Source organism: Mauremys reevesii, linkage group 26 (genome assembly GCF_016161935.1).
Source record: "Mauremys reevesii isolate NIE-2019 linkage group 26, ASM1616193v1, whole genome shotgun sequence".
Taxonomy (NCBI): Eukaryota; Metazoa; Chordata; order Testudines; family Geoemydidae; genus Mauremys; species Mauremys reevesii.
Genome location: NC_052648.1, coordinates 14,256,510 through 14,327,620, shown reverse-complemented (window position 1 = coordinate 14,327,620; position 71,111 = coordinate 14,256,510). Strand labels below are relative to the sequence as shown.

At 48.4% G+C, this 71,111-nt stretch overlaps 1 protein-coding gene and 1 long non-coding RNA gene across 3 annotated transcripts; both read right to left on the bottom strand.

Moving 5' to 3' along the window:
- Positions 1–23,409: 23,409 nt before the first annotated feature.
- On the bottom strand, positions 23,410–26,963 carry LOC120391519. 2 transcript variants are annotated; one of them, XR_005591365.1, is made up of 3 exons: positions 26,729–26,963; positions 26,296–26,487; positions 23,410–23,552 (listed from the first exon to the last, which is right to left on the bottom strand). It is a non-coding gene; the product is annotated as an uncharacterized LOC120391519 (long non-coding RNA). The 2 variants fall into 2 exon arrangements; XR_005591364.1 differs by lacking the exon at positions 23,410–23,552 and having other exon boundaries at positions 26,217–26,487.
- Positions 26,964–35,511: 8,548 nt separating this feature from the next.
- On the bottom strand, positions 35,512–70,753 carry LOC120391956 (maestro heat-like repeat-containing protein family member 2B). Its single transcript, XM_039516222.1, has 22 exons — positions 70,641–70,753; positions 64,827–64,949; positions 63,804–63,966; positions 61,871–61,969; positions 60,481–60,632; positions 59,805–59,948; positions 56,218–56,287; positions 55,992–56,105; positions 55,196–55,267; positions 54,811–54,932; positions 51,190–51,426; positions 46,312–46,352; positions 45,850–45,991; positions 44,171–44,221; positions 41,561–41,668; positions 39,427–39,579; positions 38,583–38,609; positions 38,150–38,272; positions 37,657–37,736; positions 37,077–37,212; positions 36,840–36,908; positions 35,512–35,835 (listed from the first exon to the last, which is right to left on the bottom strand). The coding sequence occupies exons 14-22, from the start codon at positions 44,180–44,182 to the stop codon at positions 35,512–35,514; spliced, it is 1,032 nt and encodes a 343-aa protein (XP_039372156.1). The 5' UTR covers positions 44,183–44,221; positions 45,850–45,991; positions 46,312–46,352; positions 51,190–51,426; positions 54,811–54,932; positions 55,196–55,267; positions 55,992–56,105; positions 56,218–56,287; positions 59,805–59,948; positions 60,481–60,632; positions 61,871–61,969; positions 63,804–63,966; positions 64,827–64,949; positions 70,641–70,753.
- Between the last annotated feature and the right edge of the window lie 358 nt (positions 70,754–71,111).

Below are 71,111 nucleotides of genomic sequence, written 5' to 3'. Positions count from 1 at the left end.
GGACCCTGTTTACTATGCGTATGTAAAGTGAGATAAGCACTTAGGAGAGATTCCATTTAACAACCTTTGCCTAGGCTGGGCTGTCTGGTTTTGAACATGTGCTAATAACATCATACAGGGGGATTTCGTAACTTTACATACAATGCTGCTACACACATTTCACCCTGATATTATTTCAAATGACACCTCAGAAGGCTTATTCTGCACAATGTACAGTGTGTGACTACAGGGGGCTTTGCGTCACAGCACTCCCCTCCTTTGGAAAACCGTCGAGAGCCACGGCTGGAAAGCACTAGTGGAGAGCTGAGGATTGTTCCCACAATAGAAATAACAAATACATAAATGTGCCTGCTCTTTGGGAGCAAAGACAGAGAATGAATCAGAGACTGATGGATGCCACCATGAGAATTGGCAGCACTGTCTGTAGGGCTCCTCCCTCTAGCACCTGAACCCTTCACACACCTCCCAGCACCCCTGTGCCTTAGAAAAGTGTTACTGCCCCACTGCAAAGATAAGGAAACCACAGACTAAGTGTCTTAGCTGAGGTCAAAGTGGAAGTGATTGACAAGCAGGGAACAGACCTAGATCTCCTGGTCCTATAGGCCCAAGACTGTCCTCCTGTCGCATGTGTAAGCAGAGTCAGGATGAGCTCTACCCTGACATCTGGTGGTGAATTATGGTGAGTGTGGAAAAGAATTTCAGAGGCTGATCGTGTTTGCATAGGCACACCCACCCCGCCTAGCATAGCCCACGGCAGCCTAAAATGGTCACTTTGACAGCTGTGGGCTCCCCAATTTCTCTGTTATTGGGGCAGGAAGAATAAAGTGTTGTCACCCTGATTATGTAAATGAGGAACTATGAAACTGTTTTATGACAGAGAATCTCACCATCAACTAAGTAGCACTCGCTAGACAAGGGACATGGGTTCCAAAACTTAGTGAATTGAGAGATGCTGGGGATAGAGATCTGTACTTGGTGGTATGTGCTAGAAGCACCAGTTCTTTCTCTCTCTCCCCCCTTCTTCCTTTCTCTTCTCCCCCCTGCCATTGTTGAATATCAGAGTTGATTTTTGATTACCTTAAGAGTCTAGTTACAGGTTACTGAGCTGAGCTCACTTTGGGCTAATGGTGCACTAACACTGGGATTCCCCTACTATGAGCTGAGAGCACTGAGTGCTGTGCTAACTAGTGGGGGAGCCTGAAGCTATATTGTGGGGCAGAGCAGTTTGTGGGATGGCTGGGTTGGCCCATGGAGCAAGTGGTGCTGAGCAGTTTGCGGGGACGGCTGGAGTGGATCACAGGATGGCTGGTGGAGCAGAGCAGCGAGTGGAGTGGAGCTGAGCAGCTTGTGGGGACAGCTGGAGCAGAGTAGAGTGGCTGGTAGAGTGGAGCAGTTTGTGGTGAAGGCGGAAGCAGAATCCCACAGAGAGGCAGGGCAGTCGGCCCCAGACCATGTAAGGTGCCCCTTTCTACCCAGGCTGGGCGAGGAGGGGAACCCTGCAGAGAGACTCTTGAACTCTGGGGCTGCACTGACCTGGGACAGAGACTTTTGGGTTGCGGGACTTTTGGGACTGTGGGTGATCTTTGGGTTGCTGGACTCTAGGGACATTTGGGGTATTGGACTTTGGAGTCTTGGGGTGATTTTGGGGTTGCTGGATTCAAGATCCCAGGGAAAAGGACACAGCCTCATTTCCTGGGGTGGGTCTTTGCTCATGGTTTGGTCTATGAACTCTAGTTGAGGTGTTTTCCCAATTTAATGCTTGTTGTTTATCTCATGTTATTAAACATTTTCTGCTACACCGAGACCCTGTGCTTGCGAGAGGGGAAGTATTGCCTCTTCGAGGAGCCCAGGGGTGTGTGTAAGATTTTCCCAGGTCACTGGGTGGGGGCTCGAGCTGGTTTTGCATTACGTTGTAGGGGAGGGACCCCTATGTATTGAACCCGGCCCTTTCTGCTATCAATTCAGCCTGGCAGAAGGGTTGCACATGCAATGGAAAGTGTTGTCACAGCTTTTTATAAGAATATCTCCCCGCTAGGAGGGCTGTCTGACGAGTCAAGGCCCCTGTTTGTTTTGTGATGAGCCCTCCCCAGCAGGCTCCTGTTGCACTGGTTCAAAGTGATGAGAAAAAACGCCCCACGATTCTCTCTCTCTAAATAAAAGAATAAAAAGCTGCACAAGCTGCAAAACCCCACCCTGCAGAGCTGCTCTGTCAAGGACAGTTGTCTTAGAAACACACACAAGCCCATGTCTAGTTTTAACCCTCTTTGTTGCTTGTGTGTGGAGGGAAGTGTGCTACGCTAGATAGCGAAGGGCTGGGTTTGGAAGAGGAATCTTTGCAAAGGACTGAACTGATGAGAGAAAAGGTTGCAGCTGGTGGGGCCCACCCATCAGAGCCAGCCAGGGAGTGTATGGGTGGCATTGTGTGTTGTGATTTGCCACAGCCAGGGGAAGCAGATACAAGACAAGGGAATTCGGCCCCTTTCAGAAACGATTACAAGAAGTGTCAGTTTCTCCTTGGTTTGATTTTCTCTGCACACAAACCTGGATCCCAATACGTGATTCTGAGAGACGACAGCCAGGAGGTTTCATAAGGAGAAGCTGGTGAGTGCAGCACGAGGGAGGGGAGCAAAGCAATGAAAATGACAGATGAGTAGGGAAAACAACTAGTGTCACTTGGTTCCCCATCCCTACGCCAGGGCAAGGAACAGGCTAACTGGCTCTGATGAGAACCGGATCCAAACCCTGTTTCCATCCCCAACCTAGGCTCCAAAGAGGTTTGCATCACATCTTCACTCTAGGTATTTTTCTCTGCCCTTGTGGACTGCAGAAGCCCTGACATCCCAGCTCTCCTGGCACAGCAATCCCAATAAAACCAGCATCATTTGCTCTTCTAAGGACAGGGGGAAACTGTGCTTTCTCAGTGCCCGAGGGACACTGCTGAGGGCCATGCTGAAGACGTGCCTTTGCCCTCTGGGCTCTCTCGTAATGGGGTCCTGTCACCCCTCCTGTTAAATGTGTATGGAGGCCACAGGGACTTGGTGAGAGGTTCTGGACTGTGGTGCCATGGGTGCTGCAGGCAATGGCTGTGATAGACCTGCCAAAAGCAACACTCGGTGCAGCCAGCTCTACCCACCCTGGGCACTCACAGCACAGGGTCACCTGGAAAGTGTTCGAGGCTCACGCGCCACCACAGCTCACAAAGCTCCAGCCAGAGACAGTCCCATGATATAGGGAGATGTTTCCTTGGTCACCCGTGTAACGTTCTAGCTCCAGCAGCAGGGCTGGTGAGCGGCACTAGTTTCTTTCCTGGGGGAGCAGAACATGAGCGCTCACGTGCCTGCAATCCTGTCTGGAACATCAGCACCAGAGTCAGTGCTGTAGAAATGCAAACTGGGTAGATTTCTTGACGGCATATCTATGAATTTCATACTAAATGAATGACTGTCTCTGGCACTAAGGGGGAGGGATAGCTGCTGATTCCAGAATCAAACTTTCTATGCAGCACACCAACGGAGGCCCCAGCACAGCAAAACCCTTAGGTACTGTGACAAAGTTCCTCCTCTACCTTGGTGGGTCCTGCGCTTATTGGCAGATTTGCTCACCTCAGCGATCTTCCCCACAGTCTGGGTCAACTCCTCCTGTGTCGGATCAGGAGTTGGGAGGTTTGGAGGGAACCCGGGCCCACCCTCTACTCCGGGTTCCAGCCCAGGGCCCTGTGGATTGCAGCTGTCTATAGTGCCTCCTGGAACAGCTGCATGACGGCTACAACTCCCTGGGCTACTTCCCCATGGCCTCCTCCAAACATCTTCTTTATCCTCACCACGGGACCTTCCTCCTGGTGTCTGATAACGCTTGTACTCCTTAGTCCTCCAGCAGCACAGCCTCTCACTCTCAGCTCCTGGTGCCTCTTGCTCCCAGCTCCTCACACGCACTTCTCTCCTCTGGCTCTCCCCTCCCCCTGCCTGACTGACTGGAGTGAGCTACTTTTTAAACCCAGGTGCCCTGATTAGCCTGCCTTGATTGGCTGCAGGGGTTCTAATCAGCCTGTCTGCCTTAATTGGTTCTAGCAGGTTCCTGATTACTCTAGTGCAGCCCCTGCTCTGGTCACTCAGGGAACAGAAAACTACTCATCCAGTGACCAGTAGATTTGCCCTCTACCAGACTCCTGTACCCCACTGGTTTGGTCTGTCACATATCCCTCCCCCCTGCTGAACACCAAGGGGTTGGGCAGCTTGGGATGCCAGACAGTGCACACGTGACAAGCCATCGGCATTGCTGTGACGACTCCCTGCTCTGTGTTGCACACGGAACTGGAAAGGTTGGAGGGATAAGAACCATCTGGTCACCCTTGTGTTCTTCTCCTTGTTCCATTGCATCCATTGAAGGGGGGCATGGTCGGTCACAAGGACAAATCTGCACCCGAGCAAGTAGTGGCGCAATGCTTCCATGGCCCATTTTACGGCAAGGCACTCTCTCTCCACCACTGCATATTTTTGTTCCCTCGGAAGGAGTTTCCTACTGAGGTAGAGTTCCTCCTCCCCAACCATCTGTGATAGAATGGCCCCCAACCCTACTTCCGATGCATCTGTCTGCCGGATAAATTCCTTGGTGAAATCAGGGGCTATCAGTACGGGGTTATTGCAGAGGGCAGTCCGTAGGTCTGTGAATGCTTCCTCTGCTGCGTCAGACCATCTTACCAGATCAGGTCCACGGGCTTTCACTAGGTCTGTCAGGGGGCTTGCCCTTGTCAGTAATACCCCACTACACCTAGGAATGCCCGGACTTGTTTCTTGCGACGTGGTCGGGGCCAATTTTGGATGGCCTCCAACTTGTTCACTTGGGGTTTTACCAGACCTTTACCCACAATGTAGCCAAGTTATTTGGCCTCCGTAAACCCTACAGTGCACTTGGCAGGGTTTGCTGTAAGGCCAGCTCGCCTGAAGGTATCAAGGACTGCCTCCACCTTCTCTAGGTGAGTTTCCCAGTCTGGGGTATGAATGACCACATCGTCCAAGTAGGCAGCAGCATAACTGGTATGCGGGCATAATATCTTGTCCATGAGGTGCTGGAAAGTACCTGGGGCCCCATGTAGTCCAAAAGGGAGGGCAGTATATTGAAAAAGACCCTCTGGTGTAGAGAACGCAGTCTTTTCCTTTGCGTCTTCCACAAGGGGAATCTGCCAGTACCCCTTTGTCAAGTCTAGGGTAGTCAAATATCGGGCATTACCCAGACGGTCCACTAGCTCATCTATGCGAGGTATGGGGTACGCGTCGAACTGGGATACTTCGTTTAGTCGCCGGAAGTCGTTGCAAAACCTTGTGGTGCCATCAGGTTTGGGCATCAGCACGATTGGGCTGGACCACTGACTGTGGGATTCTTCAATGATCCCCAATTCCAGCATTTTTTTTACTTCTGCTTTTATTTCCTCCCTTTTGGCCGCTGGCACCCGATAGGGCCTCATTGTTATTCTGGCCCCAGGGTTCGTGACGATGTGGTGATATGTCTCGGTTGTTCGACTCGGTTTTGTGGAGAACACATCTTGGTTCCGGAAGATCATCTCAGACACCTCATTCTTCTGGTCTGGTGTTAAATCGGGAGACACTCCCACCTGTTTGGAAGGCTTGTTTTCCTGGGTTAGGTCTTTTTGGACAGTTATGCACACCTCTTGTGCATGCCAGGGTTTCAGAAGGTTGATGTGATAAATCTGTTCTTGTTTTTGGCGTCCTGGCTGCCACACCTTGTAGGTTACTTCCCCCACGGGTTCAACCACCTCATAGGGCCCCTGCCATTGGGCCAGAAGCTTGCTTTCTGCCGTGGGTACCAACACCATCACCCGATCCCCTGGTTGGAACTGTCGGACTTTTGCCTGGCGATTGTAATGGGTTCTCTGGGCCTCGTGTTCCTTTTCCAAATGTTCCCGTACAATAGGGGTGACCCGGGCTATCTGGTCTCGCATCTGTATTACATGTTCTATTATATTTCTCCCATAATTGGGTTCCTCTTCCCAGATCTCTTTGGCGATGTCTAGTATGCCACGGGGGTGACGCCCAGATAATAACTCGAAGGGGGAAAACCCAGTTGAGGCCTGAGGTGCTTCCCGGATAGCGAACATAAGGTAGGGTAGTAGGGTGTCCCAATCCTTCCCATCCCGACTTACCACCTTCCATATCATAGCCTTGAGGGTTCAGTTAAACCTTTCTACCAACCCATCAGTCTGCGGATGGTAGACTGAAGTTCTCAGGGTCTGTATATGGAGCAGCGTACAGAGGTCCTTCATTAGTTTTGACATAAATGGGGTTCCTTGGTCTGTTAATATCTCCTTTGGTAGCCCCACTCGGGCAAAGATCCCCACCAGCTCTTTGGCTATCGTTTTAGAGGCCGTGTTCTGCAGGGGGACGGCTTCTGGGTAGCGAGTAGCATAGTCCAAATCAACAAGTATATATTGGTGGCCCCGAGCCGTCTTCTCTAGGGGTCCCACTAGGTCCATGGCTATTCGCTCAAAGGGGACCTCTATGATGGGAAGGGGTACTAAAGGTGCCCTCAGGTGGGGACGGGGACTGTGCAGCTGACACTCCGGGCAGGACGCACAGTACCTCCACACTTCTTCATGTACTCTGGGCCAGAAGAACCGTCGTAGGACTTGTGCCAGGATCTTCTCTACCCCCAAATGCCCCCCAAAAAGATGACTATGAGCAAGACTTAATACAGCGTTCTGATGTTTTTGAGTTACTAGGATCTGCTGTACCTTCTGCCCCGTACTGGTGCAACCCGGTTAAGAGATTCTTCTTCATTATGAAGTAGGGTCCTCGTCCCTGGGTTTTCCCTTCCACGGGGACCCCATCTATTTCAGTCACCTCCTTCCTAATGTTGTCGTACCTTGGGTCTTCAGCCTGGTCCCATCCAAAATTTTTTCTCCCGGGGCTAATCTGCCCAAGATCTAGGGGCCCAGTCTCTGTTACCTCTACTGGTTCAGAAGTGTTAGGGTGGGGGTCAGACTCGCTTCTCCCTCCTGGGTGGCCTCCTTTTCAGCTGCTCGGGTCCACCTACCTATGAGAGCGACCCTCTGGCTTTGAGTCAGTATTCGGGTTCCCAAGGCTTTAGCTGCCCTCCTTTCCCTTTTCGACTTTCTACCCTGTCTGGGAATGGAAAATAAATCTGGGGATATTTCAGAGAAGACTGGGGGTTGACAGTCTACTGTGGAGGCCTCACTAACTTCAGGGTTCCTCTTTTCCTCCAATCCTCCTACTGGGAGTAAGTCTCCAAACCCTGGGAAGTCCCTCCCTATGAGCACAGGGTATGGGAGTTTAGGGACTACACCTGCTGCTACCTCAGTAGTGTTCCCCTGAATCTCGATTTTTACTGGGATGGTGGGGTAATAACCAACTGTCCCATGGATGCATGTTATCCCCGTACGCTTAGCCCACAGCAGCTGACTACACTTCATGAGCTTCCCCGAGACAAGTGTGATAGCACTCCCCGAATCAACCAGTGCCGTGGTCTCTAACCCATTTAGCTTTACTGGTCTGTGGATTAGGAAGCATGGGTCTGCTCAGTTCCCCAGGTTACACTGCATCGGCTCCTCAGCATTGGGACACTGTGCAGCTATATGTCCCCACTCCCCGCAGGCATAACATCTGTATGGGGCCCTAGGCATTCCCCGGTCTCTTGGTTTGGGCAATCTAACATCACAATCCTCTTCTCCCTCAGTGCTCCGACTCTTTGTGACTTCTGGTGGGCCTTCAGCCCCTCTCTTTTTCCACCTGGGCCCTCCTGGTGGCCAAGTCACCCAAGCTGTAGGGCTTGGTGCTGCTAGTTTAAGCTGGGGTGTCTCTTCCTTAACTGGTCGGGTCAGCTCCCTCGCTGTCCTTTGCCTCTCTACCAGTGCGACAACCTCATCATAGGTGGAGGGTTCGTTCTGGTTTACCCAGGCACGAAGGTCTGGCGGTAGCCTCCTCATGTATCGGTCGATGACCAGAACCCTCTAGAATCTCTTCCGGACTGTGGGATTCCGTTCGCAACCATTTGCGTGCGAGATGGATGAGGTCAGACAATTGGGACCGTGGGGTTTTGTTTTCCTGGTTCTTCCACTCGTGATACCACTGGGCCCGCACTGCGGTCATTACCCCAGATCTGGCCAGGATCTCTGCTTTCAGCTGGGGATAGTCTGCTGCAGCCTGATTCAGCTCAGTCTGCAGGATCTACAAGCTCCAGGCTGGCTAGCTAACGACACCAGAGATTCCCCAGCTCACTGCTCTGGATTCAGTTCAGTTCCATAAGCCAAATAGCCATAAAGCATTGAGGTGGGTAAGTGCACATCCCACTGCAGACCCTTGAAAGAAGGAAATGCCCTGCTCTGGGACACTTATTTACTTTCTCCACACCAGTCATGATATTTTAGACCTCTATCATATCCCCTCCTTAGTCGTCTCTTCTATAAACTGAAAATTCCCAGTCTTATTAATCTCTCTTCATACAGAAGCTGTTCCATGACCCCAATCATTTTTGTTCCCCTTTTCTGAACCTTTTCCAATTCCAATATATCTTTTTTGAGATGCGGGCAACCAGAACTGCACACAGTATTCAAGATGTGGGTGTACTATGGATTTACAGAGAGGCAAGATGATATTTTCAATCTTATTATCTATCCCTGTCCTAATGTTTCCCAACATTCTGTTCACTTTTTTTGACTGCTGCTGCCCATTGAGTGGATGATTTCAGAGAACTCTCCACAATGACTCCAAGATCTCTTTCTTGAGTGGTAACAGCTAATTTAGACCCCATCATTTTACATGTATAGTTGAGATTATGTTTTCCAATGTGCATTACTTTGTATTTATCAACTTTGAATTTCATCTGCCATTTTGTTGCCCATTCACCCAGTTTTGTGAGATCCTTTCATAGGTCTTCACAGTCTGCCTGGGACTTAACTATCTTGAGTAGTTTTGTATCTTCTGCAAATTTTGCCACCTCACTGTTTACCCCTTTTTCCAGATAATTTATGAATATGTTGAACAGGACTGGGCCCAGTACAGACCCCTGGGGGACACCACTTTTTAATCTCTCTCCATTCTGAAAACTGACCATTTATTCCGACCCTTTGTTTCCTATCTTTTAACCAGTTGCTGATCCATGAGAGAACCTTCCCTCTTATCCCATGACTGCTTACTCCACTTAAGAACCTTTAATGAGGGACCTTGTCAAGGGCTTTCTGAAAATCTAAATACACTATATCCATGGGATCCTCCTTGGCCACATATTTGTTGATCCTCTCAAAGAATTCTAGTAGATTGGTGAGGCATGCTTTCCCTTTACAGAAACCATGTTGACTCTTCGCCAACAAATTATGTTCATCTATGTGTCTGACAATTTTATTCTTTGCTATAGTTTCAGCCAGTTTGCCTGGTAGTGAAGTCAGGCTTACCAGCCTGTAATTGCTGGGATCACCTCTGGAGCCCTTTTTAAAAATTGGTGTCACATTAGTTATCCTCCAGTCATTGGTACAGAAGCTGATTTAAATGATAGGTTACAAACCACAGTTGGAAGTTCTGCAATATCACATTTAATTCCTTCAGAACTCTTGGGTGATACCATACCAGGCCATCCTTACTTCTGCGCTGCTGCTGGTGGTGGCTCTGCCTTCAAAGCTGGGCTCCTGACCAGGAGTTGCCACTCTCCAGCTGCCCAGCTCTGAAGGCAGCGCCACCGCCAGCAGCAGCGCAGAAGTAAGGGCAGCAGTACCATGACCCCCCCTTAGAATAACCTTGCGCTGCCCCTCCCACACACACACACATACTCCTTTTTGTGTCAGGACCCCTACACTTACAACACTGTGAAATCTCATATTTAAATAGCTGACATCATGAAAATTATTATTTTTAAAAATCTATGACTGTAAAATTGACAACAATGGATCGTGAATTTGGTAGGACCCTACCAATGACACTTCAGTGTGGGACAGTTCCTCAGATATGTTACGTAAAAAGAATGGCTCAAGTTTGGGAATTTCCCTCACATCCTCCACTGTGAAGACCAATGCAAAGAATTCATTTAGTTTCTCTGCAATGGCCTTATTGTCCTTGAGTGCTCCTTTAGCATCTCGATCGTCCAGTGGCCCCACTGGTTGTTTAGCAGCTTCCTGCTTCTGATGTACTTAAAAAAATGTTTGCTATTACTTTTTGAGTCTTTGGCTAGCTGTTCTTCAAATTCCTTTTTCTCCTTCCTAAGGAAACCTGGTGCAGACAGCACAATCATCTCCTGTACAGGATCACAGAGCTTCCTGGTTCAGAGCTCCTGCTTCCCCCACAAACACACACCGCTCAGCAGGGGTAGACTGGTTCCCGGGGTTGCTGAAGTGCTGCTGTGGCCTGGAGTTATATTGCCAGAAGAAAACTCACAGCACCTGGGTTTTGTTTCTCAAAAGGGCTGTGTTCTTCATAACTCTGAATGATTCCATTGCTGTATATAGTGTTGTAAATACACACAGCAAATTCCCTGCTGCCAATTGCTTACAATGTGTCTATAATCACGGTGTCTGGCTCTAGCTCTCTGTGCTGGGCTCCTGACAAGGAAATGAGCAGCTCAGCTAATTGGAGCTCAGTTAACTCCAGCTCCCAGTCAGGGGAGAACATCCCACCAGGACAGCAGCTCTTGCTGAGTGGGGAAAGAGACATTGGACTCTTCAAATCAGCCCTATGCTCCACCCCACCCCCAGCACAGGTTTCTTTGTGTGCACACACTGCACTCATATCCAAATTCTGCCTTAGGGGGGAGGTACAGGCTACATCTTCCTAGGCTGCCTAACTAATTCAGGACTTTACCCATGCAGTGTTTGGGATAGGGCCCAGCAGTGTGATGGACAAGGCCTGCTTCTCCAATGTCCGTCATGGGTGAGATTTCCATGAGAGCTCTACTCCCCTTCAGGCACCAGAAGCAGAGCCCCGACTTCTAGCTGGGCTCAGTGTGGTGGGGGTAACGCTGTCCTGAAATCTGGCCCCGACACTTGGAGCTGAGCACTAGAAAAATCAGGCCCTGAAACTTTTCTGAGAAACAATGTAAAACATAAATGTTTGGGGCCCCATCCTGCGAAGCGCTGACGTTGCCTGGAGCTGAGACACTTAGGCCTGGACGCACAAAAAGAGCTGGGTGTTTTGATGCTGAGCGTCACAGCTCCTAACTTTTAGACACCTTGAAAATCCCAGAAACAACGCCGCTATCCACAGAGCCATGCTAGATGCCCCAGCTCCCTGTACAAAGAATGGGGAGAGAGAGAGACAAGAACCAGCATGCTAGATGGGAAGCCACCTATGCTAGCCAATGGGGGATGCCAACCAGAGGGGTGTGTGCTAAGCCCCTCTCCCAGAAATAGGCACCTAAGTCCCAGCTGCAGGGAGGAGCCAAGCTATGCTTCCAGTCCACAGCCAGGATCCCTCTTCGGAGGCAGGCACCTCTGTCATTTGTGGAAGGAAGAGGGTGACCTCCCTCAGAACCATTAGCCCGGTGGTTTGGGTACTCAGCTGGGACATGGGCGATACCCCAGCTGAAGTCCCCCTGCCTGAGATGGAGCAGGGATTTGAGCAGGGATCTACCACCCCTCAGCTGCATGCTCCAACCATGGGGCTATGGGATATTCTGATGTGGGGCTCCCTCTTTCTCCTGTTGAAACTGTTCCATTGTGGATGAAGAATCAGAACCATTAGCATTTATCTTGGAGAATTCCTGGAGGACAGCTGAGGTTCCAGAGGGCTGGAGAAGGACAAACATAGTGTGGGGTTTTAAATAGGGTAACAAAGAGGATCCCAGGGGATTATAGGCCAGTCAGTCTAACTTCGATCCCTGGAAAATCACTGGAACAAATGATTAAACAATCAATTAGTAGCACCTAGAGGCTAATAGGGTTATAAGGAATAGCCAACATGGTTTGTCAAGAGCAAATCGTGCTGAACCAACCGAACTTCCTTCTTTGACAGGGTTACAGGCCTAGTGGAGCAGGGAAGATGTAGATGTTATACATCTTGATTTTAGTAACAGTCTCCCATGTATTCTCATAAGCAAACAAGGGGAATGTGGTCTAGACAAAATTACTGTAAGGTGGGCACACAATTGGTTTAAGACAGTACTCAAAGAGTTTTTATCAATGGCTCACTGTCAAACTGGGCAGGTGTATCTAGTGGGGTCCCACAGCTTGGTCTGGTACTAGTCAATATTTTCATTAATGACGTGGATAATGGAGTGGAGAATACGCTTATAAAATGTGCAGATGACACCAAAATGGGAGGGGTTGTAAGTACTTTGGAGGACAGAATTAGAATTCAGAACAACCTGGACAAATTGGAAAGTTGGTCTGAAATCAACAAGATTAAATTTAATAAAGACAAGTGCAAAGTACTTCACTTAGGAAGGAAAAATCACATGCACCCACTACAAACTGGGGGATGACTGGCTAGGCGGTCGGACTGCTGAAAAGGACCTGGGGGCTACAGTGGATCACAAATTGAATATGTGTTAGCAGTGTGATGCAGTTGCAAAAAAACCTAATATCAGTCTGGGTTGTATTAACAGGTATGTAAGACACAGGAGGTAATTGTCCCACTCTGCTGGACACTGGTGAGGCTTCAACGGGAGTCCTGCGTCTAGTCCTGGAAACCACACTTCGGGAAAGACAGGAGAGAGCAACAAAAAGGATTAAAGGTTTTAAAAACTGACCTAGGAGGAAAGGCTAATACACTGGGCATGTTTAGACCTGAGAAAAGACCTGATCACAGTCTTCAAATACATTAAGGGCTGCTACAGAGAGGGAGGTGCTCAAGTGCTCTCCATGTCCTCTGAAGGTAGGACAAGAAGTAAGGGGCTTCAACGGCAGCCAGGGAGATTTAGGTTAGATATTAGGAAAAAAATATATAAAAACCCCTTTCAGTTCTCAGGGGAGTTAAGCTCTGGAACAGGCGTCCAAGGAAAGTTGTGGAATCCGCATCATTACAGGGTTTTAGGAACAGGTAGGACAGGGATGGGTTGTTTGCTTGGTCCTGTCTCAGCACAGGGGCTGGACCAGAGGATCTCTCAAGTCCCTTCCAGCCCTGCATTTCTGTGATTCTCTAATTAACGAGCTAGTGGAACAAGGGGACGGGATCCTGGGTGAGAGCTTAACCACCAGGCTACAGACTCGTTCTCATGCTTGGGCTCACTCAGGGCCCATAGGGTGGGGACATAGGCCGAGGGCTGCTCTCGGCCCACTCCAGCTTGACCGGGGCAGGGCCTCGGTCAGAAGGGAGGGTGGGGGGCCCTGGCCTGGACCCCTCACTTTTGGGCAGGCTCTGCACCACCATCCAATGAAATGACTTTTGGCAAGTTTTTCCAATCCATTGTGGGGTAGCAGTGAGTCATGCAGGCCTGACTGGGAGCCAGGGGTTAAGTTCCCATCATGCAATTTTCTCCATCCCATAATGCTATCTATATCCCATAATTGTTGTGCCTTTTATTTAAAATCCCATAAACTTGGGCAGCACCTTTCGTTCTGCCATTTTCGAGAGAAGCAGGGAGCCCTCAGAGCTCTGCACTATTGTCATAAGCGGTGCTAAATCAGGATGCAATCCTCCTGCATTTACAGAACCACAGGAAGAACCACAACACTGAGGGACATGACAATTTCTTGGAAGGCAGTTGGTGGAGGGACATAGAGAAAAACAATTCAAGGTTGCTGGTGGTGCTCCCAGAGCAGCTGCAGATGGTGGAGTGTCCCTTCTGAGCCTGAGACACAAGCTGCAGGTTTGGGATGAGTAGCAGTGGCGGCAGAGCTCAGATCTGAGTGCTGAGCCTGTCCCATGGGGTGAGCGCACTCTGGAAGCCTGCAACGCTGGATTGCTACCTGTCAGCGGGAAATCGGTTTGGAGTTGGAAAATCCGCAGTGGGGGCTGTTTTCATGTGAGTATGTAGGGCCATTAATCATCTCCTGCTAGTCAGGACAGTGACTCTCGGCCATGTGCAGGACATAGGGGATGGATTTGCAGCAATGGGGCTCCTGAATTGTGGTGCAGTGATGATGGCATGCAGGCACCAGCCCACCTTGCCACAGAGTACATCACAGAAAGAGCTACTTTTCTGTGCGTGTGCATGTGTTGGTGGATCACTAGGTGCCCAAGACCAGCAGTACCACCTGACAGCGATACTCCAGACTGTAGCACCTGACGGTGAGTGGCTTACAGAGCATTCATGCAATTTCACTGGGTGTGAGTCTCTACATGCCAATGGCTGAGTGGTCACAGCACCCAGATGGGTTTGCTGCTTCTCACTGGCATAGCTTTGTGAGAGGCAGCCCAAACTGGAGAGTAAAGGGGATACAGTGGTCCCAGGTTGTACCCCAGGGATCCCATCTAAGGCAGAAAACATTCCTACCCATTTCAGTCCATTCTGGCTACACACACAGCAGCCGTACAGCAACCATCTTACAGGGCAGTGTATGGGAAGCTGTGGTTGTTCTCACTGTCCCCCAAGGCGGAGGGGCAGGGTAGGGATGTGACCCACGATATCATGTGGAATGTGGTGGGGGGGGAAGGTGTAGGGAGCTGCTCCTGTGGAGTTCTCCAATGACTTCAAAGGGTGGCGAGTCCATCATTGTTGGACCTGTAGGTCAACAAGCATCTGCAGCGTTTGGGTTTGCTGCCTGAGAAGCCCCACAATGGCCTGGTGCATCTCTCTCTCCTTTTCCTTCTGGGACTCCTGGGCCTTTCTCCTGTTCCCTCTTTCCTTCTCCAGGGCCCTTTGTTTGTGGTCCAATGCAGCACTGGCTGCAGGATCGCACTGAACATGTTCTCCCTAGTCTGCTTCTGTCTCCTCCTCCTCAGGGTCAGGCGTTCCATAGAGGTGGAGGGGGCCCCCTTCAAGGCCTAACGGCAGCAGTTGCTGATAAAAACAGACATTTCTCATTGGATTTACAGTCACAACGGAAAGGGAAAGTTACGTTTCAAAATGTTCTTCCCTTAGTCCCTTAAAGACTGTTAAGAAGACAAGAGAGGCCACTTGTCCACACCTCAACCAGACAGTCCTCTTTGGGGTGGGTAGGGTTAGGGGGTTAGGGTTAGGGTGGGCATTCCGGGAACAGGTGCGTGGCTGCCCTGAAGAAGACATGCTTATTGACACTGCAGCCTCAAAGCGGCTCTGCACAGCACTGCTCTCCACCCCCAGCCATGGTGCGTACGGGAGGTGGAGTGAGGGAATTTTTGGTTTCATTTAAGAACTAAGTTTCAGCTCCTTTTTCCATGGGTCGGGCAGGGCACTGGTTTCAACAGGCAGGGGTGATATTAGCTGATATCGCACTCCTGGGGGTTACAAAGACAGAGCAAGCACAGCAGCTGCTGCCATCCCAGAGTTGCCTGGGTCCATATACTGCCTGCCTGTTTAGCGCAATGGTGCTAGAATAGCCACCTTTCCAAATGCCAACACGGGACACAGGCATGGCCTCCATGGCCCCACCCCCTGCTCCTCCTCTTTCCCTGAGGCCCTGTCCCCTGGACAGGTTGGAAGCCGGAGATGGGCAGTGGTAAGAGCATGGGACCCTCCACCTGTCCTGCCCAAGAGCAGCCCATGTCCCCACCCCCCAGGGCAGGTGGAGGGTCCAGGACTCCAGGGCTCCCCACAGCAGCCCAGACTCCCTGGCTCCAGCTTCTGACGTGGCCTGGGGTGGGGCCTCAGGGGAAGAGGAGGAGCAGAGGACAGGGCTCATCTCAGCCCCCCCGGAACAGGCTGGCGCCACCACCCCTGAGCCTCAGGCAGGCATGGAGCAGTGCTGCTGGGAATCCAGGACAAACGCTGTCCTGGAGTCATTCAGCCCAGGACCGGGACTTGAAATGTACATTTCGGGACTGTCCTGCCCAATTAGGGACGGGCGGTCACCCTAAATGGTGCATGCCAAACTCGCTGCAGCGTGGCATGGGAAAGTGAGCTACCACAGAGGAAGAAATAATGCTGCCCTTCCTAGAAACCTTCGGGAGGGGGTTGCAAAGTGTTTCCATTAAAGTTTTCTCAAGATCTCTCAGGAGGATACAAGGGACATCCCTGTGCACATAAACCACCTGCTTTGCATGGACCCCTCCACCTAACCCAACAGGGGATTGAAAAGCAGATGCCAACTCTGCCTCTGGTGCTTGTACCGCTACCTCTTCTCGTATGAGTAAAACAATGAAAAGTCGATACCTGTGTTCTGTTAACTGGGGGATGGGCCAGGCACCACTGTAACATCTAAACACTCAGCAAAAATGCATCCCCTGCCTCGGCTCGTCCGTGCTCGGCTGGCAGGATAGGCCAGTCTCTGGCAGAGTCTCAAACAGGCCCAGGCTCCTGGCCTTGCTGGCTCCCCCGCCTTCCTCCTCCTCGCTGTTCATGGCAAGGGTCTCAGTCTCAGGTGCCTGTAGAGAGCTCAGTGTGAAAGTGGCAGGTTTGCAGCTCAGCGCCAGACCAGCTGTTGGCCTCCTTTGCTTGCAGTCGGCAGGGCTGTGCCAACAACAAATGCTCCTAGATCTCCACTGTGTTTTCTGCCCTCAGCACCTCAGCTTTACCCCGCTTAGCTCACGGCACTGCCAGGTGCAGACACCCGCAGAGTTACCGCTTAGACACCGCCTTCCTCCTACAGTAACCAAGCCAGCTAGCAGAGGGGGCGCATGTACTAAGCAGGGACTGACCTTGGGCGGATGAATCAGCAGGTATATTCCTCTCCCCTCTGTGTCTTTGCAGCTCTGTGTCCCGTCCCTGCAAAGCCTTTCAGCAGGAACAAGTATGCTAGGATTGTCCATTGTGGCAAGTTCACGGTCACTGCCCTTCCCCCCAGCAGGCTTTGCCTTCCTGGCAGTGCTGCCATAACTCGCCCTGTCCCCGGGAGTGCTGACCACTGTAACGTGGTGCCCACCTAGCACCCAGCGCCTGTCTGGTGCCACAGGTGGGCTGGCTTCCTGGGCTGTTCAAGGTGCTCAGCCTGGCACCTGCCCACATCAAACAATCCTGGCAGAATCCCAGGCTGCTCGTCACAGCAGCTCCCCAGGCAGGCCCAACCCCCAGAGAACAGAGCTGTCACAATAAAGGTGCAAGAGTTTGATTGCAGGAAACCTGGCAAACCCCGCTCACAGGATCCTAGAAGTTGGAGGTGGGGAAATCTCCTTCCTCCATCCTCTACTCAGCCAGGCGATTCTCAAGGGCTTTGACAACTCACCTGCGATTAACTCCTGCAGCAGAGGTTCCCCTGCTGCCCCAGGGAGACTGCGCTGGAAATGAACATGCCCAGAGCAAAGTCTGATTCCAGCACCAGGAGACTGCAGCAATAGCTGCTGTCAAAGCAGTGAGTCGTCGTTACCATGGCAGCAGAGAGGCTTACTGACCCGCCCTCAGGGCCGATGTCCCCTGGGTACCAGATGCCCCAGTAAGCCGGGCTAGCACTTCTGCACAGCCTGACGCAGCACCTGTGGTGACTGGCAAGCATTGGCTCTGTGGCCGGCTCCAAGAAGCAGCTGCTGAACTCAAGAGGTGGGGGCCCATCCATTTCCCTTGGGGTCGCTAATGAAGTTGGCAGTGGCAGCCCTGGTTCTGGGGCATTGTTAGTGATGCCCCTTTTGCACCCGCCTGCTCCCTTCAGTGGGGTTTACAGTGACAGCGCTGCCCACAGCAGCTGCATTCCCCACAGCCCCGCTGGGCAGCACCGCCCAGAGGCACTCTGCTGCTGCAGGCCATGGGGCAGCCATTTCCCACTGCACGCGGCCCTGGCTGGGAGGGAGCACTGTGCAGCTGCACGCCCCTTTTGCAGTGCTGGCCACTTCTCTGCAGCAACAGGATCCGGTTCCCCATGGTGACACGAGAAATTCCAGCCTCCCCAGGAACGTCAGCCCTGCTTGTGGGAAAACCCCCTCTATTGGCTGCTGCTCCACTGCCCCGCCTCCTGGGAAAGAGCAGCCAATCAGAGCTGTTACCCAAGACAGGCAGCGCAATGGTCTCCTTGCCACGGGCACCCGCGAGGGGCACAGCGTGGGCTCCTGTCACAAAGTGGCGGCAGGACATGCTCAAAGGGCCTGCCTCAGAGATGGCTTCTTTGTCGCAAAAAATGCCAAGCAGAGAGTGAGAGAGACAGTATGTGTGGGGGGGAGAGGAGGGTGTGTGGGGAGGGTGCCCATGCCTGTGAGAGACACTGATGTAGTTTCCCTTGTGGCCACCACCCTCTGAACACCCCAGGAAGCAGCTGAACTAACCACGTATCCAGCAACAATTTTGCCTGCTCCGCCAGTCCACCGAGTGCACGGACAGTCACCTGCTCCTGGCTGGGGCTCTGCATTGTGCTCTTTTCGGTTGGCCCTTGGGGAACGAGCTGAGCACCCACACACACAGACACTCTGGCTATTGGTGGGGATCCCCAGGCCAGCCCAGCAGCTGGTGTGCAGACTGTGTGGAGTGTGTGTGCGCCTACACAAGCCGGTGTCTGGGGGGGGGGCTGGTTTCAACAGAGGGGAAGGATCTCGGTGTCTGGTAGTTAAGAACTCAGAGTAGACGGATCTGGGGAGACTCAGGACTGGACGGGTTGTTGGGGCCACCCTGCCAGGAGTAAGTAGGCTGGTGAAAGCCAGGGTGAGATTTTGTGCTTGTGGGCTGGTTACAGGTGTCAGGGCTTTGAGCCACAGCAGCCAGCATTAAGGCAGGGCAGGCAGTGTCAAAACCCCCCGTCCTGGTCAGGCGACCCCAGGGCTGGCCCACAACATTTTGGCACCTGAGGCGAGGAGCTCAAATGACGCCCCCATACTTCCTCGCTTGGGCCAAAACTTTGAAAGGTCTCAATTCTGCCTTCTTCCTGTTCTACTTCTCTCATGGTGCTGCTCTGCTACCTACCCCAATAAAGGAGAACTAACAACTCTGTTGTTTAACCACGGTGGCTTTTTTTTGCTTTTCTTACTATGTTTTTTAAATTGGGGTAGACATTTAAGTTAAGTCTCTATGATGGTGTCTTTAAAAAGTTTCCACGCAGCTTGCAGGGATTTTACTTTAGTTACTTTTAATTTCTGTTTCACTAACCTCCTCATTTTTGTGTAGTTCCCTTCTGAAATTAAATGCTACAGTGTTGGGCCGCTGTGGAATTTTCCCGCCAAAGGGATGTTAAATTTAATTATATTATGGTCACTATTACCAAGAGGTCCAGCTATATTCACCTCTTGGACCTGATCCTGTGCTCCACTTAGGACTAAATCAAGAATTGCCTCTCCTCTTGTGGCTTCCAGGACTAGCTGCTCCAAGAAGCAGCCATTTAAAGTGTCAAGAAACTTTATCTCAGCATCCCTTCCTGAGGTGATATGTACCCAGTCAATATGGGGATAGTTGAAATCCCCCATTATTATTATTTAGTTTTTTTGTTAATAACCTCTCTAATCTCCCTGAGCATTTAAGAGTCTCTAACACCATCCTGGTCAGGTGATCTGTAATATAGCCCTACTGCTATATTCTTAATTTTCAAGCATGGAACTACTATCCACAGAGATTCTATAGTACAATTTTGTTCATTTAAGATTTTTACTTCATTTGATTCTACTCTTTCTTTCACGTATAGTGTCATTTCCCCATCAGCATGACCTGTTCTGTCCTTCCGATATATTTCGTACCCTGGTATTACTGTGTCCCATTGATTATCCTCATTCCACCAGGTTTCTGTGATGCCTATTGTTAGGGGGCTTATTCCTTCACCCTCCTACTTCCCTGGTCCTTCTCGCATGAAGAGAGAGCAACAATACCCAAAGTCCAAAGGCGCAAACAATTCAATGTTTATTGGGGTGAACTTCCAGCAAGCATGATTCCAGTTTCCTTCCTTAGTGTCCCCCTTCCCAGCTCTGACACCACAGAACCTTGCCTGTGTCCCTGTTTCTGTTCCCATCCCCTGTTCCCATTTCCTCCTTTAGCAAAACATGATCCCAATTCCCCCATCCCCAGTCCCGGTTCCCATCCTCCCCCACCCTCCCCTTACTTCCTGATTGACTGCAGACTATATAACAAAACCTGAGTTTTGCTTAGCTATTCCTTAACCAATCATTTTACTGAAATTTAACTAACCAATCCTAACATATTGTAACACAGTTATTTAACCAATTATATTCCACCATCTTCATTGGTTTACACCCAACAAAATTAATTATACAGCAGACAGAAACAATCACAGAACCAGACAGATACCATGCAAATAAACATACAAAACAATACAGAAGTGAGGATTTCACAACTACATCTATACAGACATAAGGGTTTTCCAGCTGTGTCTATTGATAAGTGAGTTCTTGCCAGACAGGATGCTATCAAACTAAGTTTCCTTTTACATCTTCTCGGCTCTTCTCTTTCTCTGGAGGTGACAGGACTATCAGGACAGGATTATATTCCTAATAGCCCAATAGCATCTTATTTCAATGAGACTAGTTTGGAAAGTGAGGATGTGACCGCACACTTCCCAGCTTATGGCTGCCTTTGCTGCTTATTAGGCCTCAGACTGTCACAGTAAGAGAAGGCCATTACACAGACAGTGATCTTTGATTCTTTCTTTTATACCTCTATAACTAGCTAAGTGATAAGAATACACCTACATTCTTAAAGTAAAGGCCTTTGCAGACAGGCCTGAATATCTATATCCGAACACCTATTATATCAATAGCCTCATTTAATACTAGGCACTCTAGTTCACCCATCTTATTATTTAGACTTCTAGCCAGGGCCAGTTCTAGGCACCAGCAAAACAAGCAGGTGCTTGGGGCAGCACATTTGCAGGGGATGGCTTTTGGGCCATCCTTTTTTTTTTTTTTTTTTTTTTAAACTCACTTCCTCCCCTCTCACAACCCTGCAGAAGCGGCGCCACGGAGCAGCTGGGCATCCAGCATGGGAGCTGAGAACCCATGGGACCCTGGGAGCTGTAGTTCCTTGCCTAGCCTCCTGCCTATAGAACCAGCCCTGGAGCAGGGAAAGAACTACATTTCCCAGCAATCCCTTGTCAGCTATCAACAGGAAAGGGAGGAGTAGGGAGTGAGGTAGCTGATCCATGCTGCAGCTTGCTGTGAGTTGGGGAACAGCTTTTTGTGAATGAGGAAAACGTATGCCCAAGGAGTAGAAGGCTTTGGCCCAGATATCCCCTTCAGAAGACTTCCCCAGACTAGATTAGGGATACTGGTGTGACTTCACCTTGCAGCCCCCAAAGAAGGAATTGGGTGGTCTAAATGGACAGTGCCCCTCTCTATCTGAAGCCTAGCAAGGGAGGTATGTGGATCCCACTAGAATTTAAAATGAAAAGTAAGGGAGGGGAGGCTCTACTGGAGCTGGGCAGCTTTAGATACAGTACCAGGCACATAGGAGGATTTCCACTTCTGAGCCATGGAAGCAGAAATTGACTTTTCCATTCCAGATTTAGCTAATATTCAGAAAGGGAATCTAGCACCTGCCTTCCAGATTTGAACACCTCACAATTCAGGAGTGCTCAAGCTCAATTTGTGCATTGGTTACTTAATTTCTCCCAAATCAAATATACTGATCCACTGTAACTTGCTGTAGAAAAAGTAGTATAAAATTGAGCAAGAAATGCTTCCCAGTGGTTATTAGGATTGGAATTGCTATTTTCAACAGCCATTGCCCTTTTTTTTAGTTTTATTTGTTTAAAAGGAAGATAGTGATATTGCACTGGCAAATTCCCCATAGAAAGAAAGAGTGGAACAAAAGAATAATGAAGGCACCTCAACTTTTCCTCATTTATGTAGGACAGTCTTATAATATGCATCCAGATATCCTCCAATCACACAAGCTGAAAATTGTTCCACTTTACTGCAGTTCTGTAACCATATGGGAACCAATCCTGTCTGTGTTCTGTGCACATCCAAAATTCCTGCTGAATGACCCACCCTGGGAGCAAATTACCAGTGTCCCAGGGCTGGGACAGCAGGAGGGTGCAGGTTGGGGGGAGAGCCCAGGGTTGGGGCAGCAGGGGGTTGGGGGGAGGGCACTGGTGGGGGAGAAAGGAGGGAGCCCAGCGCTGGGGCAGCAGAGGGTGTGGGTGTGTGTGGGGGGGAGAACCCAGGGCTGGGGCAGCAGGGGAGTGTGGGGGGGAGCCCAGGGCTGGGGCTGGGGGCAGTCAAAACATTTTTTTTTTGCCTGGGGGAGCAAAAAACTAGAGCCGGCCCTGCTTCTAGCATTGGTATATAAGCATTTTAAAAACTTGTCATTTTTTGGCTGTCCTCTATTGCATGACACAATTGAATGGGACTTTTTTCATTTGACTGTTTCTCATCAGATCCTCCCTGTATTTTATCATTTTCCATCCTCTCCTCCTTATTAGGACATAGGGAATCTCCATTTATAGATCCTCCCCTAAGGGCTGTCCGAACCAAATGCTCCTCCGTACTTGTCGGCTTTCCCCCAGCCCTTAGTTTAAAAACTGCTCTACAACCGTTTTAATTTTAAGTGCCTGCAATCTGGTTCCATTTTGGTTTAGGTGGAGCCCATCCTTCCTGTATAGGCTCCCCCTTTCCCAAAAAGTTTCTCCAGTTCCTAATAAATCTAAACCCCTCCTTCCTACACCATCGTTTCATCCACGCATTGAGACCCTGCAGTTCTGCCTGTCTAACTGGCCCTGCACATGGAACTGGAAGCATTTCAGAGAATGCTACCATGGAGGTCCTGGACTTCAATCTCTTACCTAGCAGCCTAAATTTGGCCTCCAGGACCTCTCTCCTATCCTTCCCCATGTCGTTGGTACCTACATGTACCACGACCCCCGGCTCCTCCCCAGCACTACACATAAGTCTATCTAGATGTCTCGAGAGATCTGCAACCTTCGCACCAGGCAGGCAGGTCACCATGTGGTTCTCCTGATCATCGCAAACGCAGCTATCTATGTTTCTAATGATCGAATCGCACATTACTAATACCTGTCTCTTCCTAATAACTGGAGTTCCCTCTTCCGGAGAAGTATCCTCAGCTACCAGAGCTACTATCCCAACATCAATCACACACCACTAGAAACAGGATCTTACTCTTACAAAACACAGGCCTTCTCCTTCCCCGGCTAAAAGGAAACTCTCTTAGCTAGCCATGGGAGCAGGTCCCACATCTGCCCTGTGGGCTGCAGCCACTAGAGGCCACCATTCAGACACACAAGGCCAATATACTACTCTGAAACCACTAATAAAGGGGACAATTAGTGCTGCATGACATTCAGAATTTCCATCTTGCAGGAAATTCCAACAGTTGTTTTCATCCCCTATCAGGATACAAAGTTGAAATTTTGAATTTTATTGCCAAATAGACATTCATTTTGACATTTTCGATCCAAACAAATTTTAACATTCCCAAACTGAAGCAATTTATTTCAATGTATTCAACTGTCCTGAAATGCTTAATTTTGAGTCACTTCAATATTCAACTGCATTTTCCCATGTGACTTGCCTTATGAGAGATGTAGTTCGGAGCCTCATGCTTCCATTTTATCGGATTAGCCAGGCTCCCTTGATGGACTCTATCTCCCATTATACAGTCATAATCATCTGACTCCTATGATGCACCACACAGCATATCTGAGAAAAAAAAAACCATGTTGCATTATGGGAGATGTAGTCCTCCAGGAAGCTCAGCCCATAGATGAGAACAGAGCTTGAACTACAATTCCCATAAGGCAATGTGACCTAAGGGAAAACCAGTTTAATGTTCTGTTGAAGTGACTCAAAATAAAATGTTCCATGTCAATTTTTTTTTAAATTAACTATTCTGATTTGGGCCAAACCCACCCAAAATTGAATATTTCATTTGGATTTTCCTGACAGAAAATGTAAAATTTGCAGCAAAAAATTTGATTATGGGGAAACTGCATTTTCAGCTGAAAAAATCATTGTCATGGAAAATTCCTGGCCAGCTATATCAGTGATGGCCTCAGGGAAGTGGGCGCAAACCCATTCCCCTGTAACTCCACAAACATTACGCTTGCAGCCAGTACTGATGTGGCTCGATTGGAGCCATTGACCTGGGAGTTAAAGGACCCATCCTCCATCACTGAACTGGACAGACCCACACCTTGCCCCATGTATTTAGCTCCTTCCAGAGGCCCCAGAACGTGCAGTGACTGGTGCAAAGAATAATGTCCTGATTCAGGAGTTGTTTTCAGGCAACCACTCAAACAGGATCTTCCTGGCTGAAGGGCCATTTCGGTGACTGCAGCCCTCCCCAGCACCTGAACGGTCTCATTATCAAGCCATGAGCAAGAGCAGCTAGCGGGCAGAGGGCATGTGATGGAGGGTCTCCCGCACAGCCTGGACTGGCCCTTTGGCTAATGTAATGAACACCCAGCACAGACACTTGGATAAGAGCCTCAGCAGAGATGCTGTTCCAGCTCCTCAAGGATCACCCATTCAGTGGATAAGGCGGGTGGTTCATGCAGGCAGCAGCAGTCACCTTGGCTGGTGAGCACCAGGAGGTGCCCTGAGTGGCCACAGAGCAACTCGCTGGACCAGTACACAGTGGTTTGCTCTTTGTGGGTTAAACACATAAGAGAGGTGGGGGCAGTGCTCGTAAACAGGACAGCAAGAGGAAAGGCCACTGGCTGCAATGCCAGCAGGAGCAACAGTATCAGCGGAGCCCAGGCAGGCGACAGAATCACAGCTGCTGCAGAGGCAGGAGCCTTGCACCATAGACAGGGCAGCAGCAGAGCTGGAGGACAGAGCTGCAGTCAGGGCCTGAGTAGAGGATGCATTCACGGCAGGAGCAGCAGGAAACACTTAACCGCTTGGGTAGCACTGACAGCCCAGAACAGAACCCATCCACAGCCAATCCCATGACAGAAAAACATTTCACCTGCATCCAGACCCTCGCTTCTGTTTGAGCAGGAGCAGAGCTTTTGGAAAGAGAGATCCCAGCTTGATTTGCAGGCGTTAAGTGAAGGAAAATCCACAGGGTCCCGGGGTAAGTTTTCCGCATGGTTGAAGGGGCTGAGGTCCAGCAGTTCCAGGCACAGATCACACATTCTGTCATTCACGGGTCACCCCCAAGGAGCTCAAGTTGGACAGTGTCATGCTGCCGCAGGGGGAGAGGGCCACGGGCAGACTCAGCCAGCTGGACAAGCCAGAGGGAGAGAGGCTATTTGGAGCAATAGGGGCCCTGTTGGCTCGGGGGAGGATGGCAGGGTCAGTGATTGACAAGCAAAGCCTGGGAAGAAGAGCTAGATTGACCAGTAGGCGGTGAGATGCCGTCACCAGGAGTGCTGGGAAAGAGGAAGAGCCATCTTGGGGGGGCTGGTGCCAGTCACAGAAAGGGCAGGGCTGGCTGTGAGGAGCTGGGCAGTCCCAGGCCTGCAGGCAGGCAGGGTCCCTGAGAACTGGCCTCAGGATGCCTGGCAGCAGCCCCCCTGTCTCTGTTTGAGGGAACTCCCAGCACGGAGTTTGTTGGGAAAACTTCTCCACAGCTGGGCGGCGTTAGCCCTGCAGCTCCTAGGAAAACCAGTCACCACGGGGCAGGTGCTGCTCTGGTGTTAGGAGCGTGTCTGGGCGCTGGGGTAGGTGATTAGAGTTGGGGGTTTTAGTAGAGTTATTGCAGTCTTCACCCAGAGCCCGCACCCCTTTGGGGTGAGGGGAAATCCTGGGGCCAGCAGCAGCCCGACTCCTGCGTGGAGAGGATGCCTGTCGGCAGTGATCATCAGCCCCCTGCAGTGCTGAGGGGTCCAGAGCGTCTCTGAACCTGAGGGTCACTCACAGCGTGGTGAGTCACCATCCGTCAGTGAGACGGTCAGGGAAATGGTTTGGGAGACCCCCGACTCCCTGCACTGTGTCCTCAGCCAGCCTTTGGGGATTTTAGTCCCTGCTGCCTATTAAACCTGTTGAAGGACTGACCACCCATCCTGCATGTGAGTTCTGGGGACTGTGCTGAACCCCATCTGCCAAGCTGCCTTGCTGCTGTGTAACCATCAGGTGGGCTACAGTTCACTTCATTGCCCTTCTCCAGGGCGTAAAAAAACCCAACTCCCATAGGAAGCAGCTGGAGACCCAGAGTTCAGTCTCTCAGGATTTTCAGCAAGGATTGCACAGGGTCAACCTTCCCACATTCAAGTCCCAAAAGATACGGATTTAATTAAACAACTTCATAAAAATCTTGTGATAAAGAAAAATAATCATCTAATTTTACAGCACAACATGGCTATTTTATAATCCAGACATTATATTCACTTATACATAAACATAAATAAAGAAAACAAATTCAAATCTGAACAGTTCAGTCCCCACAGAAACACAGTGAGAAGAAACAGGGAGTTCCCAAAAGGTAGGTTTTGTTCACCTAGGTCTCAGTTAGAGTCTTTGATCACCAAATCTAGACAGTTTGCAGAGTCTAAAACATCTTCCCTCCACTTGCTTGTAGGGATCTTCAGTTGGAATCCAGGCAGACTCTTCCTCTGCTGAAATCACTGCTAGTCAGTCAGCAAACTGATTAACCAACCACTCAGTTACGTGTCTAGATTTAAAGAAAACCCTGTTACAAGAAAATACAAAACTGAGAATAGCAAAACAGAAATGACTCTTTCCCCATTGCTGCATTTAAAGAACAGTTGGTGACAGACTAGTTCAGACAATGTAACTAGAGCAGTTTGGCTAAAATCAAACAACATTCAAAGCGTACAATTAAAATAGAAGTGTTTTTCCCCTCCCAATTTCCCCTGGCTGAATTAGCATTGCCCAGGCTTCCCTGGTAGAGGGTTAACAATAGCACTAACCTGCTGCAAAATGCTTCAGATTTAGGGACAACAACCTGCTTTCTGCTGCTGGGCTCAGCTTCTCCCAACTCACCCAGGGCACATGGCCCCTGCAAAGCAGCTGCCCTGACTGCTTGCCCTCAGGGCGTCTGACCCCAGCAACAGGGAACCTACTGGAGCAGATCCAGAACTGCTACACCCAATTCCAGAAGCTTTGGGAGTGGAGTGCTTAATCTGCCTAGCAACAATGCCCAGACACAACTCATTCCTCTCTCCCCCATGGGCAGTGGTACAAGTAGAAATCATTTCTTGCTGGTACTGCACTCATGGGAGGGACACGTGACCCTCCATGTGACTCCTCCCCACCCCGCCCCCAACCCGGGGCCCCCATGCTCAGGGCCGGCTCCAGACCCCAGCGCGCCAAGCGCACGCTTGGGGTGGCCTTTTGCCGGCAGGGCGGCAGGCAGCTCCGGCGGACCTTCCGTAGTCATGCCTGCGGGAGGTCCAATGGAGCCGCGGGACAGGTGGACCTGCCGCAGGCATGACTGCGGAGGGTCCGCTGGTACCGCGGCTCGGGTAGACCTCCTGCAGGCATGACTGCGGATGCTCCACCGGAGCCGCGGAACCAGCGGAACCTCCGCAGGGACGTCTGCCGGAGGTCCCGTGAGTCGCGGGACCGGCAACCGCCAGAGCGCGCCCCGCGGCACGCCGCCCTGCTTGGGGTGGCGGGATTGCTAGAGCCGCCACTGCCCATGCTCTACCCGTCCCCTGCGACACCCCCCTTTGTATCTACAAACATCAACATGCTTAACTACTCACTTCCCCCAAAAATATGTACTATTCAGTCTGTTTGTATGGGAGTTGGGTGAGGAGCCATTTCAGCATATGTAGGACTTATTAAAAGGCAAATGTTAAGTGGAACTGTACCCTAAACTGCTCGATGGCATCGTACCCAAACACTGCATTTCAATGGGGGATTCAACTTCCTTTATAGGAACAGAACAGACTCCTGAAACTCTTACCAGCACACAAAAGTGCTCCAGACTCATGCAAATAGCCCCATTGTCTTCAATGGGATTGATCAAGTGATTGAGGGTTTACAGGTTTAGGTTCCAAGTTTGTAAATTGTTCTGGATGAAACTGACAATGCCTGAGCTGTCAGATCAGGAGCGTCATTCGCATAAAGGTGGGCAGATGTGTGATAAGTCTTAGCTCCGTTGCTAAGATGAGGGACATATTTTCAGCAAAGTTCTTGGCAGATTCCTGAGACAGCTGGTTTAAGGCCGTCTGTGTCCGGCATTATAATCTTCACTTATAATTCTCTCACCCACAACGCTGGAAAAAGAGACATCTGTTTTCTTTGTTTTGCTGCTCCAGTTCCAGTTAACAAAATGCATGTTAGACTAGTTTGGCTGCAAAGAAGAATTATCTGTACACTGGGGAATATATGTGATTCCTGTCAGGCTGCAGAACTGGGCTGACATCAGAATCCAAACATCCTCTGGTCCGTGCAAGCAGAGGCATTCCTCGAATGATTTGGACTTGATGTGATGCAGTATGGATGTCATGGATCATTCAAACCAATGGGGAGAAACAGAATCAAAAACACTGTTTAAACACCTTCCCTCCCCACTCCCACCCCTCCCCTCTTGACGACTCTTGACCAAACAGCACAATATATGTGCTAACACACTGAAACAAAGCCTTTGTTTCAGTGTGTTAGCATATGCATTGTGCTGTTAAACCCATTTAAAGAATGAATGCCCTCCCTAGCCCCGTTCTGCTCCTTTAAAGAGCTGAGCGCAGCCCCACCCCCTCCGAGGAGGCGGGGAAGGGGCGAGCCCCAAGTCTTTCCGGTACTCTGTACCCGCTAAAATTCTCTTGTTGGTACTATGTACTGGAGGGTACTGCCCTACGTGTACTCCTGCCCATGAGTCTCTTAAAGAGACATCTCCCTATTAGGCACATGGGTTACAGCTACAGAAGAGATCATTGTCACAGGTCATCAAGGGCATAGGCACCAACTCCATGGGTGCTCCAGGGCTAGAACACTCACGGGGGAAAAATGGTGGGTGCTGAGCACCCACCGGCAGCCCCCTATCAGCCTCCCCTTCATCCCCAGCACCTCCCGCCCACCGGTGGGCCCCACCAACCAGTGCCTCCCCCTCCTTCCCCGTGCCTCTCGCCTGCTGTGATCAGCTGTTTTGTGGCATGCAGGAGGCTCTGGGGGGAGAGGGGAGGAGTGAGGAAGTGGTGCGCTCAGAGGAGGGGGCAGGAAGAGGCGGGGTGGGGATTTGGAGGAAAGGGTGGAGTGGGAGCAGGGCCTGGGGCAGACCTGGGGGTCAAGCACCCCCTGGCTCACTGAAAAGTTGGCGCCTGTGATCAAGGGCCCCTACAAAGTACATGTACCAATGGGACACTGCGTTTTACTCTTGCTCTATCAGGTCATGTGACTGGGGAAATTGAAGGGTATTAACAGTGTGGGCACTGGTGACCCTAGCAGTAGTGTTTACCCTGTTCTGTTATAGTTACTTCCTGTTTAATATCATATACTCTTGCATACATTGTGTGTGTTTGTCATTTCTTGGGAGTCTCCAACCATCTGGCACGTAAGTGGGGGTTGCTCTGTGGTTAGAATTTTCCTTTCAAGCTGCCCCGGTGACCCTGCCAGGGGAAGGACTGAGAGGGGTGAAGGCACTGCCAAATCAATGCCTATGGGAAGAAAATCAGGAAGTTACACCCTGCAGTGCTGCAGGCGGGATCCAGAGGAACCCGGCCTGTCCATCAAAGTCCATCAGGAGGTTGGCATTAAAGGAGGTCATCAGGTGGAAAGGGGCACTACACATATGAGGTGCATGGATGATCTGAGACAGCTGGTGCTCTGTGGAAGCTATGCCATGACGACATTGATCAATCACATTTCTACAGCACACGTCACCATAGAGTCTAGGCACTGGGTTGTGCTGCTTGAACTGTCTCATCTTCTCATGTCAAGCATCAAGTTCGTATCAAGTCTCATCTGCTGCCCACTCTCACCCTTGTGCTGCAATGGATGCTCCCCAGTTGTACTGACAGCATTTTTCCAAGATCGTTCGCAGGTGGCTCCTCTGTTATTTCTCTGGGTTTGGGTTTGTGACTCGCCGGTTGTAGGTTAGAGCTGGGTTCATCTGTGGGTTTCATTAGCGTGGTCGTCTCACCCTACTGGAGCATGCTGCCCAGATAGCGCAGTCATTCACACAGCGTAAGAGCCTGTTAAATAAGAACTGCTCTCAACCTCTCCCCTGCGGCCCCCACTCGACACCTCCCACACCTCTCTGCTCTGTTTATCATCATCACCTTTTCTTCGCGTCCTTCACCAAGTGGAGAATCTGCAATGTTCCCATTTGAATTCATTTCTCAGTTAGGTGTTTGGGAGATGAAGTATAGAATGCTTTACTCAAATCTAAATATATCACATCTGCTGCATCCGCCTCATCCACAGATTTTTTAAAGCTATTCTTAAAAAAGCAATCAATCCTTCTGGCAAGATGTGTCCCTATAAACCTGCATTGCTTTCTGCTTAGGCTTCCATTACCCTCTAGATAGGCAGCAATTTTGCTAGGAATAAATGTTAGACGTAGGCACATGGAATTGCAGAAATCACTACAGGGGTGAATTTTGCCCGGCGGGGGCAGGAAGGGCTTGGGGGGCAGCAGCACAGAGAAGGGATGATGTGGAGCAAACAGTGGGGAGGTTTGAGGAGGGCTCGGAAAGCAGAGCTGCTCCGCAGATAAGAGAGGTGGTTACCCAGCAGGGCAGTCAGACTCCCTCGGGGGCTGGGAACACGAAACTTTCTTGCCAGAGGAAGATTCCCACCAGATTGCAGAGCCCAGGGGTGTCTGCCGGGAGAGAAGAGCCAGGACTAGACTGTAGTGCCACAGGCTCTGGCTTTAATTTTTCCGGATGGGTGCTCCACCCCCCCCCCGGCCCCACTTCTGCTTGACCCCTTCCTCCAAGGCCCTGCCCTTGCCCCGCCTTGTCCCACCCCTGCTCCAGCCCCTTCCCCAAGCAACTACCGCTGGCTGCCAAACAGCTGATCAGCAGCAGGGTGGCCAAACAACTGATGGGCGGGTGGCTGGTGGGTGCTGAGCATCCACTGTTTTTTTCTCATGGGTGCTCCAGCCCCAGAGCACCCACAGCGTAGGCATCTATGGTAGTGAATGTATTTCCTTTGGTCAGTGATTTCCAGAGCCAGGAATGGGCCAGCACCCTGGCTGGTGCACTGCAGCCATCATTGGCACGATCCCAACTGACATCAGCTGGGGATCCAGCCCAAACATTCTACAACAGGAACTTGGGTGGCAATTCTAATGAGGTTTGAACCAGACCAGGCCCTGGCTGGCTCTGCTGGGCGTATGGGAGGGAAAAGCAGGAATGTCTTAGGTTTGTGCCTGCAGCCAGCAGCTCTGGCTCTGATACCCACAGGCATGAGGGAGCCCCTCTGGGAGCAGGTTTTTTACAGTCACTTTCAAAGTGTAATGGCCCTTTGGAAAGAGGAACTCGGACGGTGCATTCGTAACGCTCACCCTTATCTCCTGCTGCACCCAGTCATAATAACTGGCCTGACAAATTTACCCTCACTGTGAACACAGCTGTAAAAGTTTGTGAGCGTTCCTGAGATGGTACAATGACCGAGAGTAACCAGGGTTGATGGGAAAAGGTCCCAAACGGGAGACAGACAGAGTTAGTCCAAACGAAAGAGCCTTCTGCTGTAACTCAACGAATGGGTTCAGATCACGCCTGGCAAACAAGAAATGTGTGGAACCAGAAAGGAGTGAATCCAGTGCTGGAGATTAAACCTACTTGGTGGTCAAAGGAATGAGGGGATGGACTGTTCCACCCATCGCTCCCTTTTGGGGCCCTGAAAGAGACTTTGGGGAGAAAATTAGGCTCTGGTACGAGCTTCACCATCATGGCTCCCCTCCCCCACCTGCATCTTCTGGGACCCCCAGACCTTTATTATCCTGAGTCTGAGATGTCCTGACCAGACAGGGCCAGAGAAAAGGACCCAGATGGTGTCGCCTCTACCAGCTCCAGCTAATCCCAACCACCACCTGGGATGAAACGGGTCGGACTGTAACAACAACAGCCGCTCCAGCCCATCTCAGCAGCAGGATGGTTGTTACCAGCTCTGATACCATCTAAGAGACAGTGCCGGGTTTACAATGGCGCCAATGGCACCGGGCCTACACCTAGAAGGGGCCCTGGTGCCCGGACTGTAGCCCTGCCCCCTGCGTTCTGCCCATGCTTTGTGCCAATGCCCCACCCCCACCCGGCCTCTCCCCACCAAGGCCCGGCCTGCTGCTCACTCCTCTCCGCTCCCTCCTAACCGTGCGAGCGGTGAGTGGCACCTTGAAGGGAAAAGAGGCTGAGCGTGGGCGGGGCCTTGCGGCAAAGCATGGGCGGAGCCACAGTCCAAATGTCCACAAATGATTAATCTGGCCCAGGGAAGAGCCTGTCACACAAGGGGGGCGGGTTCCTTCTAAAAACTCTGCAGCTCAAGGGGACGAGCCCAAGGGAGGCTGGTGGACTGAAAGCCTGGCTCAGTGCTTTACCGTTCAAAGGCTTTCCCTGGTTTTTCCCTCTTCGCTTTGTCTTTGATCAAAGGTTAAAAGGGTTTTTAAGGGAACTGAGCAGGCTGGGTTAGCGCTGTTTAATGTCGGCCAACGGCTGGGTTCTGGTAACACCTTAGGCCAGTATATTCCAGCTAAATGAATACAACAAGCCCTCCTGGACTCCCTGTGCATTACCCTCCCCTGCTGAGATTTGCCCAAGTTTGACTGCAGGGTTGGGATCTGTTTGGTGCGGTGTGTGGGTGATCTATGCCACAGCCCCCTCTGTCCCACTGCAGGACCCAATACCCTCCCCCCGTTTCAACATCATCCATCCCCCAGGCTCGGGGCCTCCTCTCCCCACCCCAGGCCAATACCATCACCAACCCCTGCTTCTCCACTGACGTCTGTCCATCCCCCCCCCCCCTTCTCTGGAGGGAGAGGAGAATCGGGCTCCTTGCCTCCTCCTCTGGCATATGCAGCACCGAGAGCACTCGCTGATGAGCCAAGTGCCCAGGCCATCCCTGGGGTTAGTTCCTGCTACGGGAGATGCCTCAGGATCTGGCTCCAGTTCTAACCACCCAATTCTCTGTGTCATCCTCTCTAGAATTACTTGGTCCATAGAGCTGTATCTGTACATCACTAGGTCGGCTTCACCGACCAAGGGACTGAAGGCGTCTGGCACTGGGTGGACAACACTTCTGCGACATTAACGTGAGCATTGTTCCCTGGGGTGATCCTCTGCTCTCCCCTTCCTGACCCCAGCCTTCCCCAGCTGCCCCTGCTCCTGCAGGCGCTTTTCACCTCTGTAGCTCCAAGGCTGAGGCCAGGGATGAAGCCACTCGAGTTTGATTTCATGCCATGAGGACTGAACGACTCAAGGCTTTATCAGTCCCCCCGCAGGTCACTGGTTCAAACCTTGCCCAGGTCTGTAGCGCCTACATGGTGTTGCTGCTGGGTGCCCTTGGTATGAAATGAGTTTGCCAGGTCTCAGTCCAGTTCCCAGTGGGTAAAGCATCCACAGATCGCACTGGGTGCTCGTTGGCCATCACAGCCAAGGGACCGAGGACGGAATGGGTCATGGGGACGGAGCGCCTCAGCCTACAGAAGGGTCTCTCCAAGGCTGGTCTGGTCTGAGACATCACGGCGAGGGGAAACCTGTGCTGCCATGGCGTGTGTGGGCAGCAGCCTCTACCCCTGCACCAGGGCCTTCAACAGTGCAGCCCTCCACCACTTATGCCATTAACTGGTAGTAGGTTATTATCCTCTAGTGGGCCAATTATGATGCCTGCCCTGTGATCAGGTAACGCTGTCTGTGGCCTCATGTTCATTTGGATACTTCAGAATAAAAGATCCATCTCCTCTAGGGGAAAGCAGCAAAGAGTCCTGTGGCACCTTATAGACTAACAGACATTTTGGAGCATGAGCTTTCGTGGGTGAATACCCACTTCATCGGATGCATGTAGTGGAAATTTCCAGGGGCAGGTATATATATGCAAGCAAGAAGCAGGCTAGACAAGAAGCGAACGCATTATGACGCAATTGTCCTTCAGACTTCGCAATCTGGGGTCAGTCTTGTCTGAGAAAAGGCCCTGTAATTCAGGAGGAAGGCCTGAGACCTGGAGCCAGGAGATATGCCTCATCGTCACTCCTGATGCCAGAGTTCTGGCTGCAGAGTCCGCTGCATCCAGAGAGGCTTAGAGGGAGGTTCTTGCCACCTTTTTACCCTCCTCAAGTAGGGCCGTAAATTCTTGACGGGACTCCTGGGGAAGAAGCTCCGTAAACTTTCCCAAGGACGTCCACGTGTTAAAGTTATACCTGCTTAGGAGGGCTTGTTGGTTTGCCACCCTAAGTTGAAGGCCCCCGGCCGAGTATATTTTGCGGCCTAGGAGGTCCATGCACCTAGCCTCCTTCGACTTAGGAGCAGGGGCTTGCTGGCCATGACGCTCCCTTTCATTCACCGATTGCACTACTAGAGAGCAAGGAGGTGGGTGAGTGTAGAGATATTCATACCCCTTTGAGGTGACCATGTATTTTCTCTCTACTCCCCTGGCTGTGGGGGGAATCGAGGCTGGGGATTGCCAAATGGTGTCCGCATTTGCCTGTATGGTGCGGATAAACGGGAGAGCCACTCTAGTAGGTGTGTCAGCCGAAAGAATGTCCACTACAGGGTCCTCTATTTCAGGGACCTCCTCCACCTGTAAGTTCATATTTTGAGCCACTCGTCTCAAGAGGTCTTGATGGGCCCTTAGATCAATTGGCGGAGGGCTTGAGGAGGATGTTCCCGCCACCGCCTCATCAGGCGAGGAGGAAGAGGAGAGGCCAGGGACCAGAGGGTCCTGGGGGGCTCCTGTTCTTGAGGAACATCATTTGCGTCAGGTGGGACCTGGGTATCTGCAGGTGGTATCGGAGCGTCATCCATGCCCATGGGGCGGGGGGGCGGCTTACTGTCGCCTCTGGCACCCAGTGTTCTGACGGGGCCGATCGTGGAACCACTGAAGGAGCACCTTGCGCTTGGTGGTATGCCCATGGTGTCCAGAAGGATCAGTGACGGGGTCCTTGCTCGTGGCTCTCGCTCTCGGGAAATATATGGCTGGGGACATCCAAGTCGCGTTCCTGTGGATAGGAAGCACTACCAGCCTGTGATGATGCCGATGTGTGTCTCGATGGCCACGAGAGGGAGCCACGGTTCCAGTTGTTCTTTCCCGGGGCGGTACCGGAGAGTGGTACCAGGAGCTATAACGGTACCGCGAGTGAGACCGGGACCTGCGACCGTAGCGGTGCCGGGAGGTCGACCGGGATCTTGAGTCCCTTCGCCTAGAATGGCTGTGAGATGCGCGGTGCCGTGAACGGTGCCGGGAGTCGGATCGGTACTGTGAGTATCTGGCAGGCGAACAGGAGGCCGAGCGGTGCCGCGAGTGTGACCGGTACCGCGATGGAGAGTGGTGCCGGGACTGCGAGCGGCATCGGGACCGGGATCGGCGGTGGGACCGGGATCGGCAGCGGGACCGAGGTCTTGAACGATGCCTCTCGGCTGCCATGGAGGGCGGCCTCAGCAAGGCAGGCTTGCCAATAGATTGGATGACCTGCACCGGCGGTGCTGGGGGTTAAGGCAGCGCGGTCTCCGTCATCACGATCAACTCCCGTGCCGTGGAGAAGGTCTCCGGCATGGATGGGAGAGCAAGCTCGACCACGGCGTGAGCCGAGGAGCTTTCAGGCACCGGACTCAACGGCTCTTGCGGGACCGGAATCAACAGTGCCGCACTCTGCGGTGTCGCACTCGGTGGTGCTGCGGCAGATGACGGTGCTGGGCGATCCGTCATCGACGGGTGCTCCTTCTGTGGTGCGGGTGGTGCTGAAGCAGCCTGAGCTCTGTGTTGCTTCCTGGGCCGCGGCGACAGGGAGCGGTGCCGAGCAGACGTCGGTGCCAGTGAGGGTCGGTGCCATGGCTCCTTCGCGGTACCGGAGCGGTCCGGAGCCGAAGGAGCGCTCCTCACAGATGCAGGCTGTTGAGCGCTCGGTACCGACGTTGTAGGGCTAAGTGCCGCCTCCATGAGGAGCTGTTTCAGTTGAAAGTCCCGCTCCTTCTTCGTCCTCGGTTTAAATGACTTACAAATGCAGCACTTTTCAGGAAGGTGGGATTCCCCTAGGCACTTGAGGCAGGAGTCGTGGGGATCCCCTATTGGCATCGGCTTTTGGCACGCCGAGCACGGTTTGAATCCCGGTGACCGGGGTGGAGGAAAGGGGCTAGTCCCCGATCCCCCCTTCAACTATATACACTAACTATATATATACACAACAACTAACACTAACTACAACTGTAAAAATTCAAACTATAAACACAATTAACAGTAAAGAACAACGAGTAAGCTAGGGAATTGGAGATCAGCAAAGCCGCACTCCACAGTTCCAACAACCGTCACGGGCGGTAAGAAGGAACTGAGGGGCCGTTGGGTCGGCAGGGGTATATATCCGGCACCATAGCGGCGCCACTCCAGGGGGCGACCCAACCGACCTACCGAGTGTTGCTAGGGTAAAAATCTTGCAAGGAACATGCACGCGGCGCACACACACCTAATTGGAATTGATATGAGCAAGCACTCGAAGAAGAATATTCTGTTCATGTCTGAGGAACAGGAAGTCTCCTCTGAATGAGTTTCCATACACGGGGCTTAACTCAATATTCATGAATTCCTCTTAGAAGAACTGATCAGTTTCAACCAGTTCTCTTGGATTTGGCTACTGCAGTGGTGATTTTCTTGCCGGTCCAAGTAGTGTCAACAAAATTGTAAGAACTTGGTCCCAATCCAGCCCTGGCATAAAATGGCATAGCTTCCATGGATTTCAATGGGGCACATGCCCGCTTATCCTAGGAAGAATTTGGTGCTTTCTCCCTAGAATTCACTCCGTTGTGGAAAATTCCTCCACAACTGAAGCTTGACCCCCTAAATCTCTGCCTCTTCCCTGCTGTAACACAAGAAACAATCTCCACCACGGTTCAATGGTCTACTCACTTCAAAAATTTCCTGGAACCAGTCTGCGGTTGGTTCTTCCTCCAGCAAAGCCTTCGTTAGCTTGCCAAGGGCTTCCAAGGACCTCACGTACAGTGACTGAAACCAGAAGAGAAGGAGTGAAGCTCAGCACAGATCATTTGTGTGTGTGGGCCGGGGAAAGCTAACCATAACCTTGCCAGGGAGGCCATGTGTGACTGCCATCACCCAGTGCCTGCTGGGCAGAAATACAGTGGATGGTGCCAGAGGAGAATTGTTGTCACGTACTTGTATAAGCAGAGCATCCTTTGCTGTCTCGGCTTCCTCTTTCATCTTCTCCAAGGGAGGAAGGGGAAATAAACTTTTGAAACACTGATCAAGGAGCTCACGGTTTTTCTCCAAGGTCATAGATGGTTTGAGTTTGCTGGCAGAAGAAAAATAGAGAGAAAAGTCATGCATTAGACTCAGTACCACCTTCAAGTAAAAAAAATGGGTCCAATGACTAGAGATTGTTCCAATCTAGAACCTCAAATGCAAACAACCCTTCACTTTGCAGCTGAGCACCTCTATTCAGTATTGGCTCATCTAGAAATAAAGCTAGAAACCCACAAGCTTCCTTCCCCCTGCCACCTCCCTCCCCATCGGAACTCTGCTCCATTGTACTGCATGCCACACAACCTCCAATCTTGTGTCTTTCAAGCACAAACCTCCAAATGGACACACTCAAACCCTTAAGAACAAAAGTCCTGCTGGTGAGCAGCATGTGAGCCAAACCCTGCAGGCATCAGACTGCTCCCAACCTGACACTCATGGATTAACAAATAAGAAGACATCACAGTGCCAGGAAATATGGCAGAAAATAGCCTACCTCAGATGTTCAATAGCAAGCATTGCCTTGTAGCGAACTGGAGATGCCATGGAATCCAGTGGTTCCTTTTTAATGAAGTCCTGAAATGCATGAAGAGGGACCTAAAAAATGGGAAATGGATTTGAAAGGCAGAGAGGCCTTCCTCTCACACCCTGAAACAGGGCCATGTGCCAGACCTGGAATAAACAGACACCGTGCCCAGCAGGCTCTCTGCCTCTGAAATGGACCGTAGGGCCATCTGCAGGCTATACAGAGGACAGAAAGAGAACTCACCAGACACAAGCCATTCCTTCCAGTTACAGCCCACAATATGTCAGCATCCCTGCCAAGCTCAGAGTGGACCCAGCATTCTGGGTGCCATGCAGGTAGCTCATGAGACTGCAGTAGTACAGTCACAGCCAATGGATAAAATAACATCTCCCTGGAACACCAGTCTTATTACATTACAACAAACGCCTTTGTACTTCAGTCCTCAAAGCTCCTAATCACTTACCACCATGTAGCCAAGGAGCTCCAGTTTGTAAGAGAATTTGAACTCCTGGGAGTCTCTGGTCTCCAAGATGGCACAGCTAATCTCCATGACATTCTGGATGAGGGTTAATTTTAGGTACATGTCCTACATAATCCAGAAGGAGAAACAAGAGGATGTGGATGAGAACCTGAGAGAAAAACTACAGTCCAGAAGATAAAGATCAGGAATTAAATCTAGCCTCAGGAGATGAGAGAGGTGTCCCCAGACCCCAGAAGGCAGCTGCACCCACCTCAGAAGAGAAAACCCAGGTTCATCAAATAAATCCAGGTCCACTTACACCAGAGCAGCCAGGACTCCTGCTTGATGTAGCAAGGAAACCAAGCTCTGTGCAATTTAAACAAGCAACTTGTGTATAGAAAATGCAAGAGCTGTGGGCAGATTATTTAGAATGTACCTTGTTCCCAACAGTGATGCCCAGCACCTGAAAAATGAAATGCAAAACAGCTATTAGCAATGTAGATAGTCCCACATAACACACATCCTCAAAATGTCCTGGCTGGCGAATATGGAGCAGAGAGAAATCGCTATTGTTAAATCTTCCAAAAGGCAGGAAAGGTATCCAGAGGGGGTGTTTTGTAGAGGTCAATATCAGGGGCCATCCTACATAATATTTGCATTTGTGAACTATTGGAAGATATCAGTTTGGTTCAACTGTGATCAACTTTTTTAACAATGCCTAAGTGAGAGTCTCAGTTAGACAAGGCAAAACTGACTGGCAAAGTGACGTGGAGAGGTTGCACTGAGATGAGAGTCAGTACCAGCAGTCAGACACCTAAGGAACAGAAATAATGAGCTCACAGACAAACAAGAAGACAGATAAGAGGTAAGGGAAGTAGTGAGTCCAAGAAACAGCATGACAGCAAATCAACTAAATACAGGCTAGCACTAGTCTCTCTTGGGTAGCAAAAGATAGAGCTAGATACACATCCATATTAGGGGAGTTAGAGTGTTATTCTGAATAGCCTGAGTGTGACTGCATCTGAATTACTGTGTAGCTGGGGTCTACAGAATTTCAGAAGAATATAGAAAAACTAGAGAAAATACAAAGAAGAGCAACAAAAATGATACAACATGTGACGGCTCACGCTCCATCCATTACAGTTTTAAATTTGAGTTCTGTGATAAATTATTGCTCAAAGAAGAGCTTTAGAAAATACAAGCCCTCTCTCTATAAACTCAGAGGCAATGCTGTAACTTCAGGGTAATGTCCCTAACACTTATCTCGCAAAAGCTCTTACCTGACAACTGGCTCTGTAATGGTGAAGGATGTTCCCTGTGATGTCTGCCTCTACTCGGGAGAGAAGCTGGTCTTTTGGAGCATGGACAGCCATGCTGCTGTATGTCAGCATCAGGGTGCTGCGAGTCTTGCCTCTTTTCCCATGGTGGTAGTCCTAGACAATCGGAAAGGTCACTAGAGACAAGTTCTTCTGATTCATTTGGCTTTGGAATTCTGATCTGCTGCTGACCGAGGAATTGCTCACAGCAGCAATAGCAGCTTGCACTTGCAAAGCTCTTTTCAGCCAAAGATCTCAAAGCACTTGCAAAAAGTATTTAAGCAACATAATAACTGTGAGGTAGGGAGATATTAGTATCTCCATCATTTCCACTGGGTAACTTGGACACAGAGAGCCTAAAATGCTGAACCTACAGCAGTGAAGTACACGGGAGCTTAGTCAATGACACTGGTGGGTACAAGATCAGGCGCTAAATGTCTTGCCTAAGGCTGCACAGTGAGTAAATGGCAGAGCCAGCAGTGGAAGCCCAGAGGCCTAGTCTCCTGCTCTAGCCTCTAGATCAGTGGTTTTCAACCAGGGCTACTTGTGTACCCCTGAGCGTCTGCAGAGGTCTGCCAGGGGGTTTATCAACTCATCTAGCTATTTGCCTAGTTTTACAGCAGACTACAAAGAATGCAAGTACAGTATTTATATTCCAGTTGATTTATTTTATAATTATATAGTAAAAAAGAGAAAATAAGCAATTTTTCAGTAATAATGTGCTATATGACACTTTTTAATAATTTTATGCCTGATTTTGTAAACAAGTAGTTTTTAAGTGAGGTGAAATTTGGGGTACACAAGACAAATGAGACTCCTGAAAGCGGTACACTAATCTGGACAGGTTGAGAACCACTGCTCTAAATCACAGGTTCCATAATTGTCATCCGTAGACCACTGGTGGTCTACCTAAAGCAGGTTGGTTGGCCACATGTTGCTTGCAACACCTCCTCATTTCCAGCCACTAACTGGGATTAAAAAACCGCTAAAAATACCTTAAATGCTTTTCCATGCAAGCGACTGAGGTAGTTCCCACACATTGTGCATGGGAGGGGCGCTCAAGCCATGAGACATCAGACAATAAAAATCATTTGAGAGAACCCCAGCTCCAGATTGTGCTCCTCTCTGCTTAACTGCAGGCATCACATAGAACGCACACACCGGGGGACAATGCTAGCTGAGCAGAGCAGACACTACCCCGGGGCTGCTGCCCCTGCTTTAGAGGGAGGAAGTTGGAGAGAAGCCCCTGGCTCCTTTACCTTCAGGCGGCTGATGAACCCAGAAATCTTAACTTTGCTCTTGCAGCCCCAAACTCGTGAAGTGTGTTCAGGGTGAGGTCCAAGTGGCTCTCAGCACAGAATGCGAGGATGGAAATGACTCCCTGTCACTCAAGAGAAGTACTGGTTAGGATCTAACCCACGAGTCCCTTCCTTGCAGCTGAAGCGGTGTAAAGCGCCAGTCAGGCCTGAGACAGATGGGGAGCGGGGGCTGAGTGAAACAGCAATGAAGAGAATATGAAGCAAAATGGCATCTGTCCCAGGCCAGCTCAGAGCTGAGCCCCACAGGGAGCATTCAGGGATTACTTGGTAAAGTGGGGAGAGGAACAGAGTCCTCACCTGTCTCTCAGGGGCTTCCATATAATTTGTTGTTGTCAGAAATTTATTAATCTGAGATTTAACGTGGACCAGGTCCTGACAAACTGCTAAGGACGTTCCTAGTGCCTTATACAGGAAACTCTGAAAGAAAGAGACCAGCACTGAGATACCAGTAACACAATGTTCCTTCAGTACAGACCCAGCTCAGCAACACTCAGGAAGGAACAAGATAGCCAAGTCCAAGCACCCATACTGCAGAAACATCCCATCATCTAGCCCAGCCAGAGAACCAACAATGCAGCACAGACAAGCAGCCTGTCCAAGCAAATATTGGAAGGGCAGGGCAGGGCCGGGGGGGAAGAGAGCAGGAAACAAGTAAAAACAAATTTTATATGCAGAATAAAATAGAAAGTAATGAAGCCTTGAGAGAAGCCTTATGCAGCCTCCCCAATCAGAAATTCAAGGGAAATTAACTAGAAACTAAGCCTTAACTGAGAACAAACCTTCTCTTTCAAGGGGCTGGCGTAGCCGGCCATCTGCTGGCTCAACTCAAGGCTTATCTGGCTGCTCCAGGCACTGTCGTCTATCATCTCCAGAGATATTCTTAGGAACTGAGTGTAAAACAAGAGTTAAAGCAGATGGTTAATTGCAAGAATTTGGGGGTTGTTGTGGGGTTTGTTTTTGCTTCCTTGTTCTCTCTTGTAAACTTTCCAATATTCAGGTGTCATGGGAAGATTATTTCCCTATTGAGAACTATAAACATCGACAACCCAGACTTCCTCTGCTGTTGTTCTTTAACCTTTGCCTGATGATTCCTCTCAGTCCCCAAACCCAGTTGGACAGTGAATTGGAGAATGAGATGGAGCCAAGAAATCTGACCATTGAGGAGTGATTTTATAGCGGATGGAGGATGGGCCTAGTAAACTTTGAACAAAGGGCCCTGGACTACAAAGGACCAGGCACCTTCTCTGAAGTGCTATGGACCCTTTATGCCACCTCCCAAGGGTCCCCAGGGTTGTGAGGTACCTCACTACCACCTACCCTTAGCATGAGGAAGCCTTCTCTGTGCCTGCCAGGTGTCAGCTCCTGACTCTGCCAGCCACAGGAAACACAAGCACACCCTTCTCACCCCATCCAGGCTCCACTGTCCTTCTACACATAAGCAATTGGTACCGTCCAACCACCGAGCCCTCTCTGCAGCCCCACAATGTCCAGCCCCTGTTCCACTGGACACTCACAGAATTCATAGGTTTGCTACACACCACCTTACCAGTTTCACCTCAGCATCACCACTCCGTTTCACACCCTTAGATACGTTTATAGTGAAAACAAGTAGAGTTCAATTCACAAAGATCAGAGAGTTGAGAAGGAGCAAGTAAAATTAATGTAAACAAATGGTTATGTAAAAATAAAATCATAACACACTTCTAGAGCTTAAACTTAGATAACCAAACATTCCCCTGGCTCACCAAGGATAGCTCCCCCAAATCTCTCTCCCAGCATGAAACACCGAGAGCAAAGGTGATCCTCCATTCATAAGACAAGCCAGCTGGCAGTTCGTCTAATAGGTGAAGGATACCTGGTGCAGGATACCTCTGGACCTCCAGATATAGTTCCACGCATTCATTCTCTTATTTGTAAACACGGTACCCCCTATTGTTTGCTTCTTTTTCTTGTATCGAATCTCCTCTGGAGACTTTGCGATCACTTGATTAGAATTTTCCTCTATTGATTAGCATCCACCGTGAATAATTACTCAGTCTACATACAGCCATTCAGGCAGATAAGCAACTCCTGCCTGAAAGAAACTTGTTTATCACTTTCTGGTGACCAGCCCCAACTCACAGACCTTAAAAGCATCAATTTCAGTATGCAACCATAACGCCTTATATATGCAACCATCCAGTCACTGTGCAATGATTACGATGAGCCGTGTGGCACAGGTATCCAGTAAAGGCTTTACATGACACCCTTTGATTATATAGAGATCAGATCCAGGGAATCCTATACACTCCTGTGGCCTAAGTCAGTGGGCACCCAAAGGACCCAGGGTCACACCCTCAACTCCCATTGAAGTCAGCCAGAGGTTAGTAACTCTCAGCACTTTGCTGTTTCAGGCCCGAATTTTGAACAGCAGCCAGGAAATATCAGAAACCTCACAAGAAAACCTAATCTTATTTGATTTTTTAGCCCAAAGAATTTCAAATGAGGCTGGATCTGGAATGGGAAATGCTAGAGTGTAATCCAACCCCAAATGGAACTGCAAACCTTCTAGGGCTTATTTGTCACTAGGTCCCTTCCTTTCATTTTCAACACTCGCCATGAAAATGTTCCTTGTCTGGATTTACACGAGGCTGTAAAGAGCTCTTTCTGACCAGAAAGGCTTCTCCATGAGATACAGTCACCAAACCCTGTCTTGTCTCTTTTCCTTTCTGGGTTTCTCATAGCAAATTTTCTTTTGAGTGGCAAATAGAAAAAAAGAATCCTTTAAATGTCCCCCAGTGGTGCATTAGCACCATGAGCATGCTGGTTTTCTGGTTATGTTGTGTGTTGTTCCCAGTGGTAACGCAGAGTTATTTATAACTAGAGCTGGTTGAACAATGGTAAGTCCATTTCACAAAACAAGTGGATTTTTTTTTGTTTTCTTGATTTTTCAACACACAAATGAAAAGTGAAAGAAACAAAAATATTTTGCTTTTCAAAATAAAAAATAACCATTATTCAATTCTTTGTTTTCCCCCTTTCCTTCCCTTTATCCCTCGTCCCCATGCCTTTCCCCCCCCCCTTCCACTTTGTGACTGAAAAAGCTGGGGGGGCAGGGGGAGGAGACAAACAGGAAAGCAACTGAAAAAAAAACCCAAAAAATCAACTTCAGTTTAAAAAAACTGAACATTTTCCATTTGGGTTGTGGTTGTTTTGTTTTGTGTAAAAAAAAAATTGAAAATGTTCCATGAAAATAACAAAGGTCATTTTTCATTGAACAAACGTTGCAAATGAAATGGTTTGACCAGCTCTGCTTATAATGAATACTTTATCATTAATATTTTCCCCAGCTGATGCATTTGGAGGGGGGAGGGAGAGCTGTGACAATACATCTGAAAGCCATCCTGTACCTGAAGCAGCATGTGCTCCCACCGTGCATGGTCCAGGGAATTCTGTGTTTCCTATGAAGCAGAAGGCAAAACAATAATGTCACCTAGGTTAGCAAGAAGAATCATCCCAAGAATCTCCTTTGCAGTCAGTCCTTCTAAGACCCCTGCTCTGCCAAGCTGTAACATACCTGGGCTTTCAAGGCTAAATGGGACCTACGCCAATGTGCTTTGTTGGACCAACAGAAAGTATCATGTTATGTACCCTGCTGGCATTTTTATTCAGGGTCAGTCAACCCACCAGGAGTGAGATGCTGAGCACTCCCAATTCCTGTTGACTTTAATGGGAGCCAAGGGTGCTTAGCACCTCACAAAACTGTTCAACACATCCGAAGACTGGGTTTAATATGAATACAAACTTTTCCTGCATAATAAGAGATACTGGACTTGATCCTGACTTGATGTAAATCGGTGTAGCTTCACTGAAGTCAATGGAATTATACTGAATTACATCAGCTGAGAATCTGGCCCTGTTTCTGAATGTCCAGCTCTAACCTACCCTTCTTTAATGTTGGCACAAGGTAGTACTGGGGACTCTGTACAGCAACAACAACTAGGGAAGATACAGCTCATTTTTTAAACCTTTTTTTGAATATCAAACCCACTTGAACATTGTGGGGTTCAACATTCATCAGAAACATATTGGGTTTGTGCTCCACGTAGGGTCTGTCATACTCCACAGAGACTATACTGGCACAGCCATGTCATTGGAGCTGTGCTGGCATAAACCCATAGTGTAGACACAGCCTACGCTGACTGAAGGGTTTTTTCCACAGAGATCAATAGATTCATACCACTGTAAAATTGCTGAAAGACATTATTAGGCCCACAATACCTAGATTCTACATAGGGCACCCACTTGGCCAACCTAGCTTTTATGGCTCAGGTTTCCTTACAAAAAGAAAAACTCTGGGTTTTTTAATTGAATCACCCTTGAAAGTAAACATGGGGTTTAATTTTCAGAAACATTCAGTTTGCAAAATCAGACTATATATGTAACCCCAAAATAGTTCACTAACCTCCAGCTTCATGTGTATTCACCTTCTCAATTAATAACCTAGCAAAGGTGTGGGGGAAACTGCTGTAGAATTTCCATCCAGCTGAAAACTTCCTGGCCTGATTCTGCCCGGATTGAATTGGCTTCAGTGGTTCAGCTCTGGATTTACCCCAGTCAGGGCCGGCTCCAGACCCCAGCGCGCCAAGCGCGCGCGTGGGGCGGCATTTTAACTGGAGGGCGGCAGGCGGGTCCGGCGGACCTTCCGCAGTCATGCCTGGGGGAGGTCCAACGGAGCCGCGGGACGACCGGACCTCCCGCAGGCATGACTGCGGAAGCTCCACCATAGGCGCGGGACCAGCGGCACGTCTGCGGGAGGTCCCACGGAGGCGCAGGACCGGTGCCCGGCAGCGCGAGCGGCACAGCGCCGCCCTGCTTGGGGCGGCGGAATTCGTAGAGCCGCCCCTGACCCCAGTGGTTCACAGTTATCCAGATGAAGGAAAAGTGAGGGCCTAGAAGCCCAATTTCAATTCCCCACTGTTCCCATGGACTGCAACAGGAATGGCACAACACCTGTCTATACGAAGCTGCATTTTCTGGCTTCCCTTCTATTCTCCATGGACTGCACTCCTCCTAACTAGTGCTTTACCTTCAATGTACTGCAGCAGAGATGGGATCTTTACTACCCACATCTCACCCACTGTTGCATGGATATTGTGGTGCAGGGCCTGTAGTAACTGCAAGGCAGCACATCCGTGTCCTTCTCCTGCATAAGGGGATGAGGCTACTACCTGTCAAGGAGAGAAAGAACAGGCTACGTTTTGTCAGCACAATACCAGTGTGTTCCTGAAGGAGGGAATAGTTCAGACTCTCTGATTGTGGAGACCATACAATAGAGTTGTTGCTTCTACTGCAGTGCCTTCCTGAAGAAGAAAGCATTCTAACTAGTACGAGGATGCAGAACATGTGTCTCAGGAGAGGGCGAAGACAGAGAGATCCACTCATACACATTCCTCAGCCTGCTTATAAGCATCTAGCTAGAAAACCCATTTTTATACTTAACTGTCCCACTTCACATTTCACAGAAAACCTATTCTCATGGTTTACTCACCAGGAGTCGTGCCAGCAGCCCCTGGGGTGTAGGGAGTCTCACTAGGGAAAGAAACAGAATATCATTAATTCTGCCAGGCTTTGCAGAGAGTCCTGCTGATGTTATTCCCCTAGCCATTTCCAACGTGCCCACCAATGTTGAATACAGCTGATCATAATTTGCATTTCCATCATGCTTTCAGTCTGAGCTTCTCAAAATGCTTTACAGACATGAATGAATTCCGCCTCACAGCACCTCTGAGGTTGGCATTAATTACTCCTTCATTTCACAAGTGGGGAAGCTGAGGGAGAAAGATCAAGTGATTTCCCCAAGGTCAAACCAGAATTTTGGTGGCAAGCTAGGAATAGAACCCACATTTCCTAGCTCCCTTCCATGGCCGTGTTGTAATCACAAGACCATCCCTCATTCATTTTAGCCTCCTGATTGCAGACGAGAGAACTGGAGCAGACTGAACCTGTTCATTTCATAGTGTGCCTGGAGAGAATAAATGAAAGAGTTTCTGTTATAAACCTCGTCCACCGTAGTCGAGGCAAGCAGCTTCCTTCTCCTTCCTGCTGCTTTTTCTCAGCCAGTTCCCTAAGGCATCTGTAGAGAGGCTTCAAAGTACCAAGTATCAGAGGGGTAGCCGTGTTAGTCTGGTTCTGTAGAAGCACCAAAGAATCCTGTGGCACCTTATAGACTAACAGATAAGTCTGTTATCTTATCTATAGACTAACGTCTGTTAGTCTATAACAGGGGTCTGCAACCCGCGGCTCCGGAGCCGCATGCGGCTCTTCAGCCTCCTTGTTGTGGCTCCCTTCGGCCTTGACAAAAGGAAAAAAAAAAGAATAATGGTTATTTATTTATTTATTTAATTTTTATTTATATATTTTATTTTTGTTTATTTTGTTGCATAATTATCTTGGAGTTCGAGGTGATACTTTAACATTGAATTTTTAAAAAGTTTTTATAATTTGTCAATTAAAATATGCGTCACATCCACGTCTATAGCCCTCGCCTTTACCTGCAGGTGGCTTCTTGAGTGTGCGACCCCCGCGGTAAGCTAACCATGAATACATCCCAAAAAAGAAATCTCAGAAGAAAATAGAGAGTTTAATTCTGCATGGACAGATTCCTTTGCCTTCACTGCCAACGACGCTGGCTTACCTGTGTGCTTGATATGTGGCGAGAAATTAGCAAACAACAAAAAATGTAACGTTGAAAGACATTTTCAAAACAAGCACTCAGCATTTTCTGAAAAGTACCCAACTGAAGATGGGCGAAAGAGAGCGATTTCGGAACTACTACAGAAAGTTGAGCAGAGCAAACATACTTTCAAGAAGTGGATCAACTCTCCAAACTCAACTACAGCTGCTAGTTTTGTGGCAGCTCATGAGATCGTAAGGAGGGGGAAGCCGTTCACAAACGGAGAATACATGAAAGAATCATTCATAAAAATATCAGAGCATCTATTCTCCGAATTCAAAAATGAACAGGAAATTATTCAGAAAATTAAAGAAATGCCTCTCTCTGCAAAGACCGTCAAGGACAGGACCATTAAAATGGCAACAAACATCACCAGTAAGCAAATTGATGACATCAATTCAGCTCAAGCATATTCAATTGCCTGTGATGAGTCAAGTGATGTAAACGATATTGAGCAGACAGCACTGTTATGCAGATATGTGAACTCTGATGGGCCGCAGGAAGAACTGATTGAACTCATACCGCTAAAGGGCCAAACGCGGGGACAGGACATTTGTGAGGCTGTTTTGAGTTGTCTAAAAGCCAAAGGAATAAACACCACTCACCTGGTGTCAGTGTCTACTGATGGTGCACCCAGTATGAGAGGAGCACAGAAGGGCTTTGTGAATTTACTTCAAAAGTCGCTGGATCGAGAGCTGATGACGTTTCACTGCATCTTGCACCAAGAAGCACTGTGTGCTCAAACATTCCCCCCTGAATGTGTGGAAGTGATGAACCTCGTTATTAAGATAGTGAACAAAATAATTGCAAACGGGTTAAACCACCGACAGTTTTGTTCATGGTTAGATGAAGTCGAGAGCGCATATTTGGATCTCCTGCTGCACAACAGAGTTTGGTGGCTGTCAAGGGGAGACGTGCTGAAACGCTTCACTGCTTGTCCGGAACATGTGAAAACCTTCTTGTAAAGCAAAGGCCTCAGCTATCCCAAACTGGGAGACCTCGATTGGCTGGAAAAGTTTTATTTCATGGTGGATATGACAAGTCACTTAAACATGCTGAATAAAAATCTCCAGGGAAAGGGAAGCACGGCCCTGCAGTTGCTGGAGGATGTTCTGGCGTTTGAGCGCAAGATGACAGTGTTTGCCAGAGATGTACAGAGAGGTACGCTCTCTCACTTCCCCTCCCTGAGAGGGTTCAAAGAAGAGAACAATCACATAAATTGTGATTATTTACACCGTGCAATTATGGCAATGCAAGCTGCATTTGGAGAAAGATTCAGCGAGTTCAGAAAGGAAAAAAACACTCCGTCCTTCCCTGTCACACCGCTGGACATCGACCCATCCCTGCTGAACATATCCACATTCACAGGGATAAGTCAGCCCGATCTTGAAATTGAACTGGCCGACATAGCGGATAAAGACTTATGGGTGTCCAAGTTCAAAAGCCTGACAGCAGATCTCGAAGAAGTCGCCCATCAGAAGGCCACTCTTGCTAAAGAGCAAAAATGGAATGATATTGAAAACCTCCCCAAACCTGACAAACTTGTTTTTGAAACATGGAGTGCCATTCCCGACACGTATATGAACATGAAAAAGTATGCATTTGGAGTCCTGTCCATCTTTGGCTCAACATACTTATGCGAGCAAGTTTTCTCGAGCATGAACTTCATAAAGTCCAAATATCGCTCCCGCCTCACAAATGAGAGCCTACAGTCCTGTGTGAAGCTCAAAGTCACATCTTACAGCCCCGACATAGGGAAGATCAGCATCGAGCTTCAGAAACAGAAGTCACATTAAACATGTGAGAACACTAGCATTAAATAGGCTATTATTATTCAGAAAAAAACATTTATTTCAGACCCGGAGCTGATGTAGTTTTTTATTGTATGTTCAGGTACTTCGGTTGATTGCTGGCCGAGAAAGAAACCCGAAGAGGATGAGAGCACACTGAAATGGACTTGTCAAAAAACGTTCCTAATTTTATGTTTACTTTTTTAAAACTGCTAAGCTGCAACTATGTTTTTTTATATTAAAGTGGGCTACGTTTTATTTTAATTTTACACAAATACGGGAAGGACTCAAAAAGGCCTGCATAGTTCAGTGTTTAATTTATTTCAAAGTAGGCCTACACATGCACACTGCACTTCTGTTTGTTGTATTCTGTTGTTGTAACAGGTAAAATTAAAAAAAGATTAAAACTTTTAAAAGTTTATAAGCAGTGTTATGTTTTGCGGCTCCAGACTATTTTTCTTTAGTGGAAGAGGGGGCAAAATGGCTCTTTTGATAGTAAAGGTTGCCGACCCCTGGTCTATAAGGTGCCACAGGATTCTTTGCTGCTTCTTCAAAGTACCAGTGTACTGAGCTGGCACCACATACTCTAGAAGCCTTGGCCATAACACCTGCAGAGAAGAGCGAGACTGTTCAGTACACAGCTATTTCCATTCCCCCACTTCCAGTATCCTGCTGTCTGAATCCCTCTCTGTCATGTAGCTTCTCCTTTTATTCATCACTGACCCTTCCCTTACCTATCACCTCATCTCTCTCTCACCCCATCATCTCACTCTACCTGTCCGGTGCTCCCTCACTCTGTCTTTTAAATACACTGCCTTGTTTGGTGAGCAATTTGGCTCTCACCTGTGGATTGCCACGGACTCGCAGGGGCGAAAGAAAATGCAGGCCTGTTATTTACCAGGCTGCACGTGGCAACAGACTATATTGGTAAGGGATGCAAGGAGAGTGTGGGTCACGATGCAAACTGCAGACACACACACACACACTAAACTTAATCAATTTAAAAGTTTTATTGGGGATAATTACAAGGGGTAAGGGAGCAGCGTATGATTAGCTAATAGAGTTAATGAAACTTAAAACACACAATGACTAAAATATCTACTAACAATATTTATAAACAAAGATGCAGCATTTAGTAATAACTGATACTTACAAATACAAACCAACGCATAACGACCGGCAAACGTAGAAGCTCTATTTGAAACACGTGAGCTGAGAGAGAGGCTTCGAGGTGATCAGGCTCGGTTACAGGTATACACAGGACACACGGGTATACACAGGATACACGGGTATACACAGAATACACGGGTATACACAGGATTCGTTTTCTTTCTCCTCTCCCTGCCTGCACATGGCAGGCAGGCCATAAAGTACCCACTATGACATCATAGAAGTGTCATAGGGGACGGGGCCCAAAACCTGTTTGTGTTCGTTTCTGATTGGCACAAGCAAAGTTTACACCATGTAGGGGAGCAGGTGCCTTAAAGTCTGGCTTCGCCCCCAAAAGGTGAGGAAATGCATATTGGTATAGAATGCGTACAACACTGAATGACAAAAGAAGAGGCCAGGGCAATACTGGTATGGCAAGTTCTACAGGATGCAGACAGGAACTCATCTCAACATCACCCAGAGATGAATCCTCTTCCCCTACATTAGAACATTATGGAGCTATTTAGATAGCACCATCAACTCACCCAGAACTTTACAGACCTATATAAGCCATAGTCCCAGCCCCAGTATCTGTTCAAATCCAGGATCACCAAGTCTAAATGTCAGAAGTATTCATGGAGGATCTAAGGGGAAGTTGCACTCAGACAGTGGAAAGAATGAAGAGAAGATCTCTGCAACATGATTCCTTCCAGTTAAGTTGCTTTATACCTTTTCTCTAATGTGAGCCACTTACTCCATGATGAAGGGGTCACACCATCCCTGACATGTATTTGAAATGCTGTTCCTCCATTATGCTGACTGTGCAAAAAACTTCCCTGAGGAGAGGTACAAGGAAGGTAAGGAAGAACGTCCCTATTTCAAGAAGCAGTAGCAACAGGTTGCTTACTTGGGTCATTCCACTGACTGAGGTGTCCAGACATTGCAGGATGTCAATGCACAGGGTTTGGATAGTGCTTTCTTCCTGAATATCCTGGGTGAGAAATGTTGTGAAATAGCTATATTGAACTTATTAGCTTGTAGTAAGACACTGGCTATAGAATCAGTGTCCTTCTCTTACAAAGCCATTTTGAACATTGACCTATGCCTGCTTTTATATTGCACTGGAAGTGCACAGCCATCTGAAGGGAAGAGAATAATAGAAACTCCTAACTGGTGGGTCAGATCCCAGGCTTAGGAAAACCCTAAAGTGAAGGGAATGATTCACTGAATACAGAAGAGTTTCCCCAACAGTGTTAATTTTTTTAAAATCTGAAAAAACTGTTTCATCTTTTTATCTCTGAGGAAAAACATTCAGACTCTGCCCAGTGGAAATCAATATGCAGAACCAGGGGGATCCACTCTGTTTGTTCTGATGCCCCAACCAGCTTGGTCATTCTGGGTGTAGTGAGTGTGATTCTACCAATGGGCCTAATTGTGCTCTAAGGGTACGTCTACACTACGGGACTATTCCGAATTTGCATAAACCGGTTTTGTAAAACAGATTTTATAAAATCGATTGCGCGCGGCCACACTAAGCTCATTAATTCGGTGGTGTGCGTCCGTGGTCTGAGGCTAGCGTCGGCTTCTGGAGCGTTGCACTGTGGGTAGCTATTCCCTAGCTATCCCATAGTTCCCGCAGCCTCCCCCGCCCCTTGGAACTTCCGGGTTGAGATCCCAGTGCCTGATGGGGCAAAAATCATTGTCGCGGGTGGTTCTGGGTAAATGTCGTTAGTCACTCCTTCCTCTGGGAAAGCAACGGCAGACAAGCATTTCGCGCCTTTTTCCCCTGGATTGCCCTGGCAGATGCCATAGCATGGCAATCATGGAGCTTGTTTTGCCTTTTGTGACTCTCACCGTATGTGTACTAGATGCCGCTCACAGAGGCGATTCAGCAGCGCTACACAGAAGCATGCTTTTGCTTTTGCATGACAGCAGAGATGGTTACCAGTCATACTGCACCATCCAAACCCTTCCATAAATTGGAACTAAGATGATCATGGCTACCAGTCCTTTTGTACCATTTGCTGCTGTCATAAGTGCCCCTGGCTGCTCTTAGCCAGGGGCGCAAAAGCCAAAATTGGGAATGACTCCCTGAGTCAATCCCTCCTTTTTGGTATCTAAAAATAGAATCAGTCCTGCCTAGAATATAGGCAAGTGTACTAGATAACCACTGTATCATAGAACCAGAGAGCACAGCTGCTCTGTGTCAGATCCTGCAGAAACTATGAGCTGTATGCTATTCACAGGGGGTGCTCCTGTAACAACCCCACCTGTTGATTCCGTTCTTCCCCCAGCCTTTCTGGGCTACCGTAGCATTGTCCCCCCACTTGTGTGATGAAGTAATAAAGAATGCAGGAATAAAAAGACATGGTGACTTGTTAGTGAGAAATGAGTGGAAGGCAGCCTCCAGCTGCTATGATAGTCCAGACAGGACATTAAGCAGTGTGTAGGAGAGAAGCCCAGCATCCCTCTGCTAGTCCAGGGGCAACTGAATCTGTTCTTTACACATGAAGGGTGGGGGCTGATGGAGCTCAGCCCCCTGTTGCTATGATGACGATGGTTACCAGCCATACTGCACCATCCACCATCCACCAGAAAAAATTAGGGCCAGGCGCCCTTGATCAACCTGACAGATGCTAGTCAGCATGGTTACTGCCCCATGTGCCAATAGGCTGATGACGAGGACGGTTACCAGTCCTTTTGTACCATCAGCCACCCATGGCAGGGGGGGAGTGAGGATGTTGGTGTTGACGGCTGCAGCATCGTGTCTATCTGCAGCATTCAGTAAAGATAGGGTGACATGTAAAAGAGTCAGAGGATTGTTTTCCTTTCGCTTCTGGGGTGGGTGGGGGTGAGTAGATTGCCAAGCTATGCCCTGACCCACCGCGGACACTGTGTTTGACTCTAGAAGCATTTGGAGCTCAGCCAAGAATGCAAATACTTTTCGGAGGCTGCAGGAACTGTGGGATAGCTTCAGTCCTCCAGTCCATGAGCGTCCATTTGATTCTTTGGCTTTCCGTTACGCTTGTCACGCTGCAGTGCGCTGAGTCCCTGCTATGGCGTCTGTCTGGAGATTTTTAAAAAATGATTCTGAATTTCATCTTCTGTAACGGAGCGCTGATAGAACGGATTTGCCTGCCCTTACAGCGATCACATCCGCATGGTCCGTGCTGGAGCTCTTTCTTTATTTTGATTTCGGACTGCATCGCCACCCGTGCTGATCGGAGCTCCATGCTGGGCAAACAGGAAATATTCAAAAGTTCGCGGGGCTTTTCCTGTCTACCTGACCACTGCATCCGAGTTCAGATTGCGGTCCAGAGCGGTCACTGCTGCACTGTGGGATAGCTCCCGGAGGCCAATACCATCGATCAGCGTCCACACTAACCCTAATCCGATATGTTAATACCGATACTAGCGTTACTCCTCTCGTTAGGGAGGAGTACAGAAACCGGTTTAAAGAGCCATTAAAATCGATATATGGTGCCTCCTAGTGTGGACGGTTGTGGCGTTAAATCAGTTTTACGCTCCTAAAACCGGTTTAAACGCCTAGTGTAGACCAGGCTTCACTTACACAGGACTAAATATTGATTGACTCTACTGATTTCAGTGTAAAGGAGAGCAAAACTGGCCCGAGGAGAAAAAGCAGCCTTCCTTAAGATGGGGGGGGGCGGGTGTGAAAAAAAGGCCCTTGGGAGTATTGCCACAAGCTCCAGCTTTGTAGAAAAGGGGCCAGGCAGAGCTAAGATCTTCAACAACTTACTGTAAAGTTGAACTGTTTCTGTTAATACATATCATGGATCCAGTCATGGAGCACAAAGTGTCTGGAGCACCTGGCTGTGTCCATAGACAGAAATACAGATTGAAGATATTTTTAAACTAGTACATGTAGAGTAGAGTATGTCGTGAGGGAAATATGCAGCAAGCTTTTCCAGGCTCCTGACAGTCTGTGATGCAGCCTGCATAACCTCGGTGTTTTGCTGATAGTTTATGTTTGCTTCAACAGCCACAGAACTGGGCATCATTATGTTCTATTTAAAACAAAAAGACATGCTTCCTTGTACAAGAACATTTCACTGAAAAATGGTGTTTTCAGAATTTTCAGTGACTCATCTGAGCGTTGAGTAACAAAGCTAAATCTGTTAGATGTAAATACCCAGTGTGAGAGTCTGATCTCTATTACACTAATATAAATCCAGAGTAACGCCACTAAAGTCAGTGGAGTTACCTTGACTTTACACCAATATAACTGATCAGATTCTGGCTCTAATCATTCAGTCCAGTTGTCCTTGAGTGAAAACTCCCACTGAAGGCAAGAGGAGCAGTCAGCATGCAAGAACGGTAGGACTGAGTCCTAAGTGTTAAGAACTCTCCTTACCAGTTTGCTGGTGGACACACTGAACTCCTGAAAACATGTTCTACCATATCCCATGCTGCACAATTCTCCACACTTTCTGAGCTGAGCAGCCTCCTGATGAAATGAAGAACTGCCTTCCTCACCTGCAAGGGTAGAGATGACACACATGAGTTATTGTTATCCCTTCTGCCTGAAATAGGAGATAGGATATGAGAGTCCTTATGCTTTTGATTTTATCTCCTTGGCTTATAAACATGGATCCATTTAACACAGGCAGGAGAATGACATGCCTTCTCTAATCTGCAGTCTCTCCTCTGGATCTGAATGAAAGCTCCACCTAGATATCCATTCATCCCATATCACTGAAAAAAATTGAAATATTTCACTGCTCCACACACAATCTTACCGTAGCATTCTGATCACTGAGAGTGGATTTCACTGCCTTCACAATCAGACACTTTTTATCTCGTCTCGGGAACTGAAAGATAAGGAGAGGTGTACAGTACTTGTTTGATCCACACACTCACTTTCCACATTGGAATGAATCTTGGATTTCAAAGGGCCCTATTCAAAATAGTACCAAGCTTCTCTCATATACAGAATCAGTGGGGAAAATATAGGACCAGACTCTGGTCTCAGTTACACCAGTGTAAATCTAAAGTAATTCCATTTCTATAAATAGTGCCATCATACCGCCATGATGGAAATATTATAAAAGACTTAGATAGACTGAGGTCACTGAGGTTAATCTGTGTTTACACCAGTATAACAGAACTCAGAATCTAGTCTATAGTGTCTAATACTGGTGATTATTGAGTCAGGAGGACTATTTTATTTTTATCTGATGATTGTTAATGTGCATTGGCCCCAAGTCAACTTCTGTATCTGAAGTTGAAAAATATCTTGGGCTACATTCAGCACTTAGTTGAACCTGTTGATTTCTGTGTGGCCATATGGGGGTAACTTAGGGCAGCATTTGGTCCCTTAGTGGATATCCAGAGCACTGGTGACTGTGTGTTGTAAAGCCTCTGTGCCCCATTTGCAGAGGCGATGAGTCTGTTACAGCCCTGCGGTACCTACAAAGCCTTGGTTCTTCAGCTCAATCTATAGTAGCTCATGCTTTTAGCTCTGGATGTCCCCAACTCAACCCTCAGCATGTCGGCCAAGAGGGCAGCTGGCACAGTTGCTCCTGTGTTACTTACAGTTAGCACCAACAATAGCTCTGAGCAGATTCAAAGACGCCACATGAACAGCCTCATTCTCAATCTTCAGCTGCGAGTGCAGAAATGCTATCAGATCCTCCGGAGAAGAACAGGCTGCAAGGGAAGAAATCAAGTCCTCACTGATGACAGAGCTCTTATTCTTACCATACCTTACAAAGGAAGTTACAAGGAAACCACTGTGTAACTCAGAGTCTCTTCCCCTTACCTAGCAGAACTATACAACAGACCAGCTCTATGTGATTTTCCGCGCTGAGCGGCTTAGCTTGAGAACAGATCTGTGGGAAGAAGGGAAATGGTCAAAGAAAAACTAATCAGAAGCAACTGAAAAGAAAATGACCTAATCAAGACACAGCCACAGTTTTTACTGTACAACTCTGACTCCCCCTGATAATTGGCTTATGGTGAAATTGCTCTACAAACTGAGCAGGATATTAGCTAAGAAAATGAGACCGCTACCTGCTTACTCTGGAGCCTGCAGAAATCAGGAAGGCATGAGGAGCTCCCCAGGCTCTGCATTATCATTCCATAGATTTGGATTGTTAATATGCTTCAGATCTGCTGTGCCTAAGCTCAAGGGATCCAAGCACCTGGTTGTGCAGAGCACTGCAGATGCTTTAAACTTCCCTTTAGGGAGAGGGATCTTATATTCACCCAAGACCTCCAAGAGCTGGCTCAGACTCTGCAACAGAGGGTGAAAGTCAGATGGTGGCACACACAGGAGCAATATGTAGTGACTGAAGCAGATTCAGGGGATTTGTAGATTCCAAGGCCGGAATGGATTATTGCCATCATCTAGTCTGACCTCCGGTATAACACAGGCCACAGACCTTGCCCAGAATAATTCCCAGAGCGGAGCTTTTAGAAAAACATCCCAATCTCGATATAAAAACTGTCAGTGAGGGAGAATCTGCCTCAGCCCTTGGTAAATGGTTCTAATGGTTAATTATCTCACCATTAAAAATGGACGCGGTATTTCCAGTCTGAATGTGTCTCGCTTCAGTTTCTTGCCATTGGATCAAGTTATATCTTTCTCTGCTAGACTGAAGAGCCCATTATAAAACATGAGTCCCTCGTGTAAGATATTATAGACTGTCATGAAGTCACCCTGTCACAGGACAGGTCCACCCCGTCAGAGTGGTACCAGGTTGTGGAGGAACTGAAGTAGATCTCGGGTGGCCCAGATGGCCTAGTCTCCCTAGCCACCGCAGCAGACCTGGCTCCTAGGGCAGCATAGCCTAATGGTCGGGATCAGCGCAGCAGCCCTTCGGTGAGGGTCCACGGCCCAACAGCCTGAGTCACTAGGGCTGCCCTTCTAGGTATGGCAGTGCGGCCTAGTGGCCAGAGTCAATGGAACCACCCTTGGCAAGAGGGCAATGCAGCCTAGTGGCTAGAGTCAATAGAGCCACCTTTTGTGGCAGGGAAGTGTTGCCTAGTGGCCAGCCCTTCTCCACTGGGTCCTACCTATTCCACAGGTCCCAGCCCAGGGCCCTGTCTTGCTGCAGGGGTATCTGCTACCAACTCAGCGGGGATCCTTCCAAAACATGCCGAGTCAAAGCTAGGTACCTCAACTGGTTCAGTGCTTAGTCCACCTAGGCTACTTCCCACCCATTCTTCCGCAGCTGGTGGTCTCAGGGATTCTGTGGTCTCTCCTCCATCTCTGGCATTGGGTGGCTGGGGGTCATGGGTTGCAGCCACAGTCTGGCTGGCCTCTGAATCCTGGAGCACTGGCAGTCTCTCTCCAGGAGCCTGCAATGCACCTCTGCTCCCTTTGGCAGCCATCCCAGCAGGGGCGGCTCTAGAAATGACGCTGCCCCAAGCAGCGCGGAGCGCTGCGCCGCCCTTCCCCGGTCCCGCGGCGGGTCCCCTCTTCCCGCGGCTCCGGTTGAGCTCCTGCCGGCATGTATGCGGCAGGTCCACCGGAGGCCGGGACGAGCGGACCTGCCGCAGTCATGCCTGCGGGAGCTCAACCGGAACCGCGGGAAGAGGGGACCCGCCGCAGTCATGCCTGCGGCAGGTCCGCTTGTCCCGGGCTCCGGTGGACCTGCCGCAGGCATGCCGGCGGGAGCTCCACCGGAGCCAAATGCCGCCCCCCCGGGAAACGGCCGCCCCAAGCGCCTGCTTGGCGCGCTGGGGTCTAGAGCCGCCCCTGCATCCCAGACTCAGCTGAGCGGCTCTCTTTTATATCCTGGTTCCAGCTGAAGCATGCCCAGCAGAGATGAGGGGCCATGGCCTCCTCGGCCCACAAAGTAGGATTAACCCCTGTTGAACCAATGTGGGGTAGGTAAACCCCATCACACACCCTTTTACTTTCTGTTTGTTAAACTAAATAGATTGGGTTCCTTGATTCTACCACTGTAAGGCATGTTTTCTAATCCTTTAATCACTGTGACTCTTCTGTCAATATCCTCTCCAATTTATCAGCACCCTTTTTGAGTTGTGGGCTCTAGAACTGGACACAGTACTCCAACAGTAGCCACACAAGTGCCAGATTTAGAGGTAAAATAACCACTGTACTCCTGCTTGAGATTCTCCTTTTTATGCTTTTTACCTTTTTTGGCCACTGCTTGAGTTCGTGTTCAGCTGATTATTCATCACGACGTCCACAATCTTTTTCAGAGTCACTGCTTCCCAGGACAGCATCCCCCATCATGTATGTATGGCCTAAATTCTTTGTGCCTAGATGCTCACATTTACATTCAGCCGTATTTAAATGCACCTTTGTTTGCGCCCAGTTTACGAAGTGATCTAGATCACTCTGAATCTGTCCTCTCCATTATTTATCACTTCCCAATTTTTATCTTATCTGCCAACTTTATCAGGGATGATTTTATGTCCTCTGCCAGGTTATTGATAAAAAAGGTGAAAATCAAATTCCTTCCTGCATCTAAACACTTTTCTCCTTTGCTGCTTCAAGCTTCCAGAATGTCTCTGATGCCATCTACATATTTTACTATATTTAAGCAGTTGTGTAGAGCCCTGATGCTATCAAACAAGTCCATGATGCATTGGTTCCCTCCAAATCATGGGTTTTTCAACCCCAAATGTGACCACATACTCTGTACCAGAAAGCTTCAACCAACAGAGATGGTGAGTAAATATCACTACCAGAAGTTATAGCTGTCTCATGACTTCATTTACAACTGTGTAGCCCCACTGAAGACAGAATATGGCCCCTTTCTTCTTGCTCATGTGGTACTGAGGGTAGATGAACTAGAGAGAGAAGGGGAGTGAGACGATATCTTTAATTAGATTATCTCACCCACCTTGGCGCTCTAATATCTTGGGACCAACATGGCTACAACAGCACTGCATAGAACGGGAGATGAAATAGCCAGGCAATGCTTTTAGATCCATCTAGTTCCATAATCCAAAGCAATGACTCTCAAGTCTCCTTAGTATTAATTTTCAACCATTGACCGTTGGCTTGGTACTGACCAGAGACAACATATGGCAGCCCCTGCTCTGAGGAGCTTATGAACTAAAAGAGCGATGCAGAGTTGACAGGATGTACTGGGAAATCACAAGGAGGGAGTATCTTGTTGGTGGGAGGGCAGGTGTTTTGTATTTTATCTCCTTATCATCCTCCCCAGGAAACAGATGATGCTTTTCATAAGAGGCATTTACCTACAAATCTTCTTGCCTGGCTCACCATGTGTATAAACCCAGAACTCGTGTGGATATTTATTTTCTAACAAGTCACTGTCTAAACCAGACACCCCACTGCCAGCAAATTCCTCGCACACTTCATACATGCACACACATAGACAGTTACCTTAAGGACTGGTACCTCACCTTGGTGACGTGAAAAACATCAGTGTCCTCCTTATATTGCTCAAGGAGCCATGAGATCGGTTCAAATAGCTGATCTTGATGCTCCTCTTTGTGTAGCAGGAGGCTCATCATGGGATCAAGGGCTTTGATGATAGCCTGCTTGAGCTGCATAGATGAGACACAGAATTTATGTTCCTACTAATTTGTTCAATATCATCCAATGGGCACACCTTTTCTACTTCTAATGCCTGCACCTTCCCTTGTTCCACTGTAGGAATGGGCCTATCTCGATATTTCCCGGTAAAGAACCAGGACTCGTAGGGTTGGTTTCAGGATTATATCCTAATGCACCTCACAACTATTCCAGGTAAGATATTTCCCCAGATTAGTATGCATTCTAGGCCAACTCATCCATGCTGGAACTCCACTGGGGCTGAATGGAGGAATTAATTTAGCCCACTATCCCGTGTTCATCTGCACGTTAGGTGCATAAAACTAGAATCCATGTACACTGTGTACAGACAGAATTTCCATGATGTGGTGACATTATAAATGTTTGGGTTTTAGATGTTTTACATGACACTCTGTTCCATCCAAAAGGACCTACCATTAAATGCCATCATCCCAAAGAGTGCCAGACACATAGAATTTAACATTACAATTTCTGTTAAAGGTTTAGAGAGCCAGCAATTCTCACCTCCGGCTCCTCACAGGTCAACCAGCTCCTGGTCACATGAAAATACAAGGGAAGAAAATGATTGCAGAGTCACAATTCGCCAGTTCTGGGGAATGGGCACTTTTCCCAGTTAGTCAAATAGAGCTTTACTGCTCTTGACCATTTTTCCAGAACTGCATGGACGGAGAGAAGACAGGCAATGTGAAAAGGACATATTAGTAACGAGGAGAAGTTGCTTTATCAGTGAAGACCCCCAGGCCTATAGTTTACTACCATTCCATGGCAGCTACTGCTTAGTTCAGGACTAGACGCTGAAATCCCAGATCAATTCTGAGCTATTTCTCTTCCCCCCCATTCCATGTCTTGTTTCCCAAAAGGCTTTTTAATTTGCATCTCTCTCAATCTTTTTTCAATTACCATCATTTGAAGACAATTTTTTTCTCCTTTCCTTGTTACCTCTTAATTAGAGCTGCTTGAAAAAGCAGTTTAAATTAAATTAAAAATCATTTATATTTTTCAAAAATCAAAAAAATTCAGCCACCTCTTTAGATACTCAGAAACACTGGATGCACACTTCCTGATCAAAATTGTCATTGACATTTTTCAGGTTTGTTTTTCATCAAATTTTGGGGAAAAATTATGGAACATATAATTAAAATTCAAAATATTTCAGCAAGCTCTCCTCTGAATGACTCGTGTCTTTGCAGTTATTGTTTATTTAACCCTAACACTGGATGATTTTATCTTGAGTTCCAGTTTGTCTGAAAGATGTTCAGTGCCCCTAACTGCCATTGGCTTTACTGGGATTTGAAGGTAGTGGAGAGCACTTTGCCCTAAAAGTAGGTGAATCTAGAGTCCTTGCTAAGACGAATTAGGGCCCAATCCTGTTGTCTATGAACTCGATGGCAAAATTCCCATTTACCTCAAAGGCACAGGATTAACCCCTTACTGAGCATCACCTGAAAAGCAAAGGACGAGAGAAGTGGAGAGGAAGAGAAGACAGAGCAAGAGGGTGAAAGGAAATGATGATAAAGAAACTAAGGGGAGACAATGGGTGAAGGAGTGGGAAATGGGATTTTTAAATGTACAGTATTGAAATCTGCTCCCTTCACTTCCTCCCCCAGGAGCCTCCTGGCAGATGGGCAGCTTCAGCCTTTGTGTCTGTTTATTTTAAATTATATCCATGAGTCATAAAGGGCTTGAACTTACAAATGCTCAGCGCCTCCTGCAAAGTGAGGAGCACTCTCAACCTCACTGAGTGCCGCGGGAGCCAAGGAACGCAGCACCTGATGCAATCCAGGGCAGGGAGCACAGTTCAGGGCCTGTTTGCAAACTTGGTCAGTCACTTCAATCTGTACCAAGATCCCCTAAATATCCATTTGGGGCACCTAGAGTAAGTGCTGGCACTTACCACCGCAAAATGCTTGTCTCATCCTGCCATCATTGACTAACTCCAACATGGAGAACATGGCGTTCAGGGTCATTCCCACAAAAGGGATACACTCAAGTGCTGCAGAGAAAGGCCAGAAGAGAAGGAAGACAGATAATCGGCTGCTCTCCGCCTTCTTACAACACACTTAGAAACATTGTGGGGCAGGATGCTATGGGCTCCTAGGCCAGTTTGCGCTGCGTAAGCAGAGCAGAATGGCTTTAAAGCAGCCATTGAAAGCCAGTGGGGGATTCACTCTGAAGAGAGGAATCCTCCACCAGTGCACAGCTGTGCCCGATGCCCAACTCACTCCCAGCGTAAGGGGAGAGAGCACGGGGGCGGGATGGGAAGTGGGGTGGAGAAGAGCTCCACTCAACCTGATCTTCCACTCATTCCCATCCTTAAGGAACTTCAGTTGGGGGAAGAAGTTAGAGCTTGCACCTCCGTCTGGATAGCTCATGATCTGGAAGTCAGAACTAGCAACAGCAGTTAATCTTGTGTCTCTCCACACACACACGCACGCACTCAAGCAGAGCTCTGTTTAGCTGTAACATTTTTAGGTAGAGAGAGTAATCCCCTGTCCTTAAATGAAAGACAATAACTTTGAAACAAAATGTAAGGGGACTGTTGCCCCCTTACTAACATTCAGTGGGGGTGTTTGGTTGCTAGCTCCCAGCACTAAAAAGGGAGAGGTCGATGGGAAATCAGGCGCCTGAGACTGACAGTCTCCAGGAACAATGTGGAGAGGCCAATGCTCCAGGTCAGCCTGATTGACAGGGCGGGCAGGCTAATCAAGGAGTCAGGAGGTCAGGGGGGTCCTGTCTTCTGTGTGAGCTGCAATTGTCTGAGTCAGATGGAGTGGGGCCGAGCTAAGGAGAGAGCGGGGGCCCAAGCCAAGCTGATGGGAGCGGAGCTGCAGCCCAAAAAGCCAGAGCACAGCCCAGAGAGAGCAGCCGTGCCCTGGGAGGAGAGCTGCAGCAACCAGAGCCAGAGGGGCCAGACAAGCAGCCCAGGAAGCAGATGAGAGCTCAGAGCAGAGTCACAGAAGCAGCCTGCAGAGCAGCCCTGCCCTGGGAGCAGGGCTGTAGCAACCAGAGCCAGAGGGGCCAGAGAAGCAGCCCAGGGAGCTGGTCAGAGCAGCAGCAGCAGCCGTGCTGAGGCAGAGTAGAGCTGGAGCTGGGGCAGTCTGGAGTCGGGTACGGTGAGCAGCTGGGGAGAGCGAGGGGGACCCCGGGCAGTGGGCCCAGCGCAGGGAGATACCTCAGCCAAGAGGCTCTGCAGGCCAGACTGGGGGGGTTCGTAACCCTGACAGGGCGGGGGTGATGCTGGGGAGAAGGGTCCTGCCACCCAGAGCCTGAGAGTGTGTGGCCACCGCCAGAGCAAGTGTCCAACCCGCAGCGTCCCTGCAGCACAGCCAGGGCCTGAGGAGGAGGCCTGGGACCTACAAGGAACAGACTGTGAACTGCCCTGATGTTCCAGAGACACTGTTTGTGATGGTCCCTGCCACAGAGCAGCGTAATGTGTTTTCCTTTAATTTTTCCTTATTCTTTTTTTAAATTAAGTGTTAATTAAATAACTTGTATTTGCTTTAAATTGTATGATGTGATCAGTGGGTCAGGGATGTGCGCAGTGCAAAGAGGGTGCCCCAGAGTGGGGACACCCTAGCCCCTGTCCTGGGTGACCACAGCAGGGTTGGGGGTCGAGCCCCCCAGGAATCCTGGGCCCAGCCTTGTTGGGGTTACGAGGACTCTGCCAGACAGGAGAGTGGAAGGGGAGGCCTCTGGATAAAGGAAGTGGGAGCGAGGACTCAGATCCTTTCGCTAGCCCATTTCACCGGGGTAGTGCAGAAGCCAGGAAAGTTCCCCACAATAGCGGGACCATTCCCCCGCTTACAAAAAGATGGAAGTTACAATACCATAGGCTGATGACAGGTTGCCCAACATAACTAAAATAAACTCTTCAGGCAGCTCCAGTGGTTTCAGATGACACCTCAGCTCATATATCACATTATTGAAATAGCAGCGTGCCAGAGTCACTAACGTGTTGCTAGCTGCCACTTTTATTTCATTTGTTGCTTGCTAAAAAAAAGAGAGAGAGAGAGAGAGAAAGAGAGAGACTGAGGTGACTGAAGCCAGTTGCACTAGCCAGAGTTGTTTAGATGAGTCAAGTCCTTATTTCTGTGCATAAGCTCCGAATGAACCCACCCAACTTTCTGTGGATAGAGTCATTAGTCATAAATATTCACTGAGTCATTTGGCTAAACAATTTTCAGCCTTTGAGTTGCTTACAAGCTGCTTAGTTAGATTATTCACTATTAGCTCCTTGTGGTAGATGACTGGTCACCATAGTCACATGATATTTTGCCCTGCCCTTCCCTGAGGAGGTAATGAGACACAGACTGGGCCGCTTCAAAGATGTTCAGAGAGCTTTCCTGGAATAAACTGTCCCCAAAAAGGGGACTGACTTCCTTTGGAACAAGAGGGATTTTTCCATGGGTTTTCCTGCTGGCAAACTAGATTCTAAATCCAATGCTGCTGCTTTTGGAGATAGTTCAGATTCTGTCTGTCTTAGGGCTTTATACTGCCACTTATCGCGATAGTATCAGAGCGCCTCCCACATAACATCAGTATCAGTCATGAAATCCCTAGTAGACTTCGGGAAAGACTTGCTCGTTAAGAGTCGCTGTGTCTGATATGATGTGTCTCAGGACCTGATCCTGCACAGCACTTAAGCGCATGTGTAACTTTCGCATGTGAGTTGTCCCATCTTATGCATGTGCACAAGTGCTGTCTAGGACCTGGGTTTTGGTCTGGAGGAAGGTGTGGGCCTCTAACAGAAGAATACATTTTCGTTTCAGTATATAGTTTACCCCCCAAAAAAGAAAGTTTTAATTAAAGCTTTGGATCCTTTGATTAGTATCTCAGGAGAACTAACTTACCTGAGTCTCTCTCATGTGGTTTAAGGCTAGTGTTATTATTTTCTTCAGTAGCCCTCTCTCTAGGTCCCTGGTGTCCTGCTGTAATACCTTCTCCAGGACACAGTAAATGTCTACTCTGTTTTGCTGGGGACAAAACAGAAAAGAGAGCAAACAATCGGGAAAAGTTTTTCTTGATGACCACACAGTAATTTGACAAATAAGCCCCTGCCCTAAAGAGCTTCCAATCCAAATATGAAATGACTAGCCCAAGTCTTATCATAAGAGAGCAGGTTCGTGGCCAGGAAGAGAATCTATGTCTCCTGAGTCATTATCCAGAGTCCTATCCACTAGGCCACACTGACTCCTCAGCCAGCATGCTCACACAACTAATCCATTGGCTTAATTGGTGTAAAACATGCCATGCCCTCCACAATCACCTCATTTAGCAGCACTTCAGAAGCAGCTGAGCAATTGACATATTTTAATCTTCCTGGAGAGAAAAGAGCCAGAAGAAGCCTCCTTCATTGCCTCCTTACCTAGTTTCATTTATTGAAATCAAACAATAAAAATGAGCCCCTTGCCCATGCTCTATCCACTCCAGACAGAATTGGTAAATGTTGAATTACAAAATACCCAACTCCCGCAGTAAGTCCTCAACAGCTCCTAGGGGAAATTATCTCAGCAGTTAGAGCTACATTGACAGTCGCACACTTGAAGGTGTCTTTTATGAGGCCCATCAGTGTAGAAATTCACAGAAGATAGTATCAGCTGGGACAGATTAAAAATAAAGAGGGACACAGAGAAATTAAAAACCTGAGCAGAGAACAAGATTCCTTTCAGAAAACTGCAAACTAGCACATCTGGAAAGGAGGTAGAAGTAACTGACATAATGGGAGGGAGAAAAGTGGGAAGCAACAAGTGCCCTGGGGGTGACAGTGAAAAACAAAGTCAACATGTATATGCAAGGGGTGATGGCTACCACAAAGAGCCATGTGGGTTGGGTCTTTTACACACAGGGATCAAGGCCCGAAGCAGAAAGACAACAGTTCCTGTCTGTTCATCTGAGGTGTGACTGTATCTGGATTATTGCATTTTCTAGCACCACATTCCCAGAGAGATCAACAAATTGGAAGTAATTAATGGGAGAACAAAAAAGAATGAACGGGGGTGGCAGAATTGACTTCTGAATAGAGCCCTGCAACCTGACCCAAATCCTATGGGACCTGACTACAGGCGTCAGGGTCAGGTTGGATGAGAAAACAACTGGACTCTCTTGGGCTCAGGTCAGGTCGGCTCTCCTCCTTTAGCCCATGAGATCAGCACAGCAGGGGGCAGTGTCAGAGGATCAAGCCATTGCTGCACATTATTGCCGCTGCGCCGGCCCCATGAGCAGGATGTGGTGGCAGTATCCGGTTTGGGGGGAAGGGTTGGAAAATGATTCAACCCTCTCAGGGTGAGGTGAGTAGGCTTGGGGCCCGTTCAAGTTGGGCTTAAAAATTGGGCCTGAGCAGACCTCTACTTCTGAAGACAGACTGAAAGAGCTGTCTATGGCAGATGCGGCCAAGGGATGACTGTGAGGGAGACATGATAATACCATACACCTATCTGAAGGGTGTGAACACCAAGGAGGGAGAGGAATTTTTTAGTATAATACATTTAGTAAAAGTAGGAGTAATGGGATTAAACTAAAAAAAGACACACAATTTAGACTTTAACAACAGGAAAAATGCCCCACCTGTGAGACAGGTCTATAAGGTTATGATACAGTCTATCTAGAAAAACAGTGAAAGCTCAGTCATTAGGGGCTTTTAAAATTAGTTTGGCCAAACCAGTGGAAAATGGCCACTGGGAGTGCTCCTGCATTAGCAGGGAAATGGACTGGATGATCCAATAGGTCTTTTCCATCTCTGTCTCCTGTGAGTCTATAAACCTATGTGACCTGCATGCCAAGGTCATAAAGCACTTTGGAATGTTCAGAGCCAATCAGATCTCTCGATTGGCTAAACATTCCAGCGGTTCTGCTTGAAAAGGAAGGCTTCTGCAAACTGCAATCAGAACACTCAGCTCCACTGGGGAGAAGCTCCTTCCATTAATTTTTAAATGTAAGGGGGATTTTTTTAATTGAAAATTGTCACTGATAATTTATAAATATATAAGCTCTACGTACTTCAAGCAGCTCTGGATTATGCAACAATTTTATTCTTGAAAACCAAAAGAGATTCATAATTAATCAAGTAATTCAAATAATTAAAGAACTAGGAGGCCAAGACAAGTAGTTCAGTTCTGCTCATAAGGGCTAGTGGGGGAGGACTGACTGGGGCAGGGGCTGAATGGGAGTGGAGACACAGGGTTACGGGGAGAGGGAGGTTCAGAGCCACATAGTAATGGGGGAGGAGGTGCAGAGCTACATGGGGACAGGGGTTGGTTGGGTGGAGGCACAGAGACACATGGGGATGGGAGGATGGGGGAGTGGATGTCTGAGTGGGGGTGGAGGGACACATGTGGACAAGGGGTGCAAGGACCCATGGGGGTGCAGGAACACGTGGAGACAGGGGCAGATGTGCCTTACTGAATGGGAGAGGTTAGGGGTCAGCCAGGGTCTGCATGGGGGAAGCTCCCTAACAATTCCTCCCCACCCCTCCCAAAAAAACTGTTCCATACTTTTCCCACCCATACCCAGCAACCCTCCAAGTTCACACCCAGGCTCCTTCCCAGCAATTTAGTTCCCTCTCCCTCAGCTCCTCCATTACCCCTGACTCCACCAAGCCTTTGCACTGCATTTGAGGGGTGCAAGAAATATGGTTCTGTAGTGAGTTGAAATGGATTATTACTCAGAGTTCTGTATTAATATGCATAGTAAGGAATCTTTTTGTCAAAAAACATTTCCTGAATCCTTTTTGTTGTCTGTATTGATACAGACATACTTGCTGACTGGGATTTTGAAATAAATAATCAAAAATAATTTGAACTGGTGCAATTATATTGTATATTTGCAGAAATGTTAAAATACTGTGTGCATCATTTTTATTTTTTTGTTGCAGAATTCCCCTAGTAGAAAATATATAGATAAGGTCCCTTCAGTGCTATAATCTCAATAATATGTCATCATAAGAAAGGAGTGTTGGTTAGGAATAAGAGCAGGGAGTCAGTTTACTTGGGTTTTAGTCACATTCTTTTACTAACTTGCTAAGTGGTGTTGAGCAAGTAACTTAATTCCCTGTGACACAAATCATCTGTAAATGGGGATCATGCTTACCATTCTCACAAGGGTGCTGTGAGTCTTAATTCATTAGTATTAGGTAAGTGCTTTGAGATTTTTGGATGAAGATGCTAAAGAAGGGCAAAGTATTATTAAAAGAGATTACTGCAGGTCCTATAGTGTACTTTTACTATATACAGCCCATGTACTCCACTGTGTGTAAAAGGACAATGCTTTCTTTATAGAGCATTATATCATCCTGATCTGTAATAACAGCATTTTGCATGATGAGTTCATGCCTGAGGACAGAAGGGTGAATACTGATTATGCTGATGGTGCGCCAGGCCAAGTTCTATACTGAGTTACCCCCATGCATTAGGGGGGTAACTAGGCAGAATTTGGTGTGGACACATGGAAAGCGGATGTAATTTCATGAAACTGCCCTACCTCATCCTGTTGCAGTTTCTCTAGCAGAACTGTCACAACACTAGCCAGCTTGGTCTCAGCTATAAAGGCAATCCTGAGGGCAATTTTGTCCTTATCTTCATCATTCATATGTGCCAGGAGGGAAACAGCCTCATTATAAACATCTGAAATTAAATAAAAAGATTTGGCTGGTTACCACTGGTAGTAGAAATTGGTGCTGGCCTCTTTAATTCACTATCCAGTAAAGATTCTGGAGGCACCCAAACACTGAGAAGACGACCTGGGAAACATGTAAATTTTTCTTCCTTCCTCCTGATGACCAGGTTTATTTGCTGAACGACCCAATGTGTTTGGGGGGAAATCATAATGAAGAAAATGTGCTCCTTTCAAGTAGATCCCCATGTAAAATAATCTTCCTTTCACTCTTTACTATCAATTGATGAGTTTTGATAGCATACAGAATAATAATTTATGGCCAAAATTTTCAAAACTGGGTGCATAAACTTAAGCTCCTAAATCCACATTAAGGCACCTACACCCTGATTCAGCATCCTAATCACATGCTTAACTCTAAGCCAACAAAGAGACCTAAAGTGAAGCACATGCTTAAGAGTTTTGCTTAGTCAGGGCCTCATTTTCAAAAATCTTGAGCACCCAGATGTCCTATTGGCTATGCTGGGAACTTTGGGGGGCTCAGTATCTCTTTTAAATCAAGCCACTTTTTTAGACCTCACTATGAATTTAGAAGCCTAACTTTAGGCCCCCTGTTTTGAAGAAAGCCTTTAACCTTATTTTATGGTAGTTTAAATACTTGCAGAGAAGACTCATGGAACGGAGTTCATCCGGTTGCCTATAGAGGTGATAAAGGAATTTTTCCGCCATGCACAATTGGCTAGGTGTACGCTGTAAGTGGGGTGAGGTGGTTCCCTCCAACCTTCATCTGAAGCGTCAGGGATTGACCATAGCAGGAGATGGGACACCTGGTAGGGTGGACCAGTGCTCCAAGATGGTTCAGAGAATCTGTTTCCTTAGATGTCCTGCTCACATGCTCAGGGTCCAACTGATCTCCAGAGTTGTGGGTGGGAAGGAATTTTCCTCTGCTCAGATTGGCAGGGACCTTTGGGTTGGAGGATGGGGCACTGATCACCTGCTAGGATCATCTGGGTATATCTGACCTAATCAATTCTCTACCATTGCAAGGGCCTCAGGCATTGGTGGAACCTCAGTCTCTCCTGTCCTGTGCCTATGGCACACAACCGTTTAGTCTCCTAAAGACTGAAATGTTTTAGTCCAAGACAAGTTTTTGGGTTCAGTGTAGGGTTACTAGGTGAAATTTAATGGCCTGTGAAATCCAGGAAGTCAGACTAGATGATCTAATGGTCCCTTCTGGCCTTAAACTCTATGAAACTATGAAATAGCTGATGTATTTTAAAAAAATCAGGATTTTATCTCCCATGTATCTCTTAGCTGTGGGCAGAAATTCTCCAGAAGCCTTAATATTTCACAAGAAATCTGAAATGCCATATTTGTCTGTCTCCATTGTAACAGCATTCCAAAGCATGAAGGAGGAACTAACAAGATTTCCCCTTCCCAGGAAAGACTGCTTGAGGTTAGGTGATTGCCCATCCTTTATGCAAATTGCATTCTTCAGTTCTAACACCCAGATGCAAACTGAGTCATAACTGTAACCTACACTGCCCATCTTGCTGCAGTAGTGATAGTGTAGGATTAGGAGCACTAGTGTTGCTAAGAAATGTGACCCCATGCTTTGTTATCCTGCATTTAAGATATTAGCAGAGCTTCATTTAGACAGCTAGAGAAGTCCTTCTGCATTTTTTCTTCTAATTTCCCCCCATCTCTGATGGATTCCACAGCTAGATCTTGGCTCCATGGATGGAGAAGACACAAAATGAGGACCCACAATAAACATAAAACAACTGTGAGAAAAGAAGGGAGACCTTCCCCATAACATTCAATAGAAACTCAGATTCTCAGGAAAGTTTCCAGGTCCAGAGGCTGTAGGCCAACTTCTCAACTGGTGTAAATCAATACAGATACAAGGAAGACAACAGAGCCACACTGATTTACAGCAGCTGAGGTTCTGGTCATATAAATGGAGAACATTACGGCAAATCTATCTGTATGCCTAGGCTTTCTGAATGTGTGTGTGAATATAGAATGGATATAGAAAATACAATGCTGACCCTTACCTCTGTCGGCTCACTCACAAATTTATTCATGTTTTAATCTTTCCTCCACACTTCCTCCAGTCCTTTCTCCAAAGAGGTCCCGTACTGATAGGCAGCTGGCCTCTCAGTCTGTCATGTCCAGGATAGCCAGTCAAGATTATGCAAGCACTATTATGACATTGATGTGACTGTAGCATACCACATAATCTGCTGCTGACCAGATATGTGCTGTAATTATATGGACAAGATCCTCAAAGGTATTTAGGTTCCTAAATCGCACTGAAATCAGTAGCTGTTAGGAACCTAAATACACTTCAATATCTGGGCCCATACATGTAAGCAGTCCAATAGGTGCCTACATTTGCTCCAGTGTAGAATCTCTCATTCTCTCGACATCATTTTGAATTTTGGTTTGGGCCCTCTCTCAGTTTGCCACACTTTCCAATATTGGTTTTATCTGAAAATCTGCTCCTGGTTGAATTTATATAAAAT

Excerpts from the sequence above, each read along its gene's own strand:
- LOC120391956 (XM_039516222.1), bottom strand. Across the intron at positions 38,610-39,426 it reads ATTACAGAGCCAGTTGTCAG|GTGCTGGGCATCACTGTTGG; the intron begins GTAAGAGCTTTT and ends TTCATTTTTCAG. Across the intron at positions 35,836-36,839 it reads TGCTGGAGGAAGAACCAACC|CCCTACAACGTCGGTACCGA; the intron begins GCAGACTGGTTC and ends GGCGGCACTTAG.